At 49.0% G+C, this 71,009-nt stretch overlaps 1 protein-coding gene across 1 annotated transcript; it reads right to left on the minus strand.

The window, feature by feature from the left end:
- Window positions 1-34,478: 34,478 nt before the first annotated feature.
- Window positions 34,479-36,617, minus strand: CSF2 (colony stimulating factor 2). Its single transcript, XM_037050533.1, has 4 exons — window positions 36,452-36,617; window positions 36,300-36,341; window positions 35,530-35,655; window positions 34,479-34,764 (listed from the first exon to the last, which is right to left on the minus strand). Exons 1-4 carry the CDS (start codon window positions 36,605-36,607, stop codon window positions 34,657-34,659), a joined length of 432 nt encoding a protein of 143 aa, XP_036906428.1. The 5' UTR covers window positions 36,608-36,617; the 3' UTR covers window positions 34,479-34,656.
- Window positions 36,618-71,009: the final 34,392 nt, after the last annotated feature.

The raw sequence follows: 71,009 nt of genomic DNA on the forward strand, positions 1-71,009 counted from the left end.
AGAAGGGTGTGATTAGGGTGAAGTAGGTGGTAGGAGCAGCTGATAAAAAGATGGTGTAGAGGCCCTCATCAGCCTGATGTGTGTGGGAGAAGCAAAAGGATCAGTTTGTCTGGGATAGACAAAGTGTGTGTACTACAGAGTAGGTAGACTCTGACCCAGTGAGCCTGGGACTTGATTGCTAACCATAGGATTTTAGCCATTCCCTTATGGCTGCATGTAGGTTTTAGAGTCCTTTGAGCCAGGTAATAACAATTATGGTTAGAACTGCTTCAGGAGGCCCCACTGGTACATTTCCATTGGGATGAGATGGATAGGTGTAAAATGTCTCCTCTTGTGTTTTTCTGCCTTCACTCAGTCTCTCTTCTCTGTTTCTTCCCATCATCAACCTGAGTCAGTCTCCTGAGATGTTCTCTGGAGTGGCTTCTGATTCCTACCATGCCCAAAGCAGTAACAAGGTCAACACTACACACTTTACTTTGCTGGCAGCTGCTGCAATCTGGGCCCTGGCTAGTTTGCCAGCTATGGCAGAGGCATTAGGGTTTTCCCAAAAGGGGGGGATTCTGCATCTCGAAGTCTGGCCTGGGGTATACAAGATGGATGTAATATTCTTGTTGTACGGCTTGTGAAAATTGGCCTTAAGAAATAACAAATGGGAGGAAGCTCATGTTATCACTCCATGCCTTGCAGGTGGATGGTGAGGGTGATTATTAGGCTTACTACTTGTCTACATTTCTAAGGTTTTTTGCACCTTCTGAAGAACCACCTTGCCTAAATGGTCCAGGCACTCTTCATATTGTCTAATGGTTAGGAAGTTGAAGGCTCCCTCCACCCATCATTCTGCCTCCTTTTCTTGTCTATTCCCTTCAAGAGCTTGGTGATGTGTTCACCTTCTTTTGCCTATGGAAGACAGGGAAGTCCAATCCTAACACTGTGTCCAATCTGGTGCTTCTTTTGACCACTTGCCAAAGTGTGGCTTCTCAGTAATGGGTACAGAGATGAAAATTTCACTCAGATATCATCAGGATTATACTGACTATTCTACTATTATGACTTCACAATACCCGTTCTGAATCACTCCGCTTCACCTTGAAACTCCTTTACTCTATACACCTTTCCTCGAACTTTTATGAAAACATCACTTGTACAAAGTTTTTGTGGGTACAGCACATGCTTGAGAAGATTTGAGGTGCTGAAGATGTTTTATGCTGCCATGGAGCTTGTTCCTGGATTTATCTGTCATGAGGGCTCTTTAGCATGTGATTGGTAGTGTTTTCTGCTAACAGCCTCTCCATATGCATCTTCTACTCTTTAGCAAACCCTGATCCAAACAAACAGGACAGATTCAACTTAGAGCTAAGCTGTTCAATGCAATAACTGACGATATATGGCAATTTAATTAAATGTGACTAATTAAATAAAATTTAAAAATTTAATTGCCACCCTGGCTGGTGTAGCTCAGTGGATTGAGTGTGGGCCTGTGAACCAAAGGATCAAGGTTCGATTCCCAGTCAGGGCACATGCCTGGGTTGCAGGCCAGTTCCCAGGAGGGGATGCATGAGAAGCAACCATACATTGATATTTCTCTCCCTCTCTCCTTCCCTTCCCCTCTACATATAAATAAATAAATCTATGAATAAATAAATAAGTACAATTAAAAAATAATTTCCTTTAATATTCCAAGTTTTCAATGGCCACATGTTGCTAGTGTTTCCTGTATTGGACAGTATAGATATTGAACATTCTCATCATCACAGAAAGTTGCATTTGAAATGCTGGTCTAGAATAGTTCCAGCAGGACTGTCCAGGTGTACACATGTAAGTACTTCAAGGCAAGTGCAAGTTCTTCATTGTCACTATATTAAGCAGATATACCTCTTTATTATTCCAATTGTGTTCATCTGGTAATGATTAGACAAACACACACAACACATTGTAATGCAGAGAAGTCCCCTTCTTTCATATTGTGTCCCTTTGGGCCTGTCATAAATAAGAATATAAACCCATCCCTCTGACCATCTCTCATTTAATGGCAGCTCACTCACTCTGGAAGAATACGACAGGAGCTTTTCATATCTATTGCTTTTTAGAGCCTGATGAAGCGCTCACCTCCCCAGTCTCTGAGGAGGCTCTGGAGGTGGAGACAGGAAGTCTCAGCCTTGGGAAGGCCTTCTTAGATGCTTAGTCTTTGTCATTTCACACCTTAACCTCAGAGGAAGTCCTTCTTTTTCCTTGGATGGAGCACTTCAGTTCCCACAATTCTAAAGTCATGGTAGAGTGGGTGGAGGGAAGTGAGGGTGATACTTTAGTTTGAACTTTTGGGTAACCTTAGGAGTGGATCTATTGAAACCAGAGGGTTTTTTTCTTTACCACACCACCCCCAGGATTCCATTTCCTGCAGATGTGGCATCAGCACCTCTAGCCATCTCAGCCTAGGCCTTCGGACCATGCTTTGGGAAGGCCCTGCCCTCTGCCTTGAACTCCTTTTGTACCTCACCAGTGGAAACAGTGACTTTCTTCACCCTGGCCTGGTGGGCAGGCTCTTTCCTCTCTTAGTTGGTTAACTGAAGCAGGAATTAGGATTATTGACCCTGAGGGTGAAGACATTTTGCTCTAGGGGGCGGGAAATGGGTGGAGAGGAGCAGAGTTGAGGAAAATGGAGGACATCTGTAATAGTGTCAAGAATAAATAAATAAATACATACATGCATACATGTATGCATACATACATTTTACACCATGTTGGAGATGGAGATGGGTAATGGTTTCCTCTGCCTCTGCTACCCACAGATGTGAATAGAACTTCTGCTCCTGATGCAGACCTGTCCCTCTACTCCTGGTCCTTTTCCAACTTCTATTCTGTTTTGATTTCCACTCACCCCTTTTTCTAGTCACTGTCCCAGACTCAAGGTTTTCTGAGGGAGTCAATCTCTCAAAGTCTGGACACAGAACCCAGTGGGTGGAGGTTCTGCTGAGAGGCAAGGTGAGGACATGGGGAGAAGTGCATATGCTATCTGAATGCAGGTACCTGCCTGCCAGGACTAGACCTTCCATGCATGGCTGGCCAGCCTGCCTTCCTTCCTTCCCTCCTTCCTTCCTCCTGTTCATTTTTTAACTTCTTTCAACAGAGGACCCCTTATCATCCAGCTCCCTGGCTATCCAATACCTTCTGGCTGCCCTCCATCCCCTATTTGTGGGCATTCAACTGTGCTGCAGGAGAGAGATGTCCCAGGCACCCACCATCAGGGGCCAGAGAAGTCCATGAGTATGGCAGCAAGATCTAGGCAAGGACATGGCAGGTGAGCAGAGAGGTCTGGAGTCAAGTCCCCACTGGTCCCCAGGGCTCCTTGCAGAGGGAGCAGGCTCCAAACTCTAGCCTTTGCTTAACCAACTCCTAATGATTTTATTTTTTAAAAAATTTTAATTACCCGAATAATACATGAATACATTCTCTTCTTATAACATCTTACATTTTTTTTCGTGTAATGTCTTACAAGAATATGCTCTTCCTGTAATAAAAAAGTTATTTAGTCTTAAGATTATAAAATAGTAAAGCTAAATAAAATGCCCTTTGACTGCCTTGCCTGATCCCAATCCCCTCTCCCAGTTCCCACAAGTAATTGTAGTTCTAAACTGGGTGTATATCCTCCAGATCTTTTTCTATACATTTACTTAGTGACCCCGTCTTTGTTTTTCATAAAGATATTCTAATCACATTGCAGTTATCAACCACTGACACCTCTTAGAGATTGCTCCATATTCGTTCAAAGGGATCATGTACATTTTGAGATTGGTACACAATATTCTCTAGCATGAGTACATGTCAGTTTATTTATTCCTTTCTGGTTAATGAACATTTTATCTCCCAAATTTCATTATTGCAAATAGGCTGCAATGAATATTCTTGCATATGCTTCACTAAGCACATGACCAAGGATCTTTTTTGAGTGGATACAATGTAAGAAATTAAAGATTCATAGGGTAAATATATTTACATTTATTGGAGTCTGTCAGCTTGATCTGTAGAGAGAAGTTGGACTCAGTAACAGCCACTGACATTATTGTACACCCACAATCATCCTGTTAAAATCATTGTCTTGATGTTATCAAATGTTGCATAAAGAATTTCTGACTGTTGCATTTCTCAGGTTCCTTAGTAATGCTAAACATTTTTCATAGTCATTGGGCACTTTTGTTTTCTTCTGTTAATTACATCTTCATGTCCTTTTCTTTAAGTTGTTAAGATTTTACTTAACTTTTTGATATTCCTTATACTCTAAATAGTAATTGTTTGTCTATTACAGATGTTACAGATGTTTTCTTCTAGTGTCTCACTTGTCTTTTATAGTATCTTTTATTGTACCAAAGTGTTTTATTTTGATGGAATAAAATGATCAATTTTTTTAAGTGACTTAATTTTTTAAATCTTTATTTATAAAGACTTCCAATCTCCCCCAAGGTCAGGAGCATATTATTCTGTGTTTTCTAATAGATTTAATTTTTACATTTAGGGTTTTAATATACCTGATTTTATTTATATGAGTGATGTAAGGAGGGACCTAGCTTTATTTTTCCTTTGTTGATTGTCTCTTCAGTGCTTACTCTTTGCTCCTCCTTTGCTAACAGTGTTCTGAATTTCCCAGTTACATGGTTTGCATGGGACTGTTCTCACTCTCACCTCTTAAAGTGGGTCCTACTTGGCTTAAGACAGGCAGTTCATCCCATCTCCTGGCCACAGGGCAGGAATGGTTCATATGGGTAAGTGAGCCTTTGGGGCCAGTGCTGCATGAAGTAATATTTGCTGGGAGCTTCTGAGAAAAAGGTGTGGTTTTTTGTTGTTGTTTTTTTATATTGGCTTAGTTGCCACTGACAATCATCTTACTCCCACGGGGGAACCTAGTCTTAGCATGAACTAGTGCAGAGAGAGCAGAAGAAATCAGGTTCTTTCTGACATCACTGATCTGGGTATTGATCCTACTCTGAAATCCAACCTACATGTCTTTTATATTTACTGTATTGTTGAGTTTTCTTTTACTTAAAACTAAAAGTATTCCTAGCCAATTTAATGACAATTGTTTCAATACTATTTACTGAAAGAGTCATCTTTTAGTAAACACTACTTGGGATGGGTTCAGGCCTGCTCACTGAAAGACCCAAAGTACACTGCAGCCAGGGAAGGACAGGTTGCCCAGAATACTGGCAACAGAAAATTTCAAGGGCTAGAGTATATGTATTAGGCATGTGTGACTCAGCCTACTGAAGAACAGGATTAGGGTTTAGTTTGGTAGTATAGCTGTCCCAGTGCTGACATGGGTTGGGGGGTAGAAGGCAGTGAGTGCTTTTCTGAGCTCTTCTGACCTGGTGGACATCTCCTGTGCAGAATGCCAAGATCATTGAACTTGGGGGTACCCTTGTGAAAAAGCAAGAAAGGCAATGGGAAGCCACAACCCCCATGTGCATTCTCATCTCACAAATATACTTTGGATCCTAATTATTAACTACCTTAGGAGTAAACCAAAATAAAAGCAACCTTGAAGAGAGTCCAACTCAGCATTATCACCCATCCCTGAATCTAGACTTTATTTCACTCCATAAATCCATGGATCTGTTTCTGAACTATTTGGCTTATTGATTTATTTGCTTATTTATGTACTAGTACCACACTGTATTAATTCCTGTTGCTTTGTAACACATTTTGATATCATATAGGGCAAATCTTTTCCCATAGTTCTTTTTCAAAATATTCTTGAATATTTGGATTTTCTTGTTCCATATGGATTCCAATATTCTTCCATATGGATTTTAGAATCAGTTTTTCGTGATCTTTAGGGATGAGAAGTTCTGTAGGGATATTGATTCTGATAGAATTTGGATAGAATTTATTGACTAATTAGAGGAGAATTGACTTTTGTGTATGGGGGAAAGCTGCTGATTTTTTTTTGTTCATTGATCTTACATCCAGCCACGTCATTCATCTCTTGGGTTTTTTGTGTAGGGTCCCACATAACCAAGAGGTGACAGAGTGTAGTGACTAAAGCACAGAGTCTGAAGTCAGACTATTTACTAGTCAAGTACCTTAACATTGCTATTACATAGTTCCCTCATCTGTAAACATGGGTTTGATACTGATACCTACCTCAAAAAGTAGAATAGATGAGTTAAGGTAGATAAAGCATTTCATAAAGCAAGCAGTAATAACAATCATTATCATCCTCGATCTACGAATTTCAAGTTTATCTTTTTTTTCAATCCACATAACTATTAGGACTTCAGTACAGTGTTGAATAGGAACATAGTTAACAGGTAATGTCTTGTTTCCGACTTTAATGGAGTTTGTTCTCATCTTTCACTGTTAAAGTGTATCTGCTGTAGATTTTTGGCATAATCCTTGATTTTATCAGGGATGCTTCCTTGTAGTCCTAGTATACAAAGAGCTCGCTGAAACAATGAGTGAAGGCTAAGCAGTAAGCACTAGGACAACCTTGCTCAGAGTTCACTAGGTATAAAGTAGCAGGGCCACAGAGGAGCAGAGACAGGGCTGCAGGAGTCTGAGCAGGCCAGACACCCTCCTCCTCTCTGGTAAGTCGCACGTTTGGAGGGGCCTGCAGAGTCGTGCTTGGGCCGTGCGTGCGGCTGTCTCTGCAGCAGGGGGCACGTCTCTGGCCTGCCTGCACGAGCGCGTGTGTGGAGGTTTGTACACATGTGTATGGGTGTGTGTGTGTGCTCCGGCTGGCCCTGGTCTTTGTAGCAGCAGCCGTAGGGGGCCCTGCTTAGTTGTACTTCCTGCATTTTGGGGAGAAGGGTCCCCGAATGCTGTGCCTCTTTTGGAGTGTCATGGTTTGCTGTGTGCAGCACCCCTGTATCACCTGCTACCACCCACTAGAGGCACTCTAGGTGATGCATCAGACCTGCGGTTTCCTTAACAGGAAGTGATTTAGATGCTGAAAGCTAATTTTAGATGAGTTGATAATGGGGTTTTCAAAGAATGTTTCAGGGGTGGTTTCAGACTCAAGTCTCAGCCCCCTGCTCCTCTCACTGCAAGAAACTGGCAATTTCCCATTGTCATTGTCACTGTCTAGCTGGGTGAGCTCATGCAGAGCAGGGCAGGGTTCTCGGGTAGGAAGCCAGGGCTGGTTTTCCCTGGATTCCAGGCTGTCTAAGTCACTGTTTTTGGCCTTGAGTTTCAGGCAGACTCTTATGATTCAGCACAGGCTGGCTGTAGACCAGATTGACACAGAGCCTATTATCCCTAGTGAGGACTGCCTAGAGGCTCCAGGGGTCCTCAAGACAGAGCCATCCACCCCCACTCTGGCCAATGCCTGGGCCAGAGAGGAGATGAGGCTTCTGGGCCAACAGAAGTGTTGTCTTAGATGGCAGGCACTTAGGTGGGGTGTCTTCTCCAGGTCAGCCCCTTCCTAAACCTCTTAGAAGGGAAGGCATGCCGACCCACTGTGAGTGCCAGAGATCCCATCACTTCAGCCGTGGACATTGGGGCTCCTGCTGGTTGCAACAGACACAAAAGAAGGAGAGGAATAGGCACAGAACTTTTAGAGAGTCTTGTCCTTCTGAACCTGAAGGTTGGCACCCTCAAAACTGAATGATTTCTATCTCTGCCAAGGCCTGAACACAGGAAATAGAAGACTGGGGCTCCCTTCCTGCCTCCACAGGGGTCTACAAAGCCCATTTTCATCTGCTGTCCTGTTCCTTAGGGATTCTATAGCAACCCTTGAAGCTGAGAATGCCACCCAGTTCTCAGAGAAGAAGCCAGGCCTCGCCCCAGTAAGAAGGACAGCCCGGGGTTACAGTTAGTTCAGGCAGCGTCAGAGCCCAGCTGGCCTCTGCAGCATACTACTCATGGATGCCCAACATTCGAGGACAGAGCTCTGTATGTCTGACCCAGGCAGCAGCCAGCCATGAGCCCCTGCTATAAATGTAGGGCCTTTGAAAAGCTGGGGAAAACAATCGAGGTCTCTGTCAGTGCTTTGTCTGCCTCTCGCCCTGCTTTAGGGTGAGGTATAGCCTGAGAGATGAGGCCAGGCCTCTAGGTCTTGGTTGGTTCTTAAGAGGAGGCACTGCCCCAGAGAGGCTGTAGACAGACATTTTCGGAGTGAACAGCAGGCAGTTTTCTTTCTCTTTGACTGGTCAGTGTCCTGAGGGGGACCAAGCAGGGCAAGACTGGTGGCCAGGTGGGAGCCAAGGCTGGACTCACACCCAGAGAGGAGGAGAGCATTCTCGCAAAAGCTCCAGTGTCCGCAGCCTGATGGCAGAGGGTTAGATGGTGTGAGCTGAGTCCTGCTCTGAGAGTTCCAGAGAAGGTGTCTTTGACCTATTTTCAAGGGCTGTGGTGGCAGGAGGAATTTTTGGCCACATCATAAAGAGTTTTGTGGCCACCACTGATAGACCCAGCTCAGGAAGTTGTAATTTTCCACAATTAGGTTATTAGTCACCAAGATGATCCCTGCCCCCAGCTCCTGGGTCCTGTGCTGCAGTAGGCTGACAGGTTGTCAGAGCGGTGGCCCGGCCTTCGCAGATCAGGCTTCAGCGGCAGGACCTCAACGCTGAGGCTGAGCCCTCTGCATGCCCGCCATGTTTGTGGAGCCTCAGAGCTCCATTCCAAGATTTAGTACTTTGTCCTCCTCAGATTTAATTTGGGCAAGAAATCGCTTAAGATTTCAATGAAGGGATATGGGTAGAGAGTTGCTCCCCGCAAATTCACTCAAAGTAGACACCTGCACTCTGTGGTATTGGTAACTCTGATGGCCCAGTCTCTGGCTTTTCTGGGTCATTTTTATTTTAAGGTAAGAGAGAGTCTTACATTAATAGCGGTATTTCATAAAGCACTTTCAGGAAGCCATGCAGGATCCAGAGCTCCTCACTCATTAGAAAGATGGGGCTATATGGGGCTATATGAGGTGCAGCCTACCCTTCTGTGGAGATTTTACCTTGTTAGCCCTTCTTCCAAACTCCTGGGTTGTCTCATCCCAGCTCCTGGGCCCAACAAGGCACCTCCGAGGAGCATTCTTGTTCCTGGAGTTGACAGAGCACTACCCGGCCCCCAAAGCCATGGGAGCAGTTGTGCATCTCAGTTGCCAGCTGGTGGCATTTACCTAAGTGGAAAGGGCTAGAGTGGGGGTCCCCTTTGGCCTCTAAGCAGGCCTCTCCTCCAGAGCCTACAGGTGTCTCCAGCTTGGCCTCTGCGGTGGTCTCTCAGCTGGGCAGATGTGGTAGACAAGAACATAGGGAAGCAGGAGCTGCAGCCTTTGAGGGAGGCAGGCAGGAGGGGACGGGCCTGGAGGAACTGGGCTTTACCTGGCCTCATTCCTATCAGAATCAGTCTTACTGTGGTCATAGGGATGGATGGGTGGGTGAGTTGGTTGGTGGTTTGAAATAAACCCTTCTTTTTCTGAAGTTCTGGACACTGCCTTGATTCTGGAGGGGCCAAGGATTGGTCCAGTGTCCCCCTCCAAGGGCCCTTTCCATGCCTCTGAAGTAACACAACCCACCCATCTATCCTACTCAGGACGCTGGTGCTGAATGTGGGTCAGAGAAGAGATTCTAGAAGTAACTTAGCCTCCAAGCTCTGGACTGTCTTCTCAGGGTGCGTAGCCTCCTCCGGGAAGGAGTCAGGAGTGTGCCTTGCTGCACGTGGGGGAGTTGGAGTAGCAAATGAGTAGGCACTGTACCTGGGGCAGGTTTAGAGAGAGGCTTATTGGGTGAATGATGGTTCATAGTCAAACTACAGAGAAGAAATGGAGAGGACACCTAGATAGGAATGAGGTGGCCACTGTGCCGTTCAAGTTCACAGGGAAGTGGCTCTTTTAAATAACACAGGTGGGCAAGCCCCAGGTGTCACTGTAACCTTCTTTCACAGATTCCTTTTCATTGTTTCTCATACTTCCCTCTCCTTAAGTAATGGTCTGACCACGGTTAATGCCTTTTGAGGTGACTCAAGGCTATTGCTCACTTTGGCAATTGTACACTGAATCTAGGTAAGGATGCAGGTGCAGCTGGAGGTGGGACCAGCCTTGAATGGACACCAGATTGTCATTTAGGCAAAACTCCCACAAGTCAATCTGCTTTCAGATCCTTTGCCTCATTCTTTCTGAGAAGCATTTGATAGAAATAGACTGATCTTTGGAACCCAGGAGACCTGGCTCCGATTCCTGACTTTGCTACCTACTAGTTGTAAGACCTTAGACAGTGGCCTAATGCTTTATTTTGCCTCTCTTCATTTGCTCATTAGTTCATTCATTCATTAGTTTATTCATTCATTGAACATATATTGCTTATTTTCTATGTGATAGATACTAGTTTAGTACTTGGGAGTCATGAGTAGAGGAAACAGAGAAGTATTCCTGCCTTCGTAAATGTGTATGTGTCATAGCATGGGAGGGACAAAATAAACAGCTATCCTAGTAAAGTGTTAGAAGGTGATCAGTGCTGTAGAAAAAAAATAGAGCAAGATAAAGGGGATTTGGGGTGCTGAGAGTGGTGGTAGAAGGGCCTATAGTCTTAAATAGGGTGAACAGGGCAGATGTGTATGAGAAAATGATATCTGAGCAGAGACTTAAAAGTATTGAAGGAGTTAGGCTGTTCCAGGCAGAGAGAAAAGCCAGGGCAAAGTCCCTGAGGCTGGTGTGTTCAGGGAATAGCCAGGCAGTTTGCATGGGTGAGTGGGGTGGGGGCACAGGGAAAGAAGTCAGAGAGGTGAGGAAAGTTGAAGGGCAGAGGACATTGAATCTTGTGGGCCATCACAGTCCATTTTGCTCTAGTAAAATACAGAGCTGCTGGAGAATTGGATAGAGTCGCATGATCTAACCTATATTGTAACAGGATCGCTTCGGCTGCTGAGTTGAGAACAGGCCATAGAGCAAGGCTCAGGTAGAAACAGGGAAATAAGCTAGATGTCCATTGACACATACTCGAGGCAGCAGATCAGAGCGGCCTGACCCACCTTGAGTGCAGTGGAGGTGGTGAGAGATGTTGGATTCTGGACACATTTTGAAAGGAGAGCCATCGGGATTTGCTGATGGATTAGATGTGGAGTGTGAAAGAGAGAGAGGTGTCAGTGACAACTTCAAGGTTTTGCTCTGAGCAGCTGGAGCAAAGGACTTAATGTGACTTGAGACAAGGAAGGTTACAGATGGGGCAGGTTTGAAGGGGGTAATCAGGGGTTCACTTCGGAACCTGTAAAGTGAGATAATAATGTCCACTTCCTAGGGCTGAAGTGAGAATTGAATGAGGGGACATATGAAAGAAAGTGCTGCGTGCTAACATGTAGCTAGTACTCGATGTGTCACCTTCCCTTTTCCTGTCTCATACAGGTCGGTGAGGCATGAGCAATTGGGAGTCGTCCAAGCCAATTTGACTAATTGCCTTTCTGTAGAAATTTTAAGCCAATCAGATATCACAACAGCCTTCTCTCAAGAGGTTTTCTCACCCTTCAGAAAACTTTCACTATTGCTAAAAGGGTCTTTCGATTTGTCAAAGGTTTCTCTGTGATGTTGACACACTGGTGCGCTGATGAGTTTCTGCATCAGTGGCACCTTGGGGCCCAGGCAGCCTCTCATCTGTGCATCGCCCTTTGATGTAAGGCGCTCTGCAGGTGTCAGGAGCAGGAGGCAAGACCTTCTGATGGCAGTGAACAGAGATTTAGGGAAGGAGTGTCTCCCGGAGCTATATCAAATTGTAGTTAGCTGATCTTTCAACAATGCACATTTATGGTCATTGTAGGGGTGTCTAATGACCTGGACTAGTCATAAAATTCTGGGGAGCTCCAGCCCTGGCTCCATACTACTCTCTAGCTGTGACACATTAGGTAAGAGGTAGGTCATTTAACCTTTCTGATTCCCACACCGAATGGAGTTTATAACAGGATGCATTGCTTGAGGATTAAAAGGAATAATTCGTGAGAATCCTCATGAGGTCACCTCCACAAAGATGTAAGTTCTGTGGGGAAGCTGTATTCTCAGTAGCACTACTATTGCCTATAGCAGCACCTGGTACACAGGAAGAGCTTGATAACTATTTGTTAATGAATTTTTTTTTAAAGTTAGCTGGTATAACAAAGGTCACAACTTCCTCTTAATTCCTTGACTCATTTGACTCAATAAAATTGCTGGCATTTGGCACATTACAATTACTGAATGAACAAAACAAAAAGGTTATAACAGGTATAGTAAGAAAAATTTTGGCAAAGGATATAAACGTGCTTGACTGTGGATGGAGAAAGAGAGGTGTCTGAAGGATGCAAACCTGAGTGCCAGTCTCTGTACATGGGGTGCTTTGCACTCGTTTAGATTTTTTATCCTCACCTGAGGACATGCTTATTGACTTTAGAGAGAGGGGAAAGGAGAGGGGGAGAGAGAGAGGGAGAGAGACATCACTATGAAAGAGAAACATTGATCGGTTGCCTCTTGTACAGGGCACAACCTAGGCATGTGCCCGGACCAGGAGTCATTTCCACATAGTCTCTCAAGAAAGCTATCCAACTGTGCAGAAGCATTTGAGCCTTGGCGTCCTCTAGATTAGAAGCCCTAATATTGTTCTGATCCAACAGTATTGCTCTGCACTCATTCTTAAGAGCCCATAACACTCTAATTCTTGAAAAATGACACAATTCTCATACTGTCTGAACCTCGGAGTCCCACTGCAGGGTGCTAAGCTGGCCAGGGGCAGTTTACAGGAGAATGTTACAACCAACTGCGCCACACTAGCATGAGCTTGTTTGTATTTTTAGCAATCATCACCATTCTTAAGACAATAGGGTAATTGTTAAGCAGGCTCTGAAATTTTGGAGTTAGATTTGTGTGGAGCTCATGCGATGGATTGGCTTTCTCATGAGGTTTTCAGGGGTTACATGGTTTCATCTGAGGTACCTGGCCCTGCTGTAACCACAGTGAGAGGGTGACAGCTTAGGAAAATAGATAGTCTTCCTCAGAAGTGCCCAAGCTTCCCTCTTCCATTGGAGTTGCTGACTGCCCTGACCCAGAGCAGTGCTCATTCCCACCTGCTGTAAGGGTACTCACTCTCAGAGAGCACCTTTGGTCCAGGCAGAAGTGTAGGAAAAACTTTTTTTATTGTGCGTCTATATATTGGTTGATGGTGTGGGGGCTTAGGGTAAGTATGGAACATTTTTCACAGCTCCAGGATCACAAAATCTTCGTGCCCTGAAGTTCCACTTCAGGGCCACCTATGGGAGTTGCATATGTGAGAACAGTGATCTCATCCTTAGTCTGTTTCAGTTCTAGAGATTTGGCTCTGGGGCACTTGCCAGTGTGGGCATTAGCAAATAAATCCCAAGTGCACAGGCTTCATTGACCTGTGAAAATAGTTCAAGGGACCGGCTTGAGTTTCCACATAGTCTCTCAAGAAAGCTATCAAACTGTGCAGAAGCATTTGAGCCTTGGCGTCCTCTAGATTAGAAGCCCTAATATTGTTCTGATCCAACAGTATTGCTCTGCACTCATTCTTAAGAGCCCATAACACTCTAATTCTTGAAAAATGACACAATTCTCATACTGTCTGAACCTCGGAGTCCCACTGCAGGGTGCTAAGCTGGCCAGGGGAAGTATCACTAGATGGGTCACAGAACGTCCCCTGCCACCTACAGTCACCAAGGTGTGCTGATGAGAGTGACTTTTGACAATGGACCATTTTCGCCCCAACACTGAATTCCCCCACATTGCTGGATACTGCCGTTAATGCTGTAACTGTCCTTGCTTCTGTTTATGTTCCCTTCGGCTTGATTCCTCAGTCCTCCTGCCTTGGTATCTTGGGAGCTTGCATGCTGAGGGGAGAGGAGAGCTCTCCTTGGTGGTGAGCAGGGAACATCTGCTTGTGACTGACTGTTCCTCTTCCTGGCAGCCATTCCCCCCACCTCAGCCTGCGTTGCTAACCTCTAACTCAACTGTCTGGCCTCCCCTGGCTAGGAGCTGAGAAACTACTCCTGATGGAGAGGATGCTAGTTTGGGCACCTGATGACCAACGTGCTACAGCTTCAGTGCTACAGCATTACCCTCTGGGTGTCAGCATGGATCATGGTCAGGTAAAGGTGCTAAGTGGCAGGCATTTGATGGGCAAGTAGCTGTGGCATTCAGCCCTCAAAGTTTCAGCACTTCCAAGTGCAAGAACATCAGAGAAAGGGTACTTGCTGTGTCTAATTCCTCATGTGACCAGAATCAAGGGACCTCAGAGTGACTCAGACAGAGCTTAGGTGTACCAAGCCCCAGGGCTCCCTCTCTGTCTGTCCCCACTTTCTTCTGGATGTTTCCAACTCCCTTCAAGGGCATTTGGCAGAAGCCTCCAAGAGCCCAGTCAGCAAGGAGCTGAGCATGAGAAAGTGAAGGCAGGGAGCCCCCATGTGCCAGGGCCTTGAACACTGCATCCTGCCTCTCTCCTGTGCTCCATCTTCCGTCCTCTGTTGCATGTGACCCACCACCCAGTTCAGGGATCATCCTGGCAGGACAAATATAACAACCTTCTTACCGATCCCTCTGCTGACACTTTTGTCTTGCACAGGAGCCTACGTGATCCTTTGAAAATGTAAATCTCCCTCCTTATCAGTCAGGTCTCAGCTGAACAACATCTCCTCAGAAAGATTCCCACTGATCACTCCAAAGTCTCCCTGCCGTACTCCGTTTCTTTATCCCCATTGCTCTCATTGCCGACACTGTCTGGGGATCCTTGCAGGCACGCTTTGCTATCTTACCCACTAGAACATAAGCACCAAGTAGGCAGAGAATCTGTCTTGAATCAGTCTATTCATCCATCCACCCATCCTTCACAAGAGCTCACTGCTTGGCAGTCCTCAGAGTCACCTTGGTGCTGAGTGGAGAAGAGAGAGCCTCTCTTTGGTGGTGAGCAAGGCATGAGCACACTGTGACCAGGGAAGATGGGTCAAGGGCCTCTTGGCAGGGTGGTAGCCAGCCAGCAGGCCATGTCTCTTTAAGGGCAGCAGGAAGCTGGGCTCTGAGATAAGCATGACTTTCAGTGTTATATGGGTGGGGAGAGGGCCAGAGGGTAAGGTTACTCCATGGGGATGCCCAGGCCCCTGTGGCTGGCCAGGCAGCACCGCATGCTTCCTGTGGGGAGGAAGGAGAGGAGATCCCCTCTATGAAGACCCAGGGGCTGGGACTGCCCCGGGTGCCTCACCCTTGTCCTCACCAGAGTGGCTGCTGTCTCTCTCTGCCATTAATGGACACTTGGGCCCTGTCCTAGGGCAGGTATTGGACCCATGTGCTCTCTGCCCTCATTTCCTGTCCTTCTCTGTGTTTTAGTCCCTCTGTTGGTAAAATGAATCCACCATATTGGTGGTTGTGAAGAGTCTGGGACATCTGAGAGGAGGCTCAGTAGAAACTGGGGGCTGGAGGCTGGAGGAGGAGTGAGGCTCTGGAAGGCTGAGATAGAGGTATGAGAGGCAGCTGGTGGTGGGCCAGGCAAGACTTAAGCTGAGGGTCCAGAGACAAGCATGGGACAGACACATAGAGGCCCCTCCCAGGCCCAGCTAGCCTCCTGATTCTGAATAACAAAGACCTGGCATCCCTCTCAGTATCTTATTCTGACTGGTTCATACCAAGTAGCAGGGAGGGTTCTTCAACAGAAGAGCACCTGGCAAGGAATCTCTGAGACAAGGTTTCAGATCTCATCTCTGCCACTCTGGCTATGTGACTGTGGACAAGCAGTTACACCATTTGTGAAAGAGAGGGTCACGGTCTTTGTCTCACATGATTGTGGTGAGGACAAAAGAAATAAAGCCATTCCACTGACTCTGTGGGCGTCACCTCCCTGCTCCTACCAGGGCCATCTTCTGGGGTGGGGATGGCAGAGGATCAGTGCACACAAGCTAAGGAAGCCAGAAAACTCTTGTCCTGACTCAGTGGCTTGCCCCACCCTGGCCTCTGGCCCAGATTCTGGAGTCCTTAGTCAAGGAGTTGGGGTCAAAGCTGGGGTTTCCCTGTAGGCCCCATGGGACAGAAGCGTTAGAGCTCTCCGTAAAGCCATGGAAACAGCTTGATGCAGCCCGGCTGGAGAAGAGCTTGGAATTCCAGAGCTGAGGACCCGCCCCTTGGGGAAACCCAGGCATGAGCTGGCACCTGGACCTGACCACAGTTTCTGTCCGTCCTGCCCCAGCAAGGGTCTGGGGAGAGCTTGGAAAGGGAGGCTGTGGTGATCTGCAGGCCAAGGGCCACTCTCTCACCTGAGTCCTGCTCGACATTCATCCTGTCCAAAGATACTGGGCCTCTGCCACACACATCATCTCCTCATTCCCTATTGCTCCTCACCCCACCTGTCCCAAGAACCCTGCCAGCAGATGCCAACTCACCTTGCCCTGACTGCTTGCTCCAGGATCAGAGGTGTTTTCTGACTTCTTGGTTTTCCCAGTCTCCCCCTCTGTGACCCATCCTTACTGGCCTCTTTCTCATTTACAAGTTTCTTAGTGCTTGATTCTTCTTCTCCTTGGCTACCCTAGATGTCTTAAATTTGGTCTAAGGGCAAACTCAGGGACCACCACCAAGCATGCTACCCCATAAACAGCACTTCAGACTCATGGTATTCCCAACATGCTTCTGCACACCCCTTTGGGGAGACATTCCAGCATTATGGAGACACCCTAACTGAACTATTGGGCCCAGTGTTCTCTCATCTGACTTTAGCCTGCACCCCAGTATCCCGGCCATACTTCCCACCAGGCCTTCTGCCATGAATGAAGGGCTCTTTGTAGGGCATGCTGGCACAGGCATGTTCTTTCCTGCCCCTTTGCCACCTGGCAAATGACTCTCCCTCTCTTCAAAGACTTCCCTGGAACTACCTGCCTGAAGAGTTGTACCTGACTCCCCAGCCTCCTGATCAAGATGGGGCTGAATCTGCTCCTTGCCTGATGGGTATCCCTCATACCTGGTGGCTGAGGCAGTTAGTACTCAGTATTAGGGAGGGTAGGGAGAAACTGAAGCTGTTTATCTTGAGGAGCTGAGTACTTGAGAATAGCGGTGAGGCCTTTTCCTGGTCTAATATGTCTTGATAGGAAGGAGGCTTAGCTAAAGCATTAAAATCTTCAATGGAGATTTCTAAGCATTAGGCTTATGACCCATGTGCTCAGGAGCCAGTGTTGCACATGGTATTTTGAAGTTAGTGCGGTGGATGCTATGATATGCACCCAGACCCCCATGTATGAATGAAGGGTTTATTCCACCAGCTGCTGGGAGGGCTACCAGAGGACAGTCTCAGCTCTCAGCATTCTTTGGGACTTGCCTCTGCTAAAGAAAACTGCCTTGTGTAAGGTCACACCTGCTTCTATCTTGGGAATTCACATCTAGCCACTGATAAGTGTGAGGGTGTAAAAGGCATGGCTCCCTTCTCCATGGTGAAACTCTGAGGACTATCTCAGGAAAGTTCCCTGGGCTCAGCTGGAATTTTTTCTGGAACCTTCATTGGCAGTTCAACCTCCCACTCTACTCCTGCAGCCTCTCTTTTCCACTGGTACTGATCCCAAGAGCCCTCCCTAATAAAGGTCCCGCATAATAATCTTTGACTCAGAGTCTGCTTCTCATGGCATCTAACTTACGAGGTTTGGTTCCAGGAATGATTTTTTTTAAATGGAGATGCTAAAATAAGATTTTGGAGTAGGATTACCCATCTAGCTGCCAGTGAGGACTCAGCCCTTCTCAGTTGACAGGTGAAGCACAGAGAGCCACAAGGTAGTAGTGCAGTTAAAATTTGTACTCCTGTTGGGAAAAAAATGCATTAGCTGGTGCAGTTTTTCAGGTGTTTAAGAAATATGGGTAATTAGTACTCTAAGGACAATGGAATTAAGTAATTATTGCTAAGCTTGACTGACTCTCAGAAAAAGATAATGAAAGGTTGGGGTGATTAATTGTCAATTAAAAGCTAAGAACGAAAGCCCTAGGCCTCCTTGGTTCATATGGAAAAGAAGGAAAGAGCTGAGAACCAGAACTTTCTTGTCAAAGTAGTGAAGCTCCAAAGAAGGTTAAACTCCCAACCAAGACAGATCTTGTGTGCCAAGGTCAGAGCCCTGGCTGGGAAAAAATGAGACCCTGACACATAGGGTCTCTGTTGTATCTGAAAATCTTGAATCTTCAGATTCCCCTGAACCCTCTGAGTCTACATAAGTACCCCGATTACCCCTATTAAGAGTGAGGAACTCTAACTCTTGCCTAAGTAAAGATGATGCAAAGTCCTCTCCTGCAAAACATGATCTCTCCTCCTTCCAGGATCTGCTCCCACCTCCACTCTTGGCAACTAGGCCAGTGATTAAAGTTAAGTCACAACATAAGCTGGCCACAGGTTGTACTGGACTTGCTATGGGAGAAGAAGATCTATACCTCAAAATGAAGGCAGGAGCTACCCAGCAAGGATGAGCAGGAGTTGGAGAATATATATGAGACTAGATTCTGGATCAAGAGGGTGGAACAGAAATTTGGATGAAAGAGTTCATGGCTATGGGATCAATCTCTGAAGAATTAGTATTTAAAACTGGCAGGAACCCCAAAAGATGGTGAAAACACACCACTAGAACGGTTCCTAGAAGCACGGAAAAACAAGTGAGATGTGCCAGCATTGCTGTGGCAGACTGGGGACAGCGAGTGTACAAAAGTGGATATATTAAGCAAAGTTGGAAAACTCACCCAAGGGCCCAGAAAATACCTATATAAGGAATGTGCTGGGAAGAAGGGCACCAGCATCACCAAGAAGTAGTCATGGCTGTCATTTGTAGGTCAGGCTGTGGAACAGGTAGTCTGGCCCTTTGAGTTTACATGAATCGTCAGACCCTGTGGTGTTTAAAGGTATCACTAATGGGAAAGTACGTTGTATCCCTGGGCTCTGGAGCAAGGCCATAGCATCTGTGCGGGAGAATTCTGCATATCTTTTGAAAAACAGCTGCTGTTATACTACTGAACGCTGATAGAAATGGAGGGCCTGATTAAGTAACCTTGCTGTGATGGGTTGGTTTCTGTCAGACCTACTAAGCCATTAGGTCAGGTGGGCTTAGTGATAACCTATTATAAGTAGGAAGGTGTACATCTAGAATCAAGTCTGAGCAGAATTGGAGGGCACAAGTAAGCTGCACAAACATGTAACTCTGAACCTGTTTCATCCCTTCCATGGCATCGGAGCCTCTCTCCTATTTCACTCTTATGGTTATGTGGGTAGTCTCCAAGGACCAGCTGATGCAGGAGGTGAAAGCCCAGGCTTGGTTCACTAAGAGATCAGATCAATATGTAGGTCAGGCCAAAAATGGTTAGTAACTGTACTACAGTTCCACTCAGGAGTGACCTGAAAAGAAGAAAAATCCAGTAAGCTAGAGCTTCAGGTGATATACCTGGCCATTAATTCTATATGGAGAGGTAGTCTGAAGTTAAAATATACAGGGACTCCTGGGCTGGGGCAAATGGCTTGGCTGGTCGGGACCTGGAAGGAGAAAGACTAGAAGGCCTGGGACAAGGAAGTCTAGGATGGAGGCATGTGATGGAAAAATGTTAGTGGCATGAAGTTCGAAAAGCTTTTTATTGCATGTTAATACCCACCAGGAAGCATACCTCCTGGTATAATAATTGGGTAGACGTAATGACTCCTCCAGCCGCTACTATCCAGCTTCTGTCATTGTACCCCAGTGCTGGCTCAATGGATAAATGAATGTAGTAGCTGAGGCCAGTGATAGAGGCTCTGCATAACCCCAGTACCACGGACTCTTACCACAGCTGATCTAGCTACTGCCTCTCACATGTCTAAATTTCCAGCAACAGAGACCAACTGTGAGTGACAGAAACGACACTGTGCCTCAAGGAGATCAACAGGCCACTTGGTTGCCAGTTGACTACACTGGCCCCTCTTACACTTTGTAAGGGCCAGTGATTCCTTTTGACAAAAATAAGTACACATTCCAGGTATGAGGTTGCCTTTCATATCTGCAGGGCTTCAGCCAAACCACTATCTAAGGACTTTCAGAGTTTTTGGTTTACCAGCCTGAGAGCTCACAGAATATCTTATCAAATCAAAGGATGTGAAGGAGTAGGTCCATGACTAGTCATATCACATACTGTACCAGTCAGCAGCTGCCAGCCTTCCCACAGCTTGCTGAAGGCAGAATTGAAGTGTCATCTTGGGAATGATACTTTACAAGGATAATGAGCCATCACACAGAATACAATTCTCACTATAAGTCAAAGACCCTTAATGTGGAACCATATCCCAATAGGTGTAATACAAAGCTCTGAGAATCAAGGGATAGGAGCAGAAATGGCCTCCTTTACCATCTTCCCTAGTGACCCATGTGGGAAATTTGTGCTTCCCATCTCTGTGATTCTGGATTCTGCAGCTCCCCAAGAAGAAACACCTCCACCAGGACCACAGCCAGAGTTCCGTTAAACTACAAACAAGGCTGCTGCCTGGATGTGCTGACGTACTCATGGCCAGGGACCAGCATGAAAGGGCAGTCACCTTGTTAGCAGGGGCACCTGAACCTGACCATCAGGAGGAGGTAAGACAACTGCTACACAGTGCAGCACAGGAAGCTCCATCTGGGTGCCTGTTAGTGCTCCCTCCCCCAATTTTGACAATAAGGGGGAAAATGCACAGCAACCCCAGGCTAAAATGAAATCAGACCAGAAAACATACCCCTCAGGAAAGCCTCCAGGATGAGTGTGTAGCCAACGAAGGGAAGGAGAAATCTGGGTAGACAGTGAAGGAGAAGGTGAGTACCAGTTTTGGTCCTGAGATCTGCCCCAACAAGGAGGGGCTGTAGCCTGGCTCACTAACTATTCCCTTGGAAGTTTCCTCTGGGAGGGGGAAACCCCAGTCAAGGGCTTCTCCTCCCCATCTAGGAGGGCTGCTGGGAGACAGCTCTCAGGGGCATCCCTCCTTCTGGGGATTTTCCTGGCTGCAAATATTTTCCATGCTGATAATATTTGCCTTGGCTCCTTTTAGGGACAGCCTACATCCAATTACTGATCAACAGAAAGGAATAAAGGCTTGACCTCCTCCTTGTCCCGATTAGGAAGACTCTGAGGGACCATCTCTTCTCTAGAAGTCTCCTTTGGTCAGCTGAGATTTTATTGTGACTTCATTGAATCCAGCTTTTCGTCTGGTCAATAGTGCTGCCTTTCTTTCCTTTCCACAAGAAGTCCTGCTTGCTAATCTCCATCCTGGAGTCTCCATCCCAGGAGCCCCATCTGAGGAAGGCATTCTAGTCATGATTTCAGCACAAAGGTCCCTTCAATATGGGAAAATCTCACCTTTTCCCAGGGGGTTCTTGGATTCAGAGCTGAGTGTGTCTGTCCAGGTTGGCCTCAGTCTCCCTACCTATGAAAAGGGCCAATTGCCCATTCTTGCCCTGGCCTGGAGTTTCTTTCCTTGGCCAGGACCTTGTAGACTCTCAGGTCTCTGGGCCCTGGAGGTCATGGAGGTTACGAGAAAAGCTGGCCAATTGGACCTAAGCATCCCCCTGATAATCACGGGAGCACAGGACTACAGTCTCGACCTGGCACTGTTCACATTGTGCCCACAGTCTGCACTCACAGTGGCCCCTAAGAAGACCTTTCCTAGGACTATCAGGTCTACCATGCTGTGAATAGGTAGCCCCAGGAGGGATATGGGGCAGCCTTTCCCTGCCCCGCAGGGCTGGGAGGGGACATAGGACTGGGCAGTGGATTGATTCTTGAGTCTGGCTGGCTTTAGGGACAGTGAGAAGTTACTCCTTCCCGGACACCATGGGGTAGGGAGACTTGTTGCCCTAGAAAGAGTACCTCTCAAATCTCTGGTCACAGTGTAAGCCTCTGAGGCTGAGCTCTGGATGGAGCTGCCACCATTCACTGTGACCTTAACAGCAGCTGTCTTGGTCCCTGTCAGGGACTCCAAGTCTGTCTGTCTATCTGCCTCTGTGCCTCTCTGTCAATGCCATTATTCTCAGCTGGTCTCTCCATGTGTCCCTTCCAAGCTCTGGCTGAATTTGTCTGCCAGGGACTGTCATTCTCTGTCTATCTGTTACGATCAGGAGCTCTGAGCTGTGTCTGTTTGTCTGTCACTGTCATGGGCCAACTGTGTCTGCCTGTGACTTGTGGACCTTTGGGCTGGCTGACTCTAAGGAAAGATGCTCCCTCCTACTGTGGGGTTCATGATAACCAGGGGCCCCAGGGCCATGGCCATGTCTGGTGTTTCTATTTGGTCATGGAGCCCAAGGTTGTAGCTCTCTGTCCTTGAGCTTCATACGCACAGGAGCCTTTGGTGTGGCTGTGGCTCAGGGGCATGGCCTGAGGTTCTTGCCCCTTCCTCTGATTTTTGCTTGGGTTCTGATGCTGGCTGGTGTGTTTTTCAGGTGTTGGCTTGGTGAGAGAGGGTGTTAGGGTCCACCTGAATCACAGTTGAGGATGTGGGAGGTGCCCTCACCAACTGCCTCAGAGAGATCCTGGTTGGAGAAGGGCCCAAAGACAAGGGGTAGTGGGAGGTGGTTCAGTCAGGGAGAGCCTCCTGGAGTGTCAGAGGAGAGGGGAGACTGAATTATTGAAGGGTTTCTGACTCGAAGCTGTGGCTCCAGCAGCGGTTGCTATTTCCTAGCACATGAACTGGCCCTACCCTTGTCTAGCCCTGCTGGCAGAAGAGGGCTGGGCAGAAGCCAGGGCCTCTACCAGGAGAGCGTGGGGCTGCCCCAGGCTGTGGCCTAGAGGAAGTATGACACATGGCCAGGAGCTGGACTTCCTTCCCTTCTGCTCCCCTTGAGACAGAATTAGTTAAGTGGGAAAGGGGGCAGGCAGCCAAGCTGGTGTTGGGTCCCTGCTACCCACAGTTATCTTCTTGGCTCACCTCTCCAGTGCTGGTGTTGAGAAGAATAATGATCACATTCTTGGCTATGTAGTGATTACCTCATAGCCTGGTGCTTGTCAAAGGTACCATAGAACATTTTCTAAACTTTGGAAAATTCATGCTGCCTTTCCATCCTGGCTTCTATAAAACCTCTGTGCTTTTCTTTCAGTCAGAGGTAGGAAGAGGTTCACTTTCATCAAACCCTGAACCTAGCCTCTGCTGGCACCTATGCACTGAGGGGTCTTCCCTGGCCCCAGGGGGACAGAGCAGTAGTTCAGAGCAGATACCTCACAGTTTCCTGATGGGCAGGTGAGCATGCACCCCTGACCATGGGTGGGCCAACCCCAGAAGAAGTGCTGAGGAAGACAGTGCCCATGAAGAAGACAGTTCTGCCTCCCACTGGACACTGGTCCACCCCATTGGGGTCAGATACCAGCAACATGGCTGGGATGCCTTTCAGGCACAGACCAGGGGCTGTCAGGGGAGCTGTGCTGGTTTGTGTTGCTGGGTCCAGACCTGTTGTGAAGCAATGGGGCTGTGAGCAATGAAGCTGAGAGGTCTGCAGGGGTCATGGGGGCCAGAGCAGAAGGGCAGGGTCTTAGGCCAGACCAAAGGGCTTGGAGTTCACATTGAGCCAGCAGGTAGCCTGTGTGGGACACAGCCAGACTAATCCCCTAAAATGTAAGCACCTCAAGGGTGGGGTTCCCTGCTGAGCCTGGCATTGTTCCTGCTACTTCACAGGCACTCAATAAATACTTGTTGAATGGATTAATAGGTGAATGAATCCATGTGGCTGCCATGAGAAAGAAGCAGGGGGCTCTGTGTAGGGGTAAGTACCTGGGGTGAATTTGAGGTAGTCATCTGAGTGGGAGAGGTGGGTTGGGCCAGGACAAGGTGGTAAGGATGGAGAGAAGTGGGTAGATTTGACAGGGGCCAGCAAGATGAACGTACCAGCATATGGCAAGGCATTGACTAGGGGGCTGAAACCCCAAGAGGAACCAGGTCACCACCTGGGGCTGAGTGAGTCAGCCTATCTCTCTTGAGGATGGTAGCACAGCAGTTTCCCCAGGGCCTCCAAGACACTCAGGGGCCCGAGACTTGTGGACAAGGGCTACACTCCACAGTGTGTTTGTAAGACACCACCCCTACCCATGTCAGACCAGGCCCTTCTTGAGTTAACTCCCCCAAAAGGGAGATGCTGGAAGTTAGGCAAGCTCCACTGCCTGGCAGCTGGCTAATTTCTTCCCCATGAGTGGACTTCACTAAACAGTGAAGACACTCTTTATCCATCAGGCGCTAGGTCTCTCCTCTCCCTTCATATGATTGGAAGCTGCCTCCCAAATATTCTCATCATTCTTGGACATTCTTCTCTACATTGTTTAGTCTTTTCCAACTGTCCACATCCTGATAAGCCACAGGCTAGGAAACAAAACCCAAATCCAAGTAAGCCTGACCAGAGGTCAGACCTTGCTCACAGGGCAGAGAGCCGGCCCTTGCAGAGCTTGGCTGAACAGTGTCTACAAAAGTCAGGAAAATTGATAGCAATGTTGTTTATAAAAGACTTTTCAAAATGTTTGGCAGCACTTACTGCAGCTAAAATATGTATATCCTATGAGCCAGTAATTCCACACCATTCCCAGCATTTTCTTTTTTTTTTTGAATTCTCGGTCTTTTTATTCTATTATTATTTTTTTAAATAAATTTTATTGATTATACCATTACAGTTGTTCTATTCCCCCCCTTCATTCCCCTCCACCCGCACACTCCCTCCCCCACCATTCTCCCCCCCTTAGTTTATAACCAAGTGTCTCAAGTTCTTTAGATTCTATATTTCCTCCACTATTCTCACCCTCTCCCTATCTATTTTCTACCTACCATCTATGCTATTTTCTGTGCCTTCTCCCCCCTTCTCCTCCTCCCACTCCCCTGTTTCTAACCCTCCATGTGTTCTTCATTTCTATGGTTCCACTCCTGATCTAGCTGTCCTCTTGGTTTGCTTTTGTTTTAGGTGTGGTTGTTAATAACTGTGTGTTTGCTGTCCTTTCACTGTTCATATTTTTCATCTTCTTTTTCTTAGATAAGTCCCTTTAGCATTTCATATAATAAGGGCTTGGTGATGATGAACTCCTTGAACTTGACCTTATCTGAGAAGCACTTTATCTGTCCTTCCATTCTAAATGAAAGTTTTGCTGGATAAAGCAATCTTGGCTGTAGGTCTTTGGATTTCATGACTTGGAATACTTCTTTCCAGCCCCTTCTTGCCTGTAAGGTCTCTTTTGAGAAATCCGCTGACAGTCTGATGGGTACTCCTTTGTAGGTGACTGTCCCCTTATCCCTTGCTGCTTCTAGGATTCTCTCCTTCATTTTGGTCTTGGCTAATGTAATTATGATGTGCCTTGGTGTGTTCCTTCTTGGGTCCAACTTCTTTGGCACTCTCTGAGCTTCCTGGATTTCCTGGAAGTCTATTTCCTTTGCCAGACTGGGGAAGTTCTCCTTTATTATTTGTTCAAATACGTTTTCCACTCGTGGCTGTTTCTTTCCCCCTTCTGGTACCCCTATAATTCGGATGTTGGAACGTTTAAAGATGTCCTGGAGGTTCCTAAGCCTCTCCTCATTTTTTTGAATTCTCATTTCTTCATTCCTTTCTGGTGGGATGTTTTGTTCTTCCTTCTGGTCCATTCCATTGATTTGAGTCCCAGTTTCCTTTCCATCGCTATTGGTTTCCTGGACATCTCCCTTCATTTCAATTAGTTTAGCCTTCATATGTTCCTCTAATTTGTGGCTAAAATCAACCAGTTCTGTGAGCATCCTGATCACCAGTATTTTGAACTGTGCATCTGAGAGGTTCGCTATTTCTTTGTTGCTTAGAGTTATTGGCTCTGGGACTTTGAGTTCTTCTTGTACCATCTTTTGGGCTGTTCGTGCCTGTTCCATAGCAGGATCGGAGCCCTAAAGTGTTCACTAGAGCAGGGCAACTAAGTCGCTGGGTTGTGACGTTGTATGTGGGGGCGGGGTCAAAGAGGGACAATGGCTTCCCGTCTGCCGCCTGCCGCCTTGGCCCCCACCGCGCCGCAGCCACCACCGTCACCAGGCCCATGTGTTTCGTTCCACTGCACGCGAGTGTGCCACCGCCATCAGCCCTCCACCACTGGGTTTGCCCCCTGGGGCCTGTGTGGTCCGTCTCACTGTGTGCGAATGTGCGACTGAGGTCAGTCTGCCCCACACCCCGACGGGTTCCGGGCTGCCTGCGCACCTAGGTCAGGGGATCTGTCCTGCCCAACCCAGCTCCACTGCTGGCTCCGCCTCTCTTACCATCCCCGTTGAACGGTTCGTAGTTGTCGGACTTCCGTATAATTCCGTTTTCTGGTCTTTGGGTGTGTCCTTGTTCTCCAAACCCTTGTTGTAGTCAAACTTGGTTGTGGGAGAAGGCACAATGTTTCCACCTATGCCTCCATCTTGGCAGAAGTCCCCCAGCATTTTCAACAGAAATGCATACATATACTCACGGAATGTGAGTACAAGAATGTTTATAACCCTGGTTGGCAGTTCAGTTGGTTGGGGCATCATCCCATGCACCAAAAATTTGCAGGTTTGGTCCCCAGTCAGGGCACATATCTGGGTTGCAGGTTCAATTCTGAGTTGGAGCGTGTGCTGAAGATAACTGATATTTTGCATACCGATGTTTATCTCTCTCTCCCCCTCCCTTTTCTCTTTCTCTAAAAATCAATAAACATATCCTCGGGGGAGTATTAAAAAAACTGAAGAGTTCTTTAAAAAAATAAGAATGTTTATAATAACTTTACTATCTCAGCCAAAAATTAGAAACAAGCAAAATATTGGCCACAGGGTAGAGCAGTGCATTGTGGGACACATGGAATAGTCACAGCCCCATGGGCAGCTCCATGGGACAACTACATGGGGCAGCTAGGAGGAGTTGCAGGGACATGATGTGGAACAAAGGAGTCAAACGCAAAAGACAGCACAGTATGGTTCCACTGAAATGAAGCCCAAGAAAGGGTTGAACGAAATCCCAGAGTGGTGGCTGCACTGAGGGGTGGTTACCACCCAGGGGAGAAAGCACAGGGAGCCTTTGGGGTGCTGGAATATGTTCTGTATCTTGCTCTGGGTACTGGTTACATCAGTTTAAACATACATAAAAATTCACTGAACTGTACACTTAAGATTTTCGTGCTGTATTGGATTATAATGATAATTATAATCCTTCTATTAAAAGTAACAGTTTTTTAAAAGGCCCTTCCCCACCTCTAGAACTGCAGGATCTTGAAGGAAATGCCAACTTTCCCCTTGGGTGAGGGCTCAGGAGGTGTGTTGGAGGGCAGAACCTGGGGAGTTTGTGCTGATCTTCCCTTAAAGTTGAGAAAAAGGCAAGAGAGCTTTCCAATTAATCATCTCTCAGGTTGAAAGAGCAGGCCTAGACCAGAGATAACATCAGTGGCAACAACACGAAACTGTTGGGCTGCTCTTGTCTCAAACCACAGTGAACATGTGAAGCTGCATCTTTCCCGGCAGCCATAGCTCCGGCCCTCCTTACAGGAGGGAAATTGGCCAGCCCTTTCCTAGAGCAAGGACTGGGCCCGGCAACCCTTCTGGGGGCCCAGAAGGGTGACTTCTTGGGGGCCAGACCTGAGGATTCTGTCTAGCATGTGCAGTCCAGAAGAAGTCCCAGGCCTCACTGGACCTGTGGGGGAGAGGGGAGCTTCCAGCACAGAGAGTAGGCGAGATGGCCCCTTCCCAGCCGAGCTCCACCTTAGGGGCTGGCCCTGCTCTCACCTGCCATGCACAGCTGGATGCCAGGAACACTGTGGCCTCCCTTCTGCTCAGAGGACCAGGCATCAGGCACTCTCAGCAGAGACAGGCTCTGTGTCTGGCCAGCCCTGCTGTGTTCCTGCCTCTTTGTTCCTGCCACAATCCTACTTCACAGATTAAAGCTCAGAGGGTCCAGGGCAGGAGTGGTTGGGTCCAGAGTAAGCACCTATGTGCCTTCAACACCAGTGGCAACTTCCTCAGAAGCCAAGTCAACAGTCTGTGCCTGGTCCATGCAGCTCCGCCCTCCACTTCCAGTCACACAGACTCAGGTTCCCAAGTGCTTACATGTGCAGACAGCCAGGAAACAAAAGGAATAAGGGCTCAGGAACTTGGCACAAGTAGGTTCCAGGACTAGGCTTGCTCACTTAGGGCTGTGTGGTACAGGAAAGACACGTAGCCTCCGCCTGTGACTTCATGCACAGAGACAATTGTAAGATTGAGTGAGGATGCCTAGATGGCAGCTCCTTGCAGCCCCCAGGTCCACACCGAGAGCTGTCATGCCTGCCCAAGGAGGGCAGACAGCTGTTTTTGCTGTCTGTGCTATCGCAGAAAGTGGGGAGCAGTGCTCTGGGCTTTGAGGTGAAAAGCCCCCATTATTAGCTAATTGCCAGCATGTGGCTGAACAAAAAACTTGAGGAATACATCAGTGCCACCATGTGAGCCACCATGAGCACCCCCACTTAGCTGGGGACACTGAGGATGCAAGTTCTCTATAAACAAGGGACCAACCACATGGTGCCCACTAACCTTGGCATTCAGCCTCTCAGATCATACCTTGGCCACACATTTACAGCCATCACAGGGTAGAAAATCCAGGAGAAAACTCACCTGCCAGCCTACAACCACCCAAGTCATCATCCCCATTCCCTTCCAACCCTGGGGTCACACTGGGTCATCCCAGCATGAGCATCTTCTGGACCTTTCCCAGGATTCTTGTCATGTTGCCACATTAGCTTCATGCCCATTCTTTCATTCCATGGATGGACAGATTGTCTATTTCAGTAGATGGAGCTTTTCTCCTTCCGTGTGATCTCCCTGCATGTGAATATTGAGTCAAAGGATATGGACACATTATGTCCCATGACAGAGACTGCCATGTGGCCAAAAAGGGGGCTCTTCCACTTCTCAAGGCTTCACATAAATATAAGAGAGGGCTGCACTGCTGCTTTTAGTGCATGCCTCAGTTCCCTGGTTTCTCCCGCAACACTGCTGTCTTCAGGGTGCTGGGGCCCTGAGCAGGCAGAGGGGATGGCTGAGGTGGCTCCTGGGCAGGCTCCTGTGGAGGGAGTTACAGGGTCTGTTCTGTGGTCCTGGGAAATCTTGGTATGTAAATGAGCCTGTCTCCTCAGGCCGCCCAGCTCTGCTCTCCTCCTGGTCTAGAGGTGGGCATAGAAACTTCAGGAGTGTTTCCTCAGGGCCAATGTGGGCCTTCCCCAGCCCTGCTCATGTTATCGCCCATGGAGGGATATAATTTGGACCTGTCTCCTGGCATCCCAGGAGAATGGGGTGTCCAGAGCCAATCCCAGCCAACCAGGGGTCAGGGCCACACCTCTGGTGCCCAGGCATTCAGCCCAGAGCTCCAGCCTTCTGACAGTCCAGCCTCTCCTGAGATCCTGGGCAGGAGTACCAGTAGGGTCCAAGGCAGTCGTGCGCTCAGGCCTGCCCGGGTCTCCGGAGCTTTGCCTACATGGCTCTACTACCTGGTTCCATCCCGCAGCAGGGTCCCCACTACCACTGTCCAGGTCTGAGCCTGGTCAAAGGGTAAACTAGAGCACAAAGAAAACCCAAGTGGCCCTCACTGCAGGGTATTTTTAGGGGTGGCCGTTTGGTGGTCTTGACTAGGGCTTAAGGTTGTCAAGGAGATGAAGGCATTTTCTCAGTGTGCTGCAGCCACCTTCCTACCTGTAACTTCCCACCCTTCCCACTTCCTAGGAGAGGCACCAGAGACCGTCAGGTTCAGTCCCCCCAGGGTTCAGCCAGGATCCCAGAGGCCCCCTCCTGTGACAAAGGACCTGAACCTATGCTATAGTGTGGCCTCTGGGTCTTGAGTTGCCCCCCTCGCTCGCCATCATTGTGGACTCTGGCTGAGGAACTGAGGCCCCTAAGGTCACACAGCAAGCTAGTAGCAGGCCAGGCTCATGCACACCCTGCTACCCCAAACAGAGCAGTGAGATGACAAGGACGTACATGCAGGCCTCCAACCCTCTACCATCAGATGCCTCAGGCTAAGAGGAGGCTGGGTCCGTGAAGTGGCAGGGCTTCCTGCCAGCACATCTCAGCAATTGCCCTGCCACGTGCCCCACAGACTTTGCTGCCTGTCAGCCAGGAGTGGTCTTCAGAGCCCTGAGCACCTGTGTGGTGTGCCTGGGGGACAGGAGCTCACAGCCCCTAGAGCTGGGCTGCGAGCTGTCTCAGGGCTGAAACCACCCTTGACCCCTAGCCTCCTACCAGACCTGCCACCAAACCTGGGCACAGGGCCGCCCTCCATGTTCTGAGATAATTTGGCAACTTTACTGTCACACTTGCTGACCTCCAGCCTGCTGTGGCCCCTAGAGGTGGAATGGCCCAGGAACCCTAGGACAAGGGATGGGGTGGGGAGGGTTAGGGTGGGCCTGTGTGCCAGCTGCAGACACAGTCCGCAGCTTCACAGCTTGTCCAGGTCCGTCAGTGGGGAGACGTTGCAGACTCTTTGCAGGTCTGACCTGGGCCAAGGTGTGGCTACTATTTGATACCTAATTATATTCCAGAACAACCTTTATCTTTCCTAGTTTGGTGAAGGAGCTCAGAGTCAGAGAGGTTTAAATCGTAGAAAGCTGGCTGGACTGTGGGGTGATCCCACTCACCTCCAATAAACTATTCAAGTGATTATGGTCAGGGTTGGAATTGAGGGTGGAGGCTCAGAGCCTGATAGCCCAGTCTGGAAGCATTTCAGGACCCAAGTGACTGGCGGGTCCCCCACAGGCAGGCCCCTGTGTTCTGGGGGCTAGGGGATGAGTAGTCAGGGAGGAGGCTGTTATGCTAAGGAGACACTGGAGCATGTTGTGAGGGACTTTGCAGGCCAGGCGAGGGGCTTTACTTTGAAGTCAGGTAGCTCTTTACTGGTGTAGAAGGAGCGGGGGGTTTGGAGATGTCCTGGCCCTTGTGAGCCCCCCACACAGACCAGGTCCCCCACTGTGCTCAGTCCTCTGTGAGGACCCAGTTCCCCTGAGCCATTCACCTGACCCTTCTGTGCCACTCTGAGCACTCGGAGTGGGGGTGGGGTGAGTTGAACTCAGAGTTCTCCAGCAGCTGTAGTGGAGACCAGAGGAGGGAAGACCTTGAGTCTTGAGTCTTGGCCCTTGGGTTCAGGGGTAGATGGATGCTGACTGAGGCTGGAAGGAGGGTCTGGGGAGGGGGCCTGGGCAAAGATCTGATTTGAGTTCTGAAGGACACAGAAAGGATAGAACCCCTACTGTGTAATGACTTGCACTAGAGGTGAAGCACAGGGCAATGAGATGGGGTTCCCACTCACCCTCCCAGGATCCCCTCCTGAGAGACCTCTGGGCCCCCAGGTGAGGAGCCCTGATCACCCAGCTCCCTGCCCTTTCCAGTGTATCAAGGGTTCGGGAGATGACTCTATCATGACTCTCACTCACCAGTGTTTCTCTACCCCAGCTTTATTGAAGTAGCCAGTGCTGATGCATCAGTTACAGAAATACTTCCTCAAGCACACCTTTGCATTACCCACCCTCAGGCTCATCTGCCCGCCTAGGGCCAATGAAAACCCACCCATCCCACCAGATGTAAATTGTTCCTGCCTCTCCTCCAATCCCATTTTCTATAGCTCTCACCACATGCACCAGGCTCCCACGAGAGGACAGGGTCTCAGAGGCTGTCCTCAGTCCTTCTACATGACTTCCATACTTCTATATACATGACAACAGTCTTCAAGGCTTCTTTGAACTGTGAGAAATCAGTTAACTCAATAGTGCAGTTCTTGGGTGACTCTGTTGGCTAAATAAGAAGTATATGTTCAAGTCATCTCAGAGGAAAAAAATAAAAGTCAGCTCTTCCAACCAGAGGGCCACTTGATAAGCCCCCCACCCCTAGGAGGTAACTTAGCCGGCCCTCCCCATCCCTCTTAGGGAGGGCACTGAGGCCCTTTTGGTAATTGTGGAGCCCAGGGACTTTGGGAAAGAGTCAGCAGGGTGTGAGCAGGTCCCTTTGCTGCCCAGGATGGGGACATAAGGACGAACAGGGGACTGTGCAAGCAGTAGATAGAGAGAGCAAGCATCTCTGTCATTTCTCCACAACACCCCTGCCCCCAGACCACAGCTGAACCAGGGTTAGCACTAGGTGGCCCTTCCCTCTCCCCAGGCTGAGTCCCTGACCAGACCCGTCCCAGGCCTCCTGCACACTGATTGACCTCTGTATGTGGGGGTTTGGCAGAGCGCATGACTGAAAGCCCTGAATAACTCCTAAGCCTCCACTCCCCTAAGCTCTTGTGAATGAGTGGGCTTCTTTTGGATTGGAAAGTGCTACCTGAGGCATCACATGTGGCAAGTGGGGGACATAAGAAGCCCTTTGCCCTCCTGGGCCCCTGGCTGTGATAGCAACAAAAATGATGTCTCAGGTCCTCCTAAGAGCAAACAACAACTTACTTGAAGCTTTGTGCAGATTCGTTTAAGTTCTTTCATGTTCTTATAAACCTTTTCTAGGTGATCATTCTTATGTTTCTCAGTGAGATTCTTCAGGGTGGAGATGAAGTTCCTTATAAACTCCCCATAGCAGGACTCCTGGAACAGGGTTAGGGGCGCTGGGATAGTGGTGGTGCACTGTGGAGTCAGTGGGTACTGACCCCCAGCCTCATCCATCCAGGCCACCTGGTCAGATGGAGCCCTGCACTCAAATGCAGGCCCTCTCCTGATTCTCCCACAGGAGACCCAGGGGCACTGGGAGCAGTACAGGGCATCTGATCTCTCCCCGGCCCAGCGCTGTTCTGGGACGGTGATCAGAGAGCCCGGCAAAGCCCACGACCTGGCCATGGCTTCATCTGTTGGCTGGGCTAGAGGCTCCATCCTCAGAACCTCAGCTTTCTCCCCAGCTTTCTCTAGCCAACATCTTTTGTTTTTATCTCTGCCAAGGAGGGCGGTCCCTTTGACAAGTGGTCAGAAAGATTCCTGTGGTGACTGCTCCTTACCTTGCTGGTGTTCTGGGGACTTTTGAAGTAACCCTGGAAGCAGGAAAAGCTGGTCAGAAAGATAGAGGGCCACTGAGAGCCACGTGATGTTTGATGAAGACCCAGACTTACGTTGTATGTAGTGTTGTCAGCTGAAAGGTCATGCCGAATCTCAGCACAGACTGCTGTGTGATTGTCGTAGAGAGACACGCCACTTATCTTCATGGGGTTGAAATGGCTTCCCAAGCCCCAGGGTACGCAAGCCAGGAGCACGTACAGGTACATGGTGTGGCTTAAGAGTGGCTCTGAGCTGGTCGTGCCGCGGGCAGGGCAGCATTTCTGTGGGAAGGGGTACCTATATATGTGCGTCTGAGGAAATGCTAAATCTCTTATCAGTCATCACTGACTTACGTGGAAGATAGAGGGGACCTTATCGCTGGGCAAGATGTGCTTTTCATGCATTTTACATGACCACAGCACATTTCATGGATGCTTGTCTTTGTTGAAGTTCAGGCTTGATCCAAGAAATTTTATTCAAACTCACATCTTGAGTCATGACTTTTCTGCCTGTGTGGAGGGCAGGACTTCAAGCCAGAATTGGCGCTGTCTTCGGGTGCTGGCCAGAGCAGAGAGAGCAGGTGGGTGGAAGAGAGCCAGCAGGGGCTGAGGCCGCACCAGGCAGCTCCCCCAGGCCCACCTGCCAGGGAGGAGGCTGACCTGCTCCCACCAGATGCCTGGGGACATGTTCACTTTCTCATAGTCCCCAGGAGGGACACAGGACTTCAGGAGCAAGTCCTCCTGCCCTGCTGGCAAAGCAAGGGAAGAGAACAGAGCTGCTATGTTCTCATCCTGAAGGCCATGAATTTTAGGAGAAATCACCTGATTGGATACAAAAGTTCATGTAAGAACAGAAACCAGCCCAGAAAAATGCCACATTAGAGCCATGTACCAACAAATTATGAATTTACGTGCTGACTCTCAAAGATTAAGATCACCCGTTTTGGGGAATGTTAGGTAAATATGCTGAGCACTGACCCCTGTGGTTTTTTTCTTTCTTTTTTTTTTTTCCTAGAACAGCTAGCCTATGTTCTGGTTCACCTTAGGAGTGGTTGAAGCCCTGAATGTGAGGGGCAGGGCGTGGCCTCCAAGGGTCACAGGGGGTCTGCCTGGCTTGGGGTGGAAGGTGCCTGTTCAGTCAGTGACCAGCCAGACCTAATCAATCCTCAGGCCTGAAACCATGACACCCATTCTCTGGGACAAATTTCCCACCGGCTGGGTCCCTTGGATTTCTAAGTGAACCTGGAAACCTCTCTCCAGGATGGGGGAGCCCTTGAGTGTCCCGGGAAGCACACCCAGGTGTGCCGAAAGCTGCACTCAGGCCTGCTCTCCCCTCCCCTCTGCTCTGATAGTGCCGCCCTCAGACAGTGCCTGACCTGCTGCAGGCCCCGCTCCTTCCCCCGACCTCCAGCTCCCTCCCCACCCCCCGCCCTACCCTGTGTGGAGGGGAGCACCACTGGTGTTTGCCCATGGTGAAACAAACTGCAAAATGACACAAATAAAAACAGATTTCATATAATTTATTATCATGGTAAAATATTTTGAATAAATAGGAAATAGGAGCTTAAATAAATAAATAAATATTAAAATACATAAATACATAAATAAATATTAATTGTCTCTGCCAGTGTAAAAGTGTCCACTCCCCTACCACACCATGGCTCAGAGCAAGTCCTGGCCACCAGGGCCTGGCCCTCCTCTTGGTCTCTCTGAGGTGAAGATCCCGAAGCTGGGCTCCTCTTGGGTGGGAGGGCGGTGGTCTGTGAGGTAAGCTTTCAGGGCTGGCTCCTGGAATGGCTTGCCTCACTCCTGGACTGGACTCCAGCAGTCAAAGGGGATGGTAAGTAGAAAATTATTCAGGTTCTCTTTGAAACTTTTGAAGGTGGTAATCTGGGTTGCACAGGAAGTTTCCTTAAAGAAAAAAAACCAAAAAACTTGAGTCCAGATGTAAGTAGGTCAACCAGGGGGAGCAGCAGTGTGTTTATGTGCCCCTTAGAACCCTGAGGTCAGAAGGCCCATCTGGGGCCCCCTGCTGATGGTCAGGTGACATATTGCCACCCCTGTGTCACCCAAAGGGTACACAGCTCCACCAATGGCAGATGGGGCCAGGGACCTAACAAATTGCCTGAGGTTGGTCTGCTGGGCAGTTGGGGCACAGGCTCTTTGGTCTCAGGCCAGGACAGAGCAGCTTCGCTAAGGCTCCAAATGCCCAAAAGGGGCAGGAGTGAAGGCCACAGACATAGGAAAGGAGTGTGTGGGACTTTGTACATTCCAGGTATGCACCCTCTTTGTTCCCACATAATCCAGGAACCCCAGGAGGGGCCAGGGGAAAGTCCTGTTGGGAGGTGGCACTGAGGCCCCAGAACTTCCTCCGTATCTTAGGTCAACCCTGAATTTCTTTGGGTTTGCCTCACCTCTGACCTCATTAATGAGAAGAACCAAGAACAGAGCAGCTCCCTCTAGGGAGCGCTGTCAGCTCCAGAGCTCTAGGCCTAAACTCCTGGAGCCAGAAATGGGCGGGGCTGCCCCCTCTCTGGAGGGTCTGATTATTACAAATCTGTTAACGCTGAATCCCTTTGGTGTCTGGACCAGCCACACCCAAAGGTCTCTCCCTACCCAGTCCTCCACCCTCCAAGACCAAGACCTTCCCACCTGGGCCCTGACATGTGCACTCACCGGGGTAGGGGGGCAGTGCTGCCCATAGTGCTTGGCCATCAAGGTCAAGGGGCCCTCGAGTATGGTGAGGTTGCCCCGAAGGCCCTGCTGGTAGAGCTCCAGGCGGGTCTGCAGGCATGTCGGCTCCTGTGGGAAATGTCCATTCCTCAGTAAGCAGTGGCCAAGTGCCCTCCCCATTACTTCTTTGTGTTCTCACCCCTGGCCCCCAGGAGTAGAGCCTGAGAGGGCACAGGATGATATACAGCCAGTCCCAGGCAGATCCAGCCATGCATACAGTCTTCTCCCCCTGCCCACTGCAGGCAGGAATCTGACTTCCCCTCATTACTCGGCTCAGGCCGCCCTCAGCCAGCACAGCTGTGTTCACTGGGCCTGGCCTCTCAAGAGGGTCCCAGCACCTAGGAAAGAGGGTCACTATCCCCCCACCATTCAGGGAGAAGGGGCAGGGCATTGCCTGGACCTCCATACCCCTCTATAGCCCTCACAGTGAGGGCCCCAAACCCACAGCCTCATGAACGAACTCCTGTTGACCCACCTGCCCCTGGTGACTCCTGGCCCCTGAACACTAGGTCTGTCTGTGGCTGCTCAGATAATAAAGAGGCTGATGTCCTTCTGGGACAAGGCCAATGGCCTTCTGAGCACACCTCCTCTGGCAGCTAGCTAACCGGAGAGGAAGTGGACAGCCTTGTGCAGATCCATCTAAAATGGGGCCACCCCCACCCTCCACAAAGGCAAGAGCCTCTGGGAAGATGTGTCAGAGAGAAGTATCTTACCTTGGGGTCAAATGTTTCAGAGACGACTTCTACTGTTTCATTCTACAGAGGAGGAAAAGGCAGGGTTATCAAACTGACAGGCGGGGCTAATCCAGTCCTGGGGGTGGGCCAGGCAGGCGGCCCAGCACAGCCCTCACCCCTCCCTCACTTACCATCACTTCAGTAATGTCACTAGTGTTCAGGAGGGTCAGGGCCTCCTTAATGGTGTCCACATGCACGAAGTGCCGGGTGACTGGTCTGGGTGGGTGGACTGGTGCGGAGATGCTGCAAACCACAGTGCCCAGAAGAAGCAGGTTCTGCAGCCACATCCTCCTGAGGACTTTAGCCTTTCTCTCTGAATACTGGGCTCACTGGCAAAAGAGCTCTTATATACACAGTTAGAGGAAATGATTAATAGTGACCACAAAACACCAGGGAGGTGGGGGAACTACCTGAACTGTGGAATCTCCTGGCCCTTATCAGCTACACATGGGAAAGGTGAGCCTTTCCGCCAGGTGGTCACCATCGGGGGTTTTCATTAATGAGCCCTTCCAAGAATCGGCAGCCCACCCGCCTGCCTCCTTGAGCTCGCCTTCCCCAGGCACTTGGATAGCCTGCTGCAGCTACCCCTCCCTCTGAGGGGCCTCTGGACATAGCTTGGACTTCCTGGCCTGGAGTGGCTGGAGCAGTATCTGGGAGACACAGGATCGAGTTCCTACTCCTAGGGTCCCCCTTCTGCCTGTTATCCCAGGAGGCCTTTGGGCTGGCTGTGCCCGCCCTGGCATCCATTTCAACTCCAGCCTTCCCTTCTCCCCCTAGAGCCCTCTCCTCTGGCCACAGTGAGACTTGGGTATAAGAAGGATGTCACTTCGCCACTGTCCACCAGGCAGATTCCAGCCAAACGGCATAGTCCTGCAATAGCTCAACTCTGCTCCAAGACCCAGAGTAGTTGACAAGCTCTGCTGGGCCAGGGTTCTCTTCCCTACAGCCCCTGTGAGCAGAGGAAATGACAACCATGCGCCTTTCCAGCCAGCAAGATTGCCAAGTGCTCTCCATGGTGAGATCCCATCTGAAAGCCAGTCCTGGATTATGCAGCCCATCCCCACCCCCCATGCTACAGCGGGGAGTTGGGGCTCTCAGCTGGGGTGGGAGCCTGAGTATGAACCCTGGCTCCAGCACCACCTGGCTGAGGGACTTCCTTCTGAGCTGTGAGAGCCTCACACCCCTCTCCAGGGCCAAATGCCACCCTAAGGTGGGCAGCACCCTCCTACCTACCAGCCCTGTCTGGCACCAGGAGCTTCCGGGGCTGGCTGCGGAGTTGTGGTACATCTGCACAGACACGGGGGACGGCGTCTTCTCTAACAAGGTCTCCCGGCTTGATTTCCTACATGGCCCTTACCCAGCCCACCTCCAGCTCTGGAGGCCTCTCTGTGGGACAGGAACTGCTTCTGGAAAAGCCACCGGCTCTTGAGGAGGTGACAAGTGTTTGATTTTCACAATGGAGTTTGAAGAGGAGAGCACGAGGTTAGTTTTTTTTTCTCAATTAAAGTATAGTTGGCATATAATATTGTGTTAGTTTCAGATGTCCAGCATAGTGACTTGACGTTTATATGCCCTGCGTTGTGATCACCACACCAAGTCTAGTGACCCATCTGGCACCATACAAAATGATTATGATATTAGTGACTATATTCTCTATGCTGTGCATTCCATCCCCATGACTGTTTTATAACTGGAAGTTTGTATGACTTATTCACCTTCACCTTTTTCATCCACCTCCCCACTGCCAGGGCAACATGCATTTGAGGTTACTGCCCTTGCCGAGCTCCATGGCCTCAGGAGTATGGGCCTGAATGCGTGCATTCCTGAGTGTCTGTGTGCCCCTGTGCTTGGGTGTGTCTGTAGATACAGGAGTATTGGGGGGGTGTATATTTTATATGAGGTCATATGAGTAAGCCTGCATGCCTCTGTAGGTACCACTGCTATGGGAGAAGCTCTCTACACTGGGTGTGATGTTTCTGGGCCCCAGAGGCTGATCCAGCCTAGACTGATGGGGTCAGACACAAGCCAGGGCATTCTGCTGGCCTCGTGGACAGCCTTTGACAGCGGGTGGAACTCGAGGTCTGAGCACTGTGGCCCAGGCCTGCAGCCCTGGCAAGCTTCGCTGTGTGGAGGGCGGTTGCTGTTCCTGCACCAGAAAGCCAGGCCTGAGTCCTCCCTTTCCCACTGGGGTTTCTGCCAGGTTCTGGGGCCCACCATGAGACCGGCCCTGCCCTTCTGAGCCTGGGGGACATTCCTAGAGGCCAGGCAAGGGTGAGAGTATGGCATGCCCAAGCCCTGGCCCTTCCTCCTGTGAGGTCTCTACTCAGTCCCTTCAAGGGAGCTCTCAAGAGGCACAAGGGGAGTCAACGACACTAGGTGTCACACAGAATGGAGGTCTGTGTTGGTCAGTGTCCCGGACACTGTGTGGTAGGGAGCAAGGCCACGGTCTGCGACTGAGCTAGTGGCCAGGGAGGTAGAAAACTGGTGTGGTCCCTCTAAGATGGAAGGTCACTTTTTCCAGGAAATGAGTTGACAGTTAGTCAACGAACTTCTCCAATCAGCACCAGGCCCTGTTCTGGGGAGGAGGTGGATGGGACTTTCCCACTGGCCCTCACATCTGGCCCTGGGGGACTCCTAGGCTGGGCGGGGGGGGACAGACAGCAGTGGACACTCCCACCGTGTGGTACAGGCTGGGATGGAGGAAGTTCAGAGCTGAGGGATCCCAAAGATCTACCTCTCCCAGCTTGGGGATTCAAGGGGACCAAAGAACTTCCTGGGAGATGCTGCCTCCCAGAGCACCCGGAAAGGGGATGCAGAGTAGGTGGGCAAGCCAGCTCATGGGAGGGAGGGAGGGTACTTAGGACACAGAGAGGCAGAGGGTTTTAGGAGCAGGTATGGTTAAGACGAAGCAGGCTCCAGAGAGATTTAGAAGGTCGAATCTTGGTAGGACTTTGTGATGCAATGGACCACTCATTCAGTATTTATGGAGCATCTGCTAGGTTCCTAGCAGGGGAAGCGGGTACAAGATTGGTGGAGAATAGACAGGGTCCTGCCTTTACAGACTTTGTAGCCCTACTGATGGAGAAGCAAGGTTAATCCACCCACTCTCCTCCCCAAAGGGTGCTTTTGGATTTAAGAAAGAAGAGTTAGAACCACTGCCCCAGTGTCTAAGGTGAGGACCCAGGGCATGAAGGAGCAGGTCTGCAGGGTCTCAGGGCCCACGGAAATGTTCGGCAGTTCAGAGGCCATGTGTTCATTCAGGGACAGACCTGGGAGCATCCGTGTCCACTTGAATAATAAGACCACAGCAGGTCATTAGGGAAGGGAGGCCGACTGAAGGCCAGACAGGCGCAGGGGCCTGTTAGCCCCCAAGAGGCTGACCTTGGGCCAAGGCTCTGGGAGGGCAGGGAAGGGGTAAAGCGGGAAGCACGGCCCAGGCCTGCACCAGCAGTGTGTTCTGTAGGCACCTTGTGGTCAGCACTCGAGGGGCGGAGTCTATGGGTTTGGCGATGAGGTTCGTGGGCAGCCACACATCTTTCTTCTGGAAAGATGACATCAGGGCTGAGGCTGTGACATGGGCAGGCATTCCTAGATTGCACCGCATGGAAAGTGGCAGTGATATCATCTAGCGGGCGCACTGACTCAGGGACTCCAGAGGGACGGTGGGGGGGGGAGGGCGGGGGCAGGACTGTGATGGGAGTGTGATTCCACCCCGGCTACCTTCCCTCAGGGCCAGGAGAAAGCCCTCTGGAAGGGCTTTCCTGTGTGTCCCCCACGGGCTCTAGAGGAAACAGGCTTGTGGCCACCCTGGGATCCTTATCATAAGAGGAAGGAAATGGGCCTCCAAGTGGCATGGCATCCCGTGGCCTTTCCGCACGAGGGCCTGATCTCACCCTCAGCTGATCTCACCCTTCCTGAGCCTGCCGCCCTTGGCGGGGACCCTGGTGCTAGTGGCTCGCCCAGCCCACAGTCATGATGACAGGGTCAGTATTCCACACATACCCATCTCTGCTCCCCGATACCGTCTATGCCAGGGGTCTGAGAAATGCTGGTCATCTGTCTGGACTAGCAAAGGGATGTTCCCCTCAGTACAGCTGTAAGGGAGACTTCTCGAGGTGTGGGCAGGGAAGCCGGAGCGGCCTGTGGCTGTCCCAGGGAAGTCCTGGGGGCCAAGGGCAGGCTTTCCGCAGTAGATCCTGCCACCCAGGTTTCTCCCAGTCTCAGGCCTGGGCTCCCCGCCACTGATCCCTGGGTAGCCCAAGAAAGTCCCTCCTCCCTGAACCTCCACTTCCTCATCTGTGTAATGGGTTTAATTGTCACTGCCTCTTAGGGAACACTGTTGCCTGTCCCAGGAAACTTCGTGGGGAATCCTCCCAGGGAGGAGGCAGAGCTTCAACCTTTCCTCCCCCATCCCCACCACTTTGGAAGGTGTCCGAAGCCCAGAGTGGGCAGAGGACTCAGTCTTGCTGAACATCTCAGAAACACTTGCCACTTGCCTAGCTCCAGCCCGATTTGGGTCTCATGGGTCCCTGCCTCACCCTTATGAAACACCTAGGCAGGGATAGCACTACAGGCGGCTCATCGGCTCATCGTCTGGGAGGGGATCACTCTGGCCACCCAGCACACACACAGCAACATCTCTGGCCTCTGTGCTAGCAAGTCCAGACAGACCACTCTGTCATCTCCTGTGTCCAGCCCCCCAGAGGTGCGCCTCCAAAAGGCTAGGCCGTCAGGCCAAACCCCAGGTCTGGTCCTGCTCACTGAGTGTTCCCAGACCCTGGTACCAATGAGTCCTGGCTGGTCTGGGAGGATCTGGGGTGGTTAACTCCCAGCCACATGTGGGCTCTGTGTCCATACAGTTAAGCCTCTAGGAAGGTCCACCACATGTGTCCCACCTTGAAGCCCCTGCATTCAGAGCTCACATCCGGTGTTCACTTTAGGTAGGGGACAGAGAGGAAAAGGCCACAACTCATATGCACAGTGTTAAGAGCACCAATCAAGGTGTGCACCTAGAATGAACAGCCAGGAGGGGTGGTCAGGAAATGGGAGTGAACTGAGTGAAGAGCAGGCTGCTAGCACTTGGGCTGTGTGGGCTTGAGGCAGGAGGGGAGTAAGGTATCTCTGACAGTGAGGCCATCTGCTGTGAGGGTGGAGGCCCCTGGTGGCTGGGAGGGTGGGGAAGTCAGTCCAGACTGGATGGACTGGATGCGTCAGTAGTGGGACATGAGCTGAGAGGTCTGGGACCGGTCAGGGCCCAGACATGTGAAAGTCACTGATGAATAGGAAGTTCCTAATACCAGAGGGCTGGACACAATTCAGGCCTTGGGTAGTGCCCAGGGATACCAACTTTTAAGGTTGAGCCAAGGATGATGAGGCCTCCTTTTTCACTTCCTTCCTTGTTTCTTATGGCTTCCTTGTTGTTTTTTCAGGGTCCTGCAACTGCACGCTCTGGCAGACGACAGCCCGTGGGTGGGTGCTGGCCTGCCTAACACCAGGACCTCCCCCAACCTGTGCCTCCCGCCTGCCTACTCCAGGATGCCCTCCAAGGCTGGAAACAGATCCCCCACCTGTGAGTCTCTGTTCTCTAGCCTCACCCCCAGCTAGGAGTGTCATCAGGCACCCAGAAGGGGCCACTGCCTTTATCTGCTATTGAGGGCTGCATTAAAAATTAAAAGGAGGAGAAATCATCAGACCAGAAGCCTTTACAACCCCAAGTGTGGAGGGCGCCCCTCTCTGCCCTCTCTGTCTTGACTGGAGTCCAGGCCAGAGTGCTGGGTGGGAGCCTGGGTGCTCAGTGGCCATACCTGCCTCCCTCTGGACCTGACGGGCCAGAATTAAGGTTGCAGGTGTGGGTTTTCCATTGGGGGCAGGACAAGTGATTCTGGAATGAGCTTCCTTCAGGACTTTCTGAAGTGCCAAGCTCCCTTGAATTCTCCCTGGGGCCTTTTTGGTTTTTGCTTCTGGTTTTTCAGGTCCCAGAGGGCCCTGGCCTGGAGCCTGGACGCCACCTCTGTTCCCTGTTATGTACAATACCTCTGCCTCTGGGCAGAGCCCCCTCCTTCCCACAACTCCCCCAGAGGCCCCCAGCCCTTCCAAGGGCTGGAGGTGACAGTTACCCCCTACCACTCAGGCTGAGGTCCAGCAGGAGTGATAAAGATGACAATGAATTAGGAGTTTGGGTGGGGAGGTGACCCACAAGTGTCTCTGGGGAAGCTAGAGGAGGTCCTTGGGGAGCTCTCCTTCCAGCCCTAGTGCAACCAACTCATAACTCTCTCCCCTAACACACACCTACCCCCATGCTTGGGCCTTGTTCGGTCCCCTGTGTAGCCCCTGGGTGCACAGCAGCTCCCTTTGTGATGGGTGCAGTGTTGGGGGTGCGAGGCCTACCTTCAGGCTTGGCTACTCCTTGTGGCACCTGGGCTGTGAGTCCCACCTTTGAGGTCCAGTTGGCTCACCTTCATAAGAAAGTGGCTTTGTGGGTAGGGGATTGCTGGGCCACAGTGGGGAATGTTTTCTGTTTTGGCTAACTGGGTGCTGTAATGCCCCCACCTAGCTCTCAGCCTCAGTCTCCCTGTCTGTAAGAGAGGGGAGTGATTGCTGGAGTCGGGACCAGACTGCAGGGCCTGGAGGTATGGACGGATTAGGCTCCCCGATGGGGCTCCTTGTGCAGATCCCTTCCCAGATGCCCCAGTATCTCCCCACACCCAGCCCCAGGAGGGAAGCCCTGCTGGATAGCCTGGATGTACAAAGGTTAAGGTCAGGGCTGTCTGACTGGGAAATGACTCAGTCACGTGGCTTTTCCTGGAAAGTGCTAATAGAGAATACCAGGAATGGGGATTCCTGTCCTGACTAGAAGGAGGTAGGCCCAGGCTTGTAGGAAAAAAAGTTAGCCAGCGAGTCCAGCCCTCAGCCTGGAGAGCAAGGAGTCACCCACCGACGTGGAAGGGGCCCTGATCCAAGGCTCACAGCCCCTCTGAGGGGCCACAGTGCCTGTTCATTGTTTTATTACCTGTACTCAGGAAGGCCTGGCCTGGCCCACAGGAATCAGGACGGAGTCTGTGGAAGGAGGAGGGAAGAGCACCCACCCCCTGACCCCGTCACCCCCTCACTTCCAGTGCTCTGAGCCCACCAGCCCCCTGCCAGGTGCTCCTGCAACTCTGTGCTATGGCTGCACCCCTCGAACCTGCCCTGGCCATGCTTTTCGTCCTGCTGCAGGGGGCCTCCCTCCCCATGCCTCCCTGACTGCCCCTTTCAGAGTGCATGTCTTTATTGACATTCTGCCATCCCTGGCTGCCCCTAGCTGCCCCTGGTTGCTCCCCAGCACAGCCCTCAGACCCTCCAGGGTAGGTCTAAGCTAAGATGCTGTCCCAGTGTCTGCTGAAAGAAGCCCCAGGGGCAACCAGGGTGGAGGGCACCTGTCTAAAGAGGCCAGAGGCCTCCGACTAGGATGCCATGGACCCTGAGGGGCAGGGAGCACAGGGATGGGCAGGGAGGCAACAGAGTGTGAGCTGAGCCTCGAGGGAGAGGTGGAGCCTGGGATCTTTGAGGAGCTGGATAGGAGGGATGCAAAGCAGGTGATGGCTGTGTGCCCTAGTCCCTCTCTCAGAAGCTCAGTGAGGTGTGGGGGTGGGGGCACACACTGGGCACCCAAGCTCGGATCCAATCGCCAGTGTGTGTGCTTGGGGACACTGCTGGGTGCGGGGATAGTGTGCAGAGGAATCTGACAGTAAGTGTGTGGTGGTTGTTGGAGGGTGGAGCTGAAGCACTGTGGCTGGGTGCTTATCCCTGGGGCCAGCACTAGCTGTCCGTGGAGCCAGCAGGTACCTCTGGAGGCCTGGATCCAATCAAGGGGGAGACACCTGCTGGGCCCTGGACCAGGCTTAAAAGGCTCCAGTGCCTCAGTGGGCACTGGCCAAAGCACTGTGATAGTAATAATAGACTTCATCAAGTCATTGAGGGGATTCCCTGAGTCCCTCTGCAGTCCAGCGGAGCAGCAGCAACTTTGCCTGATTTATCTTTGCCTCCCTTAGTCTACTGACCTGAGGTTTCCAAGGGGAATTGAGGCCCCTGTTCCCACCCCACCCCCTGTGACAACACTCTCTACCCTGCGATCTCTGCCACACTACCTCTCCCTCTCCCACGCTCCCACATGGGCCCAGGGGTCCTGTTCTGCTCTGCTGGCCCCTCTTTCCTCTAGCTCTTTCTCCTAGCCTCCCCCCATGCCCACCCGCTTACCCTTGATGCTTAGGCTTCCCCACCCTGGCCCCCAGTGCCATCTGGCAGGGACGTCCTTCTCTGTACCTCTCTCTCTGCCTGATGAACTCTACTCCCTCCCTCCTCAAGCTCCTGGGCATCACCTCCTGTGGGAAGCACCTCTGAGGACCCCCGGCCATGCAGCCACCCCTTGTCCACAGTAGCTGCCCCTGACACACACAGCACATGCACTGTGTGGGGGGCTTTGGGCCCGTCCCCAGCCTGGGCAAGCCATGGAGGGTCCTCAGGCAGTTAGCTAACTGAGTCACCTGTGGATTTGAGGACAGGGTGGGAGGAGTAGAGCCTCTCCTGGAGCAGGAGGGCTCCCACTGGTGGCAGGTGACAGGAGGGGCGGTGCCTCTCAGTTCTCTTTGCAGGCATTTGCCTGCCTGGCAATTTCTCCTTGCTCTATTTTTCTGTATTTCCAAGTTTGTCAGTATAAGCTCATATATGCTCTCTCATATTTCACTCCCAGTGAAAAACTAGAATGTTTTTACAACTAAAGTAAAAATAAAATTCCTACTTGAGGCAATCTACTTTTCTGCTGAAGACTGGATTTGGAAGGAGGGAACTTTGGCCTTGGGACAGCCAGGCTTACCACGAGGCTTTGCTGCCCCCATGTGGCAACTGGGCTTATGACCCTGGCGCTGAGACAGAAAACTGACAGACCTGCAGGGGAGACGTGAGCACCCACTGGGTCAGGCAGTCCGTCATTAGTCCTCTCCCTACAGGTGGCTGGGCAAGATGTAGAATTGCCCCAGCCTGACTGGGGACTGAGCACCGCTTGGTCCTGGGCCCTGGCCCAGGGCTGCGCTGGGGCCAGGGTGCGCTGGCCCCCTGAACTTTGGGGTGTGCTGGCCCTCTGAGCTTTAGGGTGAGCCTTAAGGGGCAGGCCCACATCCATCCAGTCCATCCTGGAGTGGACTGGACTGGACTGCTGTGTAAGAAGAGCAAGGAGAGCCCCCAGGACATCTGAAAGGCCCGTCCCCCTCACAAGCACATCGCCTCCAGCGTCACCCCCACTGCTGCCTTGGGTGCTACCCATGCTGATGTCTCTCTCCCACACTCTCTGGCCGTCCCACATCAGGTGTGCATATGACCTGACCACTGACGCCCACCTGCTGCCATCACCAATCACTAACTCAGGGCTTCGGTCTGAAAGGGGAAGGGAGAGGGGCTGAGGGAGAGTTGTGGGCTACCTACCAGGCTTCCCTCCGACCACAGGCCTTCCCTCGCTCCCTGAAGGCTCAGCCTATTTCACTCCCCACAACTTTTCCCTGGTCGTTGTCCCCTCTGTCCAGAGCTCTGTCCTCCCTGATTGCCACGTGGCTGGCGCTTTTTTGTCATTGGGGTTTCAACTTGTATGTCACTTCTTCTGGAAGGCCTTCCCAGACCACTCAGCCTAAAGCAGCCTCACTGGACCCCTTCCATCTGTCCAATTCACTGCCATATCCCCAGCATCCAGTACATGATCTGACATATAAGTGCTCAGCCAGTGTTTACTGAATGTGTGAACCTGAAATCATGAAAGCAATGTAGTGCCATCCAGCCTGGAGTAGATTGGACGGCTCAGAGGTTGGCAGGGTTCGAGTTGGTCTCTGAGGTAGGGGCCTGCGGGCTGAGTCAGGGCAGGGCGTGCATGGCGGAGATGACATTGTGGGTAAGGGTTCAGAGGCAGGAAACAGGTGTGAGGTTCATGGAGGAAGCCACAGGGCTATGCTCCATAGCCTGGAGCATAGAGGGAATCGGTAGCTGTGGGAGTGAGGAGAAAGGCACATGTGTGCAAGCAGGCCTTTTACACTTTCCTAGGGGCGAGGGCCAGGTCCACTGGCTCTGAGGACTGGAAAATTAAGAACGAGACCAAACTGGTCAGGTCTGCATTTTCTAAACTGGCTCCCCAAGAAAACGCAGATTGCCATGGTGTGGGCGCTGGGCCCCATGTGGTAGCTGTAAGGCCTGAGTGGGAGAGGGTAGGGAGGTGGCTGAATGATCAGGCGAGAGAGTTACTAAGACCTGAGTCAAACTGAGATACGAGCAAGAAAGCAGTTGTTCACAGTGTGGTTTATTTTCACAGATGAATAGAAGCTGGTTTCGAGCCCAAGGCACATACAAACGAACATGCCCCCCGGTCCCCATCTTGAGTCTTGTTCAGAAGGAGCAGGACAGGGCTCCTCTGCTAAAATAAATACACTTCACAAGGTGATAAATAAATACACTTCACAAGGTGATAAATAAATACACTTCACAAGGTGATAAATAAATACACTTCACACAGTAATAAATAAATACATAAATAAATAGCCTCGATAGAATGAAAATGGGAACATAATCACAAAAGGCCAAATGGGGGCTGCACGTTTCAGAAATTAAGTAATTAGCAATTCGTGGGACTTTGCAGGAGAAAATAAAACCCTCCCGGTCCTGGACTGTATGTGAGGCACCTCAGAGTCTTCAGGGCTCTTCCCTATCCATGTCCCGAGGCCCCTGTCGTTAAGAAGGCCCAGAGGAGGGTCAAGTTGTCAGGCTGAAATTTTGGCAGTGACAAACTTCAGAAGGGCATCCAGATATTCCTTCAACTTCCTCCTGAAATCATCCCAGTCATTCTCATCAATAGAGATTGAGTCGCCCTGCAAAAAAAAAAACAAAATAAAAAAACCCTCAGAAAGTTGGCATCAGGTGAGACTGGGCTGCAAGGCAGATGATGGGGCGGTGGGTCAGGTCATGGCTGATGGCACCGCCTGCAGGGGCGTCTTTGGGGCAGCTTACCGTGGAAGGGGCAGTTGGCACAACCATTCGGAATCCNGAGGGTCAAGTTGTCAGGCTGAAATTTTGGCAGTGACAAACTTCAGAAGGGCATCCAGATATTCCTTCAACTTCCTCCTGAAATCATCCCAGTCATTCTCATCAATAGAGATTGAGTCGCCCTGCAAAAAAAAAAAAAAACAAAATAAAAAAACCCTCAGAAAGTTGGCATCAGGTGAGACTGGGCTGCAAGGCAGATGATGGGGCGGTGGGTCAGGTCATGGCTATGGCACCGCCTGCAGGGGCGTCTTTGGGGCAGCTTACCGTGGAAGGGGCAGTTGGCACAACCATCCGGAATCCCTACGGAAAGAGGCCAGAGGAGACAGTTAGAGATTCGCCTAGAATGGGAGCAGGCCCTGCCGTCATCTTCCCCGGAGAAAGGGCACGGCCAAGGCAGGGACCCCGAACACTTAACGGCTTTCCATACCGGAAGGATTTTCATGATTTGCTCTGTCTTGTTTTTGAAGTTCTCAGCAGCATCCAGGAATTTCTCCAGGTTTGTTCTCAGAAAGGTTTTATTCTAAGGGGACAGAGAATCCATCTAAGAGGGGGGATTTGGGGAGTGTCCTTCCCCGCAGTTTTCCAAGACTTCTTTCAGGGACATCCTTGGCCAATCCCCTCCTCATTCCCTTCTTGCCCAGGCTATGCCCCCAGAGGACACAGTGCAGGGAGACCTAAGCCTCTCCCATGGTGCCCCTGGCTCCACGCCAGCTGCAGAAAGGGCCCGGGCGGATCTTTGTGCACGAGGGGAAAAAACATTTTTCAAAAGAAACTCTACTAAAGGCAAAGGGCTGGTCAAGGGAAATTCTTGGGGCCAGCGAGGGTAATGCCTTGACTGAATTAAGGGCTCCTAGGAATCAGGATGAAAAATCACACAAACTGTGAGTGCCTAAAAGAAGGGAAATACAAACAGCCGACAAACTCAGCAGAGACACAACCTCTTATTTGACCCAGGAAATGCTATGCACACAAAGATGAAATCATCCCTGAAGCCAATAGGAACAGTGAAAGTAATGAAATGATCACACCCAGGACTGGTCAGGGTGGAAAACATACTCAGATTTTTAAGGGATAGGAAGGAAGCAGGTGTGTTCATGGGGGAGATTTCAGTCTGCCAGTCCAGGGGCTGCCCCCTGAAAACTGAGCTGAAGCCCTTTGCTACTGTTCAGCTCCAGCTACCTTTTCGCTTTGTAATTAAAACATTTTCATAGTATATCCATGGCTGAGGAACTGATGAAACACCCGTTAAGTGCTAGACACTGTTCTTGGAACTTCATGCGCATTGTGCCATTTAATTCTCACAGTGACCCCTGAGATGGGTGCTATTCGCCCTATTTACAGGTTGGGCAAAGTGTTGCCGAGTCTGAGGTCACCCAGGCAGGAGGTGCATTGCGGGGAGGTGTGGCCAAGTGTGGGGCTGAGCTCTTACCTGCAGGATGAATTTGTCATTTATTCCCAAGCTGCCCTGTGGTGACAGAGAGAGAGAGAGAGAGCGCCCATGAGTCCTGTTGGCCCGAGCACCTGCCACACCTTCCCTTCCCTTCCCTGTGCCATCCTTGGCCCAGATACTCACTTTTGGAAGCACAGGTGGCTTGCTGAGGAGGTCCCTCATTTCCTTGATCATTGTGATGTAGGTAGTCGGTAAAGGACTCCCCTGTGTTGGAGGGGTGTGGTGTGCGAGCAGGAGCCAGAGAAGGGCCAGGACGGGGAGGCTGCTCATCTTTGGGCTGGCAGCACACATTCTGTCCTGCGCTGGTCCTTCGTGGTGTTCTGCGGCGTTCAAGACAGCCTTTTATGCACAGCGATAGTGTAAGAATGACCGTGATGAAGGGGGCGGGCATTGGAAGAATCTTTATCTCACACGGAACCTCCGTAGCAAACCACAGACTTATTCATCACTTCGTAGTACCCAACCTTGGTGAAACTTGGGGAAAAATTACTGAATGTGTTTTTCCTCATCTTCCAAGAAGGCTGGAAGGTTGGTTGACTACTGGGCGGAGTGGGGACAGCTAAGAGGACTTTTCTAACAGGTGAGGGGCATATGACTCTGAGCCCCCTCAAACCTCCTGCTTGGTGAGACCTGGTCCTGCCACCTCCTGGACAGCCCTGGCCCTCTGTTGCCCACCCCGCCAGGCATGGCCTGGTCCTGCCTGGGCAGCCAGGTGAAGGCCCACTGGAATGGACAAGGTCGTCCAGCAGCTGGTCACACTGCTAACCATCTACGTGCGAGCTCGTCCCCTGAGACACACAACACTGAATTGACGCCCCTCCCAACACTGACTTACTGAGGTTAAAGCCTCTAGTAGTTTGCCTAATGGGCTTCAGCAAGCTTCTTGACATTTTCTGTTCCTGGTGGGTGGCAGATGGAACCCAGGTACCAGATGCCATTCTTTCCTTGGCCTGATAACAGCACAGCCCAACTTTGCCCTGTATGGTGGGGTCTTAGCTCCTGGTGCAGGGCTGGCTGCAGGCGCTGGGCCGTCCTTCAGGTGGCACACAGGAGCTGGGCTCAGGGGCCCCGAGGACAGGGGTCCTTGAAGAAACTGACCCAGGGGGAGGGAGCTGGCCTGGGGAGATTTAGATGGTGGGATTGGCAAGGTCTGAGGGTAAGGGGAGGGAAGAGGGGAGAGTGATGCCCTGGCTTCAGGCCGGTGTTGGGAGCCAGTGGGCAGAAGACAGAGTGGTGCCCCAGGGCTCTGGACCCCAGTCTGGGCTGAAGCCTGGATTTGGCAGGTGCGGGCCTGGTGGGAAGTGTGTGCAGAGCAGGGGAGAAGATAGGGACTGGACCTGGGGAGGCTTCTCTGTGTAGGCGAGAGAGGAAGCGGGAAAACCAGGTGGGTGGGGGCCCCTGACACTTGGGGCTGTCCGGCCCTGACCCAGGCCCAGGGCAGGGGTTTGGGTAAAGGGATGAGTGTGACAGGGGCGTGGGAAGGAGTTCTCTGTGGTGACAGGGCCTGGGTGGGGGAAAGGAGCGGCAGGATGGTAAAGCCAGGGTCGGGTGCATTGTAACGTGATCTGTGTGGGGAGATGAGGGCGGGTTAAACTGAGGCAAGGGAATGTGAGTATTTAGCCTTCTGAGCAGCAGCTGATCTGGTTAAGACAAGGATCAGGATGTGGCCACAGAGGAGCCAAGTGTAGAGGCTATGACACAGGGCTGGTCTGTGAAAATAATGCCTACAGCCAAACACACAGCTTCTGGCTCAGCTCAGCCCTGGGCCAGACCCTGGGTTCCAGGGCATCATCAGAATGCAGGTGGGATGTCTCAAAGGCATGAATGAAATGAGGCCACACATGGGGAACCTTAGAGCTGGGTCCCCTCAAAGGCACAGTTCATTGAACACGCTTTTATTAAGTACTTGCTGGGTGCAGTCACTGCAAGTGAAACAGACATGGCTATCTGCTTAAGAAACTCATAGCCTTATGGGGAGAGATAGACGGAAAGCTTTGGTACTCTTAGCTGGACCTCAGACCTCAGGTTTAGCATCCCCTAAGGGCTGGTTACAGAAACAGACCCTCAGGTCTCACCCCAGGCGTTCTGAATCAAAAACTGCATTTCGACAAGGTCCCCAGGTGATTCACGTGACACTGAAGACATCCTGATTGAAAAGCTCAGCTTGGGTGGTGGGAGTCTAGGCCCTGGGGACCCAGGGCTTCTTGACTACTCAGTCATGGCTTGATCTTATCTTCTGTATAAAAGTTTGGGAGAGATATGCACCCCAAATGTGATTTTTTATAGAGAAAACCCTCTTTTTTCATGTAAATGAGCTCTTTAATGGAATTCTAAAAGTGCAGGGAATTTTAAAACAATGATAGCTGAATATTCCTGCAAATGCATTCTTTGGAAGTCATGACTTCATGTTCTGTAGTAGCAAACCCCCCCCCCAAAAAAAACTCCTGTGTAGTGCTATTGTAGATCTTAACATTTGTAGGAGAAGGAAGTTTAGGCTTCAGGCTAGTGTAGTTTTCAGCCAGGGAGAGGTTTAATCCCTTAAAAGTTTGGGTTCAAGAAGCCCATGGGGGCCCTGGCTGGTATAGCTCAGTGGATTGAGCTTGGGCCTGCGAATCACATGATCGCAGTTCGATTCTCAGTCAGGGCACATGCCTGGGTTGCAGGCCATTTCCCAGCAGGGGACACATGAGAGGCAACCATACATTGATATTTCTCTCCCTCTCTCCTTTCCTTCTTCTCTAAAAATAAATAAATAAAATCTTTAAAAAAAAGAAGCCCATGGGGTGAGTCTAACTACGGTGGGGAGAAAGGCTGGGAAGAGGTGGGTCAGCAGAATGGCCAGTGATGGATGGAAGAGCTCTCTGGACCACAGACACTAAGAAGGCTGAACTAAGTTGATTCTGGTGGGGAAGGAAAGATCTGGATGAAGGTCAAGGCTCTAACAGCTAACTTCTACTGAGTGGCACTTAGTAAATGCCAGGCACTAAGTTCTTTTCATGGGTTAGCTCATTTAATCCTCAGAATGAGTTGATGAGGCAGGTACTCTTATTATCCCCATTTTACAGATGAGAAAACAGGGGCTCAGGGAGGCTGAGTTCATGTAGCCAAGAAGTCACGCCACCAGGGCTGACTGCAAGCTGCAGGTCTGTCTCAGCACTCACCTCCACAGCACTGGGAAGTGACAGAATTGGGAGTGATGCAGGGTGGCAGGAGGGAGGCAGGAGGGTGAGGATCCAACTCGGGCCCTGGGATTATTGACAAGAAGGACACCGGAGCCTCTGGGGGAGCAGTGTTAGTGTGCAGTGCAGGCAGGAGCCCTGGCAGGGGGCTGAGCAGGGAGTGACAGTGGCTGAGAACATAGAAGCGTCTTTGAAGAAGTTTTATTCTGAGGGGAAAGAGAGAGGCAGGGACCACTAGAGGATTCAGGGAGCCAGAGAAGGATTTTTCCAAACAGGGAGCTTGAGTATCTCTCTGAGGAAGATGAGCTGGCAGTGGGTGAGCCAGCTGGAAAGTGGGCTGGCATAGTGGGGGCCTAAGGGGCACATGCACAATAAGGGTGCCTGCCATCAGCCGTCATCTGCCCACCTCAGGAGAGGGCTCCGGCAAAGGCTGACTGAGTGCGCTCAGTCCCTGGAGGGGAAGGTGCAGTGGGCTGGGTCCACGGGTTTGGTGGCAGGAAAGGACAATGGCTTCTGTGTTCCCAATGAAACATGCAAAATCAGACCCTGAGGGTTTGGGGAGGTGGGGCTCAAAGCCTGTTGGGTGGCGTGTTGGGAGTCTATGAGCTGACTGCCCGAGGATGGCCTTGAAGGGCTGGCAGCCTGGGGTCAGAGCACAGAAGGTCGGGAGAGTCCTGGGCTCTTTGCTGGGCCAGAGTGTGGAATGCAAGCCCCCTGAGGTAGGGCGAGGGGGGCCATGGGAGAAGCCATAATGGGCAGGGAAGGGAGCAAGGAGGGCCAGAGCAAGGGAGGTGGTGGCAGTGGCCACCCTGGAGAGGCCCCACCGAATGCGACCTGACTCCTGTCCCCATGTGAGGAAGGGTCCTATTCCACCGAGCAAACATGGCTCGGAGGGAGCCCTGGCTACGTCTGTGGGGGAAAACCGGGTACCCTCCACAGCCTTCCTGCAACTTCTCAGAGGCCCAGGGGAGCCTGAGCCTCCCCCTGGCATCTCCTTGGAGGTTGGGTTGGCCTTACCATAAAGAAATAGCTTCTGCCCTGGCTGGCATGGCTCGGTAGATTGAGTGCCAGCCAGCAGACTGAGAGGTTTCCGGTACAGTTCCAGGTCTCTCACATGTTGATGTTTTTCTCCTTCTTTCTCCCTCCTTTCCGGGTCTCTAAAAATGAGTAAAGTCTTTAAAAAATGAATAAATAAAAAAGCTGGTTCAAGCCAAATCACAGGAGTGCTCTCCCAACCCACCCCCGCAGGCCATAGACCTGCCCAGCCCTAGGCAGAGGCCTCCCACTCCACGTGTGAGTGATCTCACCTTGCAGTGGTTTATCAGGTTTGTCAGCCTGGCCCTCTGGCAGGCTGGCTGATTGCCGTCAAGAAGGGAAATGAGCTGAGGGCCGGACTCCCCAGCCAAGAGAGGCCCTCCTAGGTCTGGGACAAAAGAGCTAGCCAGGACTGCCGCCTGGGGTCTGCAGGAAAGAGACCCTGTGTGTTTCAAGGTGGGTCTCTGGACCCCATCCGAGGTATCCCCGTGGGACTGGCTCTGCCCCACCTGGGGCCTGATTCACTCAGAGTGGGACACCGGGACCCAAGGTCCTGGCCCTTGGGGGCCCTCCAATCAGAGGTCCGTGTCTGTGTTCCCTCGAGGGCCTAGCAGAATTTTCTGGGGAGCCAAGACCTCAGTCATTATGACGACCTCCCCTGCCACTCTTCCCGGGGCGCCATGTGTCAGATCCATTCTGCTCATGATCTCAGTCTCGCCTCCACCAGTGGCCCCCATCACACTGCCTGGTTTTGTCAGTACAGAGGCAGCTGAAGGCTCCTCACCGGCCAGACAGTGTCACGGGGTCTCACTTGTGCGCCTAGGCAGAGCGCTCAAGAAAGAGCCACCCAGGCAGGCCCAGATGAGGAGGCCCCGCCTCCTGCTCCATTCAGCTCTGTCCTCCCTCCTAGGGCTGGTACCGCCTCAGCCTGTGCACTCTCAGCTTGCTGTCCCATGCTGCAGGGACGTGGCCTTTGGAGGCCCCTCTGTGTAGAGTGGAAGTCCTCTCCAAGTCCAGTGTCATAGAGAGGACAGGTGGGGAATTACTGTTTAGAACAAGCCTGGGGGAGGAGGAGCCCAGAAATGGGGCAGCCTCACACCGCCTGGACTACTGGCAGAGACTGGAAGAAGGGATGGCTGAGACCTGAAGGGTGGGGTGGGGCCAGGAATGTCACAGAGGAAGTGCTCCCACGCAGAGTTGGGTTTGGGGATGCAAATGTTCTGTCTGTTCACCTCCATCCCACTGGCCACAGCTCTGGTACTGGGGTCCCTGGGTGTGGCCACACCACTCTTCTTGTCATTCATAAATGTATGGGCATACAGCACCCATCACTCTCGTTGCTCACCTGGAACACAGTGATGTGAGACATGTAGTCCTATAGCGCTCATTGCATTTATCTCAAACAACACCAAGAGCCAGGGGATGGACTATCAAAGAAGCTGCCTGACAACTGTAAGGTGACAGTGTTGGGACTTAAGTGCTGGTAACACAGTGTTCCAAGCTCTTAAACAAGTGAGCAAAATAGAACCAGAGACATGGAAGTAAAGAACAAACTGACAGTGACCAGAGGGGAAGGGGGAGGGTTGTCAAGGAACATGTATAAAGGACACATGAATAGAGACAACAGGGAGGGGTAGGACTCAATGTGGGAGGTGGGAGTGGGCAGGGCAGGGAAGAGCAATGGTGTGGGGTGGGGGGTGGGGAATGGGGAAATGGGGACAACTGTAACTGTGAAAAAAAAAAGAAGTACTCTTTTAAGTGGTTGAGACTCCACACAGATTATTAGACATGTAGATGATGTTGCCAGGTAAAATTGTGTCTGCCTCTCAGGTGCGGAGAAGGAGGTCCCTGAGGTGGGTGGCAGAGGGTCAGGGCTGTGCAGCGGGTGGCAAGACCCAAACCTTCCGGGGTCAAAGGCACAGGCAGGCCTCTTTGAGCTCTGAGTCAGGCTCGCTCGTCTGGTGGGAAGAGGCTCTTGTCTTCCTTGGTAAGTGCCTTCAGGTTTTACTGGACATGAGTTCCAGAGAATGATGAATAAGTTTATGTGTTTGTCACGCAGGCTGTGTGGACAGAAAAGGAGTTCTACACAAAGCAACCTCACAGGGCGGTCTGACCATGGACTCCTAACTGGGCAAGTCATGGTGAGTGGTCACACCCCAGGCACATAACTCCCCCAATAAAAGGTTTTACTTTTGTCTTAAGCAGTTGTGCCCGTTTTTCTTGTGCATCTAGGTTAAAACATGTTTGAAATAAGTGTGACCACCCTCCAGGGAGCACATAGTTTTGTAACTATCCTGTAATCCAGTCTCCACCTCCTCTCACAACCATCAGTCTGTTCTTTGAATCATTGAGTCTGTTTCAAATTTGCTTGTTTATTTTGTTCTTTAGATTCCATACATAAGTAAAATCATATGATATTCGTCTTTCTCTGACTGATTTATTTCTTTGAGCATAATACCTTCTAGGTCCATCCATGTTGTTGCAAATGGTAGCTTTTCATTCTTTTTATGGTCAAGTAATATTCCCTTATGTAAATTTCCCACAGCTTTTTTATCCACTCATCTGCTGATGGTCACTTGGGCAGCTCCCAAAGCTTAGTTGTTGTAAATAGCACTGCAGTGAGCACAGGGGTGCATATATTCTTTCAGATTAGTGTTTTGGGTTTTTTTTTATGTATTCCCAGAAGTGGAATTGCTGTGTCAAAAACCAGATCCATTTTTAATTTTGTGAGGTATCTCCATACTGCTTTTCACAATGGTGGCACCAATCTGCATTCCCACCAACAGTGCAGGAGGTTTCCCCTTTCTCCTCATCCTCACCAGCACTTGTTTGTTGATTTATTGATGATGTCCAGTCTCACAGGTGTGAGGTCATATCTCATTGTGGTTTTAATATGCATTTCTCTGATGATTACTGAGACTGAGCATCTTTTCATGTGTCTGTTGGCCACCTGTGTGTCCTCTTTGGAGAAGTGTCTATTCAGATATTTTGCCCATATTTAATTGGATTATTTGGCTTTTTTTTTGGTGTTGAGTTGTATGAGTTCTTTATAAATTTTGGCTAATAACTTTTTATCAGATGTATCATTGACAACTGTGTTCTCCCATTCAATGTGTTGTCTTTTCATTTTGTTGATGGTTTCCTTTGCTGTGCAAAACCTTTTTAGTTTGATGTAGTCCCATTACTTTATTTTTTATTTTGTCCTTTGCCTGAGGAGATATATCAGAAAAAATATTAATAAGAGACATGTCCAAGATTTTACTGCCTATGTTTTCTTCTAGGGCTTTTATGGTTTCTAGTCTTACATTTAAGTATTAAATCCATGTTGAGTTTATTCTTGTATATGGTATTGTTGATCCAGTTTCATTTTTTGCATGTATCTGTCTAATTTTCTCGATACCATTTTGTTGAATAGACTGTCTTTACCCCATTGTATGTTCTTGCCTCCTTTGTCAAATATTAATTGACTACATAGGTGTGGGTTTATTTGTTGGCTCTCTATTCTATTCTATTAATTTATATGTTCATTTTAATGCTAATACCATGTTTTTATTCCTATAGACTTTTAGTATAGTTTGATATCAGGTAATGTGATACCCCCAATTTTGTTATTTTTCTCAAAATTTCTGTGGCTATTCAGAGTCTTGTGGTTCCATATAAACTTGGAATATTTGTCCTAATTCTGTGAAATATGCCATTGGTATCTTGATACAAATTGCACTGAACCTATAGATTGTTAATTCTTCCTATCCATGAGCATGGTATATGCTCCCATTTATTTATGTTTTCTTCATTTCTTTCTTAAGTGTCTTATAATTTTCTGAGTTCAGTATTTTACCTCCTTAAATTTACTCCTAGGTATTTTTTGGTGCAATTGTAAACGGGATTGCTTTCTTAGGTTCTGTTTCTGATAGTTCATTATTGGTGTATAGAAAACTGAGCTTTGACCAGGTGACTCAGTTGGTTGGAGCATTATCCTGTACATAAAAAAGGTTTGGGGTTTGATTCCCAGTCAAAATACATACCTGGATTGTGGGTTCAATCCTAGATCTGGCAAACCAATATTGCCCTGCTATGTGTGGCTCACTGGGTTGGGCGTCATCCCACAAACCAAAATATTGCCAGTTTGATTTCCTAGTTAGGACACATGCCTGGGTTGCAGACCAGGTCTCAGGTGAGGGTGTGTGAGAGGCAACCCATCAATATTTCTCTCGCACATCAATGTTTTTCTACGTCTCTTTCTGACTCCTTTCCCCCTCTCTAAGAATAAATAAATGAAATGTTTAAAAATCAATGAACATATCCTTGGGTGAGGATTAAAAAATAATAAAATTTAGCCCTGGCTGGTGTAGCTTCAGTGGATTGAGCACGAGCCTGCGAACCAGAGGATCATGGTTCGATTCCCAGTCAGGGCACATGCCTGGGTTGCAGGCCAGTTCCCTGCAGGCCAACTCCCAGCAGGGGGCACATGAAAGGCAACCATACATTGATGTTTCTCTCCCTCTCTCCTTCCCCTCTAAAGATAAATAAATAAATAAATAGATAAATAAATAAATAAAATCTTAAAAAAATAATAATAAAATTTAGGACTTCCTGCCAAGATGGAGGTGTAGGTAGAAACACTTTGCTTCCTTGCATAGCCAGAAGAAGGATAACAACCAATTTAAAACAATAAACAACCAGAACTGCCAGAATAGCAAACTGCATGGAACTCTGACAACTAAGAAACATTCATCCAGACCAGTGGGAGGGGCAGAGGTGAGCAGCAGGTGGGTGGAGAGGACCCATGGCAAGACATCTGGACTGCATGGGGGAGGAGGCGCTGGCTCACTGGGAAACTGAAGACTCAAACCTCTAGTGGTAAAATAAATGGGGTTTGCAAAAGCAGGAGAAACTCCCAGTCTCATAGGAGACTTGGGTAGAAAATGGGGCTAGAGCAGAGTGAGTGAGTGGGCAGCCTTGTTTCTTCTCTGACCCTTTCCCCACAGATAGCACCACAATGCAGCAAAGAGGGTTGCCCCACCCTGGAGAATACCCAAGGCTCTACTCCCTTACAACTTAATGGGTGTGCTGAGACAAAGAAATATGGCCCAAATGAAAGAACAGATCAAAATTTCAGAAAAGGAGCTAAGTAATGAGGAGATGGACAACCTATCTGATGCAGAGTTCAAAACACTAATAATCAGAATGCTCACAGAAATGACTGAGCTTGGTTGCAAAATAAAGGAAGAAACAAAGTCTACACAAAGTGAAATAAAGCAAAATATACAGGGAACCAACAGTGAAGGAAAGCCAGGATTCAAATCAACAATTTGGAACATAAGGAAGAAATAATCATTCAACCAGAACAGAATGAAAAAACAAGAATTCAAAAAAAAAAAGAGAGGAGAGTATAAGAAGACTCTGGGTGGAAAATATCCAAATGAGCCAACATCTGAACATGGGATGCCAGAAGGAGAAGAGGAAGAGCAAGAAATTGAAAACTTATTTGAAAAAATAATGAAAGAAAACTTTTCAAGTTTGGTGAAAGAAATAGACATACAAGCCCAGGAAGCTCAGAGAGTCCCAAAGAAGTTGGACCCAAGGAAGCACACACCAAGGCACATCATAACTACATTACCCAAGATTAAAGATAAGGAGAGAATCTTAAAAACCAGGGAAAAGGAGAGAGTTACCTACAAAGAAGTTCTCAGAAGACTATCAGCTGATTTCTCAAAAAAAAAAAAAAAAACCATATAGGCAAGAAAGGGCTGGAAAGAAAATATTTGAAGTCATGAAAAGCAAGGACCGCCCTGGCTGGTGTAGCTCAGTGGATTGAGCATGGGCCTGCGAACCACACGATCGCGGTTCCATTCCCAGTCAGGGCACATGACTGGGTTGCAAGCCAGTTCCTGGCAGGGGACGCACTAGAGGCAACCATACATTGATGTTTCTCTCTTTCTCTCCTTCCCTTCCCCTCTGAAGATAAATAAATAAAATCTTTAAAAAAAAGAAAAGAAAAAGAAAAGCAAGGACCTACATCTAAGATTACTCTATCCAGCAAAACTATCATTTAGGAATGGAAGGGCAGGTAAAGTAGTTCTCAGACAAGGTAAAGCTAAAGGAGTTCATCATCACCAAGCCCTTATTATATGAAATGTTAAAGGGACTTATCTAAGAAGTAGAAAATAAAAAATATGAACAATAAAATGGCAACAAACTCATAACTATCAACAACTGAACCTAAAAAAATAAAAACTAAGCAAACAACTAGAACAGGAACATAATAACAGAAATGAAGATCACATGGAGGATCATCAATGGGGATGGGGAGAGGGAGAGGGAGCATAGGGGAGACGGTGCAGGGAATAAGAAGCGTAATTAGTAGGCATAAATTAGACAGGGATAGGTGAAGAATAGTATAGGAAGTAGATAAGTCAAAGAACTTATATGTACAACCCAGAACATGAACTAAGTTGTGGTGGGGGAGATGCTGGAGGGTGGGCAGTACAAGGAAGAGGGTGGATAAAGGGTAGAAAAAATTGGGACAACTGTAATAGCATAATTGATAAAATATATTTTAAAATAATAAAATTTTAAAAGTAGATAAGTAAAAATGCAAATGATTTCTGGAATTTACTTCATATTCTGCTACTTAGAAATTATTCGTTCTAGTAGTTTTTTGGTGTAATCCTTAGGATTCTCTCTATATTGTACTACATCATCTGCAAATAATGACAGTTTTACTTCTTCCTTTCCAATGTAGATGACTTTTATTTCTTCTTCTTATCTGATTGCTGTGGCTAGGACTTCAGTACTCTGATCTCTGCCTACCTTTCTGTCTGGAAGAAAGCTGTCCCCCTACCTCTCGCCTGGATACCAGACACTTCATTTCTGTCCTGAATACCACTGATGCCTTTCAAGCTGCTACCCTGGTTTGGGATATTAGAAGGAGTGAGTCTGAGTAAGTCCATGTGTGGATTCTTTAAGAGAAACTGCTTGGGACTCCACAAGTTTCTTCCACCAACCCAATCAATCCCCACTGGTTTTTGCAGCCAGATATTGTGGGGGCTTGTCTTCCTGGCACTGGCACCCTGGCTGGGGTGCCCAGTGTGGAACTGGGACTCCTTGCTCCTGAAGTATTTCTCTCAAATTTTTATCCACCACACGTGGATGTGGGACCATCACATTCCACATCTCTGCCCCTCCTACCAGCCTGGATGGATGCGGTTTCTTTAATTTCGTGGTTGTCGCACTTCCATTTAACTCAATTTCTGATGGTTTTAAGTGATTGTTGTTCGATATTTTAGTTGTAATTTTTATGTGGTTGTGTGAGCACACAAGACATACTTACTTACACCTTCATTTTGACCAGAAGTCTGGCCTGCATTTCAGGATGATTATACTTGGTTTTCTTTTAGGAATACCACCAACATACACATTCCTAAACAACATAATTTAACTTTGACTTTAAAGTTAAAGTGTTTAAAGATTAAATGAAGGGATTTGATTTTTTTCTGTTTGTATTGTCAACAAATAAACCTCATTCTGGTGCATATATTAATTAGCAGAATAAATACCCTCCACTCCCCAACCCGACAAGATGTCCACATCCAAATCCCTGACACCAGTAGATATTATCTTGCTTTTTGCAGAGATGATTAAGGGTTTTGAGATGGGAAGATTACTGTGGATCAAGTGAGTGGTCCAAGGGAATCATAAGTGTCCTTATAAGAGGGAGTCAGGAGGGTCGGGTCCAGAGAAGGATGTGGAACAATAGAAGCAGAAGTCAGAGAAAGAGTGAGAGAGATTTTTAAATGCCACACTGAGATTGAAGATGAGGGAAGGAGCCATTTACCAAGGCATGCAGGAGGACTCCAGAAGCCAAAAAAGTCAAAGAAACAGATTTTTCTAAAAGGAACACAGCCCTAGAAATACTTTGATTTTAGGACTTCTCCCCTCTAGAACTTAAGATAATGAATTTGTGTTATGTGACACTACTAAGTTTGTGATTATATGTGGTGTATACACACACACCTATGAGTAGAATTGCTGGATCATGGAATATATTCAATTTTACTAGATGATGTTTAATGATTTCACAATGTTGTACAACTTATATTCCCACCAGGAATATTTGAGTATTCCTGCTGCTCCACATCATTGCCAACATATGAAATTGTCTGAAGTTGTCTGTCTTTTTTATTTATACCAATCTGTTAGACATAAATGAATCTCACTGTGGTTTATATTTGCCTTGTCTTGATCACTAATGAGGTTGAGGACCTTTCGTGTGTTCATTGACCATTTGTATTTCCTTTATTGTGGAGAACATGTTTAGCCTTTTGTATAGTTTTCTCCAAGATTGCCTGCAATTTTCTTGTTTGTAGGAATTTTAAAAAATATCCTGGATACTAATACACTGTGGATTGTGTTGCAAATATCTTTTCCTACACTATTTCTTATCTTGTCACCCCATGGTATCTTTTTCTTTAATTTTTAGAGAGAGGGGAAGGGAAGAAGAAAGAGAGGGACAGAAACATTGATGTGCGAGAGAAACATTGATTGATTGCCTCTTGTACACGCATTGACCAAGGACCAAACCCAAAACCAGGCCTGTTCCCTGATGGGGAATCAAACTGGCAGCTTTCACTTCATAGGATGATGCCTAACCAACTGACTCACACTGATCAGGGCACCCCATGGTATCTTCTGTGAAGTCAAAATTCTTCATTTTAATGTAGTCATATCTCTTCTTGTTGGCTAGTGCTTTTGGATTTTGTTTAGGAATTCCTTGAGGCCCTGAATTTTTTTTGTATGCTATCTAACAACTTTAAAGTTTATAGTTTAGATTTAAAACTTTATAGTTTAGATTTTGACCTTGATATCCTTAATTGATCTGGGATTGTATGAGGTAGGGCTCTGCTTTAATTGTCTCCATATTAACACTCCTTTTTTCCAGTACATGTTTTTTTGATGAAGCTGTCCTCTTCCTGTTAATTTGCATTACTATCTTTATCAGATTTCCAGGGTTTGTATATATGTGGGCATAGGTCTCTTTCTGGATTTAAAAAGTATTTAAAAATTTTTTGTAATAATATATGTGTTTTTCTTGTACAAAGAAATGCAGTAGATTTTTTATAGAGGTGATTTTGCATCCAGCAAACTTGTAAACTCTCTAATCAATATAAAAAACTTGATGTACAGATACTTCAGTCAAGATGGCAGTACAGGCAGATATGGCTCACTTGTTCGCACAATCACATCAAAATTACCACTGAAATATAGGACAGCCATCGCTCAGAACCAACAGAAATCAAGTTGAATGGAAGTCTGACAAACTATGGAATTAAAGAAACTGCATCCGTCCAGGCTGGTAGGAGAGGCAGAGACGCGGAATGGGCTAGTCCCACAGCCATGTGTGGTGGATAAAAATTCAGAAGGGATATCTCAGGAGTGAGGAGTCCCAGCCCCATTCCAGGCACCCCAGCTCAAAATTCCAGTGCCAGGAAGACAAGTCCCCACAATGTCTAGCTGCAAAAACCAGTGGGGATTGATTGAGTTGGTGAAAGAAACTTGTGGTGTCCCAAGCAGTTTCTCTTAAAGAACCCACACACGACTCACCTACTCAGACTCACTCCCTCTGGGCTCCAGTGCTGGGGAGGCAGCTAGAGGGGAACCAGTGGTGTGCAAGGGGAAGCTGAGGTGTCTGGCATCAAGACCAGCAGAGGCCATTGTTCCTTTTCTGGACCTTCCTCTCACAGAGCTGAATCTAAGATTATATCAACCTGGCTAACACTATTTGACCCACCTTGGGCATCCCAGAGACTCCACCCACCCAATTTGTGGTGCACCCAAGCTGCATCTCCATATGAATGACTGGTTGTGGCTCATAGTGCACAATTTCCTAAATCTTCTCAAACAGCAGCTGACTTCAGTGAGCCCCAGGACTGGAAGTAGCAACCTAAATTCACAGCTTAGCTTCACCTGGAAATCTCCAAGCCCAGCATAAGTAGCAGCCATATCAGATTGCTTTATAACTCAGGCACAGTGGCCTCAGGCAAAACACAGGTAGGGGCTGATTTTGGCCTGCAGCACCAGAAAACCCAGGGCCAGCACATTCAGTGGACAGCTATAGACCACATCTGAGCACCTCCACCTTGACCCTGCACAGCTGATCCTCCACAGAGGGTGGAGGTTGGTGGTCAGTGGTCAGAGCCAGTCGTTGCAGCTGACTGGCCTAGGTAAATTCCTCCCATTGATCTGCTGACAGCAACCAAGGCTCCACCACAATAAGTGTGCAAACTCAGCCCACATGAAGGGAGTACCTTGAGTTACCCAGCCTGGGTGATAGGGGAGTCTGTGCCACTGGACCCTGCAAGACACCTACTACATTAGGGCACACTACCGAGACATGAAGTCAAAGAAGCTCTACCTAATACATAGAAACAAACACAGGAAGGCTGGTACAATGAGGAGACAAAGAAACATGGCCCAAATGAAAGAACAGATTGAAATTCCAGAAAAAGAGCTAAACAAAATGGAGATAAACAATTCTATCAGATGCAGAGTTCAAAATACTATTTATAAGGATGCTCAAGGAATTTCGTGAGAACCTCAACAGCATAAAAAAGATCCAGTCAAAGGATTCATTAATTGAAATAAAGAACAATTTATAGGGAAACGACAGTAGTGGATGAAGCTAAGAATGAAAGCAATGATTTGGAACATAAGGAAGCAAAAAACAACCAGTCAGAAGAAGGACAAAAGAGAATCAAAGCCCTGGCTGGTATGGCTCAATGGATTGTGCCAGCCTGTGAACCAAGGGTCGCTGGTTTGATTCCCATTCAGGGCATGTGCCTGGGTTGCGGGCCATGTGAGAGGCAATCACACATGGATGCTTCTCTCCCTCTTCCTCCTTCCCTTCCCCTCTCTCTAAAAATAAATAAATAAAATCTTTTTTTTTAAAGAAAAGAGAATCCAAAAAAAATGAGGATAGTGTAAACAGCCTGTGGGACAACTCTAAGCAATACAACATTCACATCATAAGGGTGCTAGAAGAAGAGAACGAGTAAGAAATTAGAAATCTATTTGAAAAAATAATGAAAGAAAACTTCCCTAATTTGGTGAAGGAAATAGACATGCAAGTCTAGGAAGCACAGAGAGTCCCAAACAAATGTATGCAAAGAGGCCCACTCCATTACACATCGTAGTTAAAATGCCAAAGGTTAAAGATAAAGAGATGGGAGGGGTGTAAGGGAGAATTGGTGAGAGTTGGCAGGATTAAGAAGTATAAATAGGTAGTTACAGAATATTCATAGGATGTAAAGTACAGTATAGGAAAGAGAGTAACCAAAGAATTTAAACATGTGGCCTGTGGACATGAGCAAGGTGGAGAGATAGCCTGAAGGAGTGTGGGGTGTTGGGTGGAGGGGAGAAGGGGGGTCAAATCAGGACAACTGTAATAGCATAATCAATAAAATATAATTTTAAAAAAACTTTACCTACAGCCCTTGTTGGATTTTATGCATCCAGGAGTATATTAGCTATGAATAGTGACACTTTGCTTTTCCTTGTCTTATCTTCATATTTTGTTTTCTCTTCTTTACTACATAGGTTAAAACATCCTGTACACTGTTGAATAGAAGTAGCACTATGAGGCATGCTTGTCTTGTTACAGATCTCAAAGGGTAAGATTTCATCATTTTACCATTAAGTGTGATGTTTCCTCTAAGTGCCTGTATTGCCAATATCCTTTATCAGATTGAGGAACTTCCCTTCTATTCCTAGATTTGACCAGCTTTTTAAAAAAATCATAAATGGATGTTGATTGTATCAAATGTTGTTTTCCCCATATACTGAGAGGATCATGTATGTCTGCTTCTTTTTTTTTCTTTTAACTTCTCCCAAAGACATTTTTTCATTGCTTTTTAGAGAGAGGAGGGGAGAAAGAGAAACACTGATGTGAGAGAGGAGCATCAATTGGTTGCTTCCTGTATGCACCCAGACTGGGAGTTGTATGTTCCCAAACCCAGGATCAAACCCGCAACCTAGTCTTATTCCCTGACTGGGAATCAAGCCTGTTACCTTTCAGCCAGGGGACATGGTCCAACCAATTGAGCCACACCGGTCAGGGCGTGCGTCTGTTTCCTTACTCAGTTAATGTGGTGAGTCACATTCATTTATTTTCTAGTGTTAAAATATCTGTACTCCAGGTAAACACAACAAGGTCACTGTGTATTATTTTTAATTTTTGTATTGCTACTAAAATCTTTAAAAATCTTTAAAAAATATTTTTACATTTGTGTTCATGAGTAAGAGTTAGGGCAACGTAGTCTCAATTTGCTTGGGACAGCCCCCGTCTTTCGTTGTCATCCAGGCATCATCATTTCTAGCACTCCCTCTAAATCTCAACCTCTAAATCTCAAACGTGCCCTGGTTTGGGTGGTAACGAATGTGAGCACTCGGGTGAGAATGGCTGCGATGTTGCCTCCTCATAGTGTCTGTGTAGTGTTGGTATCACAGCCATGTTTTCTCATTTTATATTTTCTGGAAGCATTTGTATAAAATTGGAGCTATGTCTTCCTTGAGTGTTTGGTAGAATTTGCTATCGAAGGCATCTGGAGTCAGAGTTTTCTTACTGAATTCATTATTTTATAGGTTATAGGATTATTCATGTTTTCCATTTCTCCCTAAGTCAATTTTGAGATTATAATTTATACTAATTTTTCAGTTTTTTTCCTAAAGCTTGTTAACATGCATATAGCTTTTCAAAATATGCTCTTATCTCTTTAATGTCTGCAGTACTGGTAGTAGAGGTTCTGATATCAGTTACTAATTCTTCTCTTATTTTATAGAGGTTTGTTAATGGCTTTAGTCTTCTCAAGAAGCCAACTTTGAGCTTCGTTGACCCTTTTATTGTACACTCATTTTCTGATTCATGACTGTTTGCTTTCTACTATTTCCTTTCATACATTTTCTTTGGGTTTATTTTGCTGTGTTTTTTTTTTCAAACTTCTAGCCATGGATGCTTAGTTAACTTGTTACTTTTCATTCTTTGTTATTTTCTAACATATATACTTAAGCTCTAAACCACCTTTTTTCTGTAAAAGTTCAGATAGTAAATATATTTGGTTTGGCAGATATTTTTCAAAACTACTCAGTTCTGCCATTGTGGCACAGAAGAAGAAATAGGTGGTCAATAAACAAATGGAAGTGGGCTGCATTCCACTGAAACTTTACCTACAAATTTAGGTTATGGGTTAGACTTGACTTGTGGGCTGGATTTTGTCAACCCTTGCTCTAAACTTTGCCCTATGCACAGCATTAGCACCATCTCACAAATTTTGATAAGTTGTATTTTGTTCAGTTCAAATATTTCCTAATTTACATTTTGCATTCTTTTTTACATCTGAGTTACTTCTGAAGTGCGTTTGTTAATATCTAAGTATTTAGGGGTTTCTAGTTCTCTTTTTCAGTCTTTTTGTTGGGGGGGCTACTAATTTTTCTTAATTGTATTGTGGTCAGAGAATGTGCTATGTTGGTGCTATTCAATACAAATATAATGCAAGCCACATGTGTACTTTAAAATTTTCTAATAGCCACATTTTAAAAAGTAAAAAGAAGCAGATGGAAATTAATGTTGATAATGGGTTTTATTCTTATTTAACCTTATATGTCCAAAATAGTATTGTTTCAACATGGAACCAATATAAAATTACTGATACCATATTTTACAATTTTTTCACACTAGGTCTTCAAATACAGCATATATTATACATGTACAACACATCTTAGTAGGGCTAGCCCCATCCTGCAAGCTTAGCATGTGCCAATCACTGCTGGACTGGACCGTGTGCCTTTGGGTGTCGTCATCTTTGAGGTTTGTAAAGACTTACTCATGGTCTAGTATGTGGCCAACACTTACAAATGTTCTATGTACATTTGAATCTGCATTTTTTAAAGTTATGGGACACAACATTTTATGCAACATGCATTTATGAAAATTTTCATTTGGTTAGGTTTTCTCACTGTGTTGTTCAAATCTTTGCATCCTTAATAAACTTTTGGAATTTTCCCCCTCCCTCCCAGACCTTCACTCAAGCTGTTCTTTCACCCTGGAGTGCTGGCTTCCTCCCACTCCTGCCCCACCCTTCTTGCTCTTCAGGCTTCAGCTCGGACACTTCTTCCTCCAGGCAACTTCACTGCTGGGTCGCTCTGGGCTTGGACAGCCTGTGTTTCCCAGTGGATGGAAGACTTTACCTTCCTCTTTTATCACCATTTGTACATCTTTCTCCCTTCATTTTTAATTAGCTGGAATTAATTTTGGTGTGTAGCATGAGGTTAGGGATTTTAACTAGCTTTTTGCTCCGAAATAGATAAGTTCCTCATCACCATTCAGTAAAGAATTGGCCCCTTGCTCATGGACTTGTAATCCCCCTCTCCCACTGGTATTTGAGGAGTTGGAACAGTTGCCAGAATTGTCCTTTACCACCCCACACCCACACCCAGGTCCCTACAATATCCCTTAATGATTTCTGAGTGTCCTGTGGTCACACAAGTGTGTGGTGCTCACACACTTGCTCAGATGTTGGAATCACTCACACCCAAGTATAGCTGTCCACTGATGGTGGGTAGGAGATTGAGACAGTGGCTGTCCCTTTGGGGCAGTAATCTAGGCCTTTAGAGAGTGGCAGCAGCCTTGACCCAGAGGGATGAGGGGGGAGGGAGGAGGGCACAGGGAGGAGGGTGGAGCTGACCCAGGCCCTCTCCCTGCTACACTTTGTTGAATGAGGCCTTCGAGAAGACAAGCGTGGCTGCCGGTGACCTTGACGGGTGCCTTATGTGCCAGACCAAGGGCTTTGATTTCCTGATGCCCATTCTGCCCAATCTTGTGTGGAGTGCTGCCTGTGTAGAAAGGGCTCAGGCTTTGCCCTCTAGGAGCTCACCACCAAGTAAACAGACAACTGTGGTTGCTTTATTTGTTCATTCATTCCATTGATATTTATTGACTGCGCACCCACTGCCAGGCACTGTTCTAAGGGCTTAGGAGACATGTGAACAAAAAAGCCACAGATCCCTGTCCTTGAGAAGCTCAGCAGGGAGGGACCATACAATGGTAAGGTCCTCCTAAAAGAGTGTGTGGCAGATTAGGAGGTAATAAAAATGCTTTGAGGAAAGTAGAGTAAAATAAGGGAGCCAGGAATGTTGATAGGAGAAGGCAGGGATCGTGACTTTTAAAGACAGTGGTCAGGGTGGCTCTCGGAGCCAGCCTCCTGGAGAGCTACAATGCAGTGAGGGGCTGTGGATGGGGGGAGGCAGGGAGCAGCAACCCCCGCCCAGCAGGTGAGGGTTTGTGGAGGCCTTGCAGGAGCAGGGCCCTGTGAACCAGCTCTTGAAGGATAAGCTGAGGAGTCAGCTGACTGAAGACAGCAGGAAAGGTCTTCCAGGCAGAGGAAGTAGCATGTTCTTACATAAATTTCCCAGGTCCAAGAGACCAAAGAAAGAAGCTGACAATTCTGTCATTACATCGAGAGTTTATTAGGGGAACTTGCCTACGAGGCATGCCTCAGGCAGCAGCAAGAGCCCACATGGCAGGTGCCAAAGGGTTCTATAGCACTGCAGGGTGGATGGTGGCCCTGGGGTGTGACCTGCACAGATAAGGGGGAAAAGCTTTATGTACTTGTTCAGGGCAGGGCAAGGGCCTGTTCTAGTAATCAGCAGGCCTGGGGCATGGGGACAAATCCATCAGATAGTCTCCGAGGCTATTTCCAGGGCGCAGGCTCTGTTCTGTCCCAGATCTAGCTGCATCTAGCTTGAAGTTCCTGTAGTGGTCACACCATGGAAGTGTCTCCTCCACACTTGGGCAACAGCCCAGAGGTCACAGAGAGAGTGGCTCCATGGAGGGCCACAGACAGGTCACTCTGGTGGGAGAGTGGAGAGGTGTGAGTGAGAGAGGTGTCCATCCTGAGGCCACTGAGAGCTCGGGTAAAGACCACAGCCCCTGGCTGTTGGTCCATGGGTGGCTGCTCAGTACCTGCATTTGCAGCCTCTCTTAGTGGATCAGCAGGCTGCTCCAGAGCATGGAACTGGGATGACAGGGCCCCCTGCCCCACCTCTGCTGAGCTCAGGTCTGCCCGGAGCTGTCTTGTCCATCCAGGGCCGGACTGCCCCTCCTCAAGACATTAGCTGGCTGCCACTTGGCCTCCCCCTGAGTCACAGAGCACCACCATGGGAAAGGCTGTGAGTGGGGCCGGTGTGCCTCCTGTGTCTCTGAAGCCAGGACTAGTGTGGCAGGGCCATCACTGAGACTGTGGCTGTGGCTTCTGATCTCAGAAGAAAGCAGGAAGCTGTGGCCAAGGCCCCAGAAACAATATTTGTTCATCTAAGGGAGAAAGGAAGTGTATACCAGGAAACATGTGCCAGGAAACATGTGTGGCGGCCCCTCCCTGGCCTGAGTGGCCTCATTCCAGCATGGTCCCAGGTCTGACCGGAGGCTCATGATGGCAGCTATGATCAGCCCCTCCCAGGTGGTATCTCCTGTCATCAGAGCTGCTGTGGTCAAAGCGGTCACTGGCCCCAGGGACCCAGGCCCCAGTAGTTGTGGAATCTGTGACCAAAAGCCTCAGGGTGATCTGAGACTTGCCCACACACAGCCCGCCCTGGTACTTCTCTGAGTTGGGGCTTCCCATCGACTGCGGCCACAGACGTTGCTCGCACCCCTTTTCTCTGACGCTTTTTTCCATAGAACAGCTAGGAACTGATGTGAACCCGATCTGGAGCCACAGTCCCTGAAAGCCTCACAGGCTCTCCCCTGCACCCCCTCATCTGCCTCCATATTCTCTCTCTGCCCGGAAGCCAGTCAGAATGCTGTGAGCCTCCATGGCCATGGGATAGCACTTCCCACGGCAGCGAGGCCTCAACCACAATTACTGGAATTCACACTCCAGTGCATCCAACACAATGAATGTTAGGTCTCAGGATACAGCAGTAACATGACTGCATCTGCACAAACAAGATAATTTCAGGCAGTGATACGTGTTATGAAGAAGATGAATTGACTCAGTGGGCAGCCTGAGCTTGGGTCCTCAGGCAAGGCCATGGTGAGGGCAGGCCATCTGAGCTTGCACCTGAATGACAAGAGAGGCAGCTGTGGGAAGAATGGGACAGTGCCAAGGCTTTCCATGGGAGGGTGGGGAGGCTTCCCAGGGGAGGGGGCCAGTGCGGTTGGGGAGGGGACAGGGAAGGGGGTGAACCAGTAAGGTAGGCTGGGCTGGATGACAGAGGGTTCGTAGGCTTGGTGGGGACTCTCAACCCTATTCCAAATTGGAGAGGCTTAAAGGAGGCTCATGACATGACCTGTTGCAGGTTTTTCAAAGACTCATCAAGCTGCCGTGACAGGGTGGGTGGACAAGGGTGGGAATGGATGGGCTCTTTGTATATTTGGAAAGTGGAGCTGAAAGAAGTTGCTGACAGACAGGATATGGGGGTGAGAGTATAAAAGGACTCAGCGATGAGTGGAAGGACTTGACAAGCCACTGAATGGGTCGGGGTGAACTGAATGGGGAAGAGCTCAGAAAAGCAGAGTGCAGTGGTGGGTAGGAAGGAGAGCTCTGTGTTTGCCATTTCATGGGTCATGGTGCTCCAACTGGCCGGCAGCAGAAAGTACACGTAAACTGGCCCAGACATTAAGGGGAAGGTGTTGACTCTGATAACCAGAAAGCCCAGAATTCGGGCCTGGTTCCATCAGAGTTTCTCTGGGGGCCTTAATCTGGCTCCACCCTCAATCTGGTTTCTGTCAGGGGGCTGCATTAGTTTCAGCCCCAACCCTAACCAGAAGAGGAAGCTTCCACTTCCCAAACATTAAACAAAAATCCCGAGCTTTTGTTCAATTTGATCAGACCAATTTAGATAACCAATCACTGTGGCCAATAGGGATGGTGTTATACTCATTGTCTTCACCAAGCAGAGACTGGCTCTGCGTCTGTGGGT

The sequence above is a fragment of the Sturnira hondurensis genome, unplaced genomic scaffold (genome assembly GCF_014824575.4).
Source record: "Sturnira hondurensis isolate 20B ecotype Veracruz unplaced genomic scaffold, ASM1482457v3 Scaffold0006805, whole genome shotgun sequence".
Classification (NCBI taxonomy): Eukaryota; Metazoa; Chordata; class Mammalia; order Chiroptera; family Phyllostomidae; genus Sturnira; species Sturnira hondurensis.

Excerpts from the sequence above, each read along its gene's own strand:
- CSF2 (XM_037050533.1), bottom strand. The coding sequence starts at position 36,607 with ATGTGGCTGCAGAACCTGCTTCTTCTGGGCACTGTGGTTTGCAGCATC. Across the intron at positions 36,342-36,451 it reads GTGACATTACTGAAGTGATG|AATGAAACAGTAGAAGTCGT; the intron begins GTAAGTGAGGGA and ends CCTCCTCTGTAG. Across the intron at positions 35,656-36,299 it reads CTGAAACATTTGACCCCAAG|GAGCCGACATGCCTGCAGAC; the intron begins GTAAGATACTTC and ends CATTTCCCACAG.